The following is a 70,629-nucleotide window of genomic DNA, read 5'->3' on the forward strand; positions in this document are numbered from 1 at the left end:
CTTTTGGGAAGAGGTGTCAAGCCACTGCTACCAAGCTTCCAGTCCCTATTCCTGTTCTCCTTGGTCTTATTCTTCTCAATGAATTTGGCCACGGATCCCCCTCTTTTCCCCTGAGCATCCAATCAAAAGAACATTCCAGTGGCTTCTGCACCTCCATCATTTTTCCCTCTGCATTCTTTCATTCTGATTGGCCCCTTTCCCCACGTGGCAAACGCCCCATCTTCTCTGCTTCCCTTTTTTAATACAAACAATCCAGTTTCAAGTTCCTCATCTGTCTGGGCTTATCTTAGACTCTGGCATTTTAGAATTCACCTTCAAACTCCATGCTTTCTTCATCTTGCTTCTTCCATTTCTATGAGTCTCCTTGTGTGTCAGTTAACACCAAGTCTATTTGGGCCCCAGAAAACCTGTGCCCAGGAGGTGGACCCATTTGGAGTGAAGGAGGTCCAACTGGAATCAGAAGAGCTGGTCTTCTGTTTCCTCTTGGAGTCAGAATCAAAGCTCCATAGTTAAGCTCTATTGCACGTTGGAGAGGGGTCTGGGTCAGAGGCCATCCTGCTCTCATTATGGTGGGAAGCAGATTAGGATTTTGCTTACTCTTTTCCCCCATGGAACTCATGCTCAGTTGCTCAGTTGTATCCAACTCCTTGTGACCCTATGTACTGTAGCCCGCAAGGCTCCTCTCTCTGTGGGATTTTCCAAGCAAGAATACTGGAGCAGGTTGCCATTTCCTCCTCCAGGGGATCTTCCTGACCCAGGGACTGAACCCATGTCTCCCGTGTCTCCTGCATTGCGGATGTATTCTTTACCACTGAGCAACCAGGGTGCTATGTGCTGTGCTAAGTGGTTCTAGCTGTGCCGGACTCTTTGCAACCCTATGGACTATAGCCTGGCAGGCTCCTCTGTCCATGGGATTCTCCAGGCAAGAGTACTGGAGTGGGTTGTCATGCCCTCCTCCAAGGGATTTTCCTGACCCAGGGATCAAACCCATGTCTCTTGGGCCTCCTGCATTGGCAGCTGGGTTCTTTACCCCTTAGTGCCACCTGGGAAGTGCTATTGTATTTGTATTTACTGTCCTTTGAAAGTGACTGATGAGAGAGTCCTTGGCTCTTCCAATGTGGAAAGGACTTGCTAGAGGCTCTTTCTAGTATCTCACCACCTTTGGTTTGGGGCAGGAAGTGATGGACATGAAAAGTCAAAACTGGGGAATCATGGTAGATCCCCTTGACTTGCAAGGAAGTGTCTGAAGAGTCACGAACCTTCCTGGATTGAGACGTGTCTGGATAGTAGGATGGGTCCTTCTGGAGAAAGAGATGGACCTGGGAAGTCACCATTAGCTCTCCTGGGAAGAGAGGCATCTGGGAATGTTGATACATTCTCCCAGTTCGCACTGTTTCTGAGGAGTCAAGAGCCCTCTCAGACAGAGATGTGTTTGGAGGGCCCTGGTGGACCCCCTTTGAGGCAGATGGGTCTGAGATACTTTTTCTAAGGCCTCCTAGAATTGGAAGGAACTGGGAAACTGAGGCACCCCTGCTAGAGAGATGGATCCATGGAGTCATGGCAAGAAAGCCTGTGAAAAGTCAGACCTGCATTCTTGCTTGGGCTTCCCTGTTGGCTCAGACGGTAAAGAATCAGCCTGGTAAAGAGACCCAGGTTCATTCCCTGGGTTGCTAAGATAAAGCGTAGTCTTGATCGAAATGAATCTATTTACGAAAGAGAAACAGGCTCACAGACATAGAGAACAGGTTTGTGGTTGCCAAGGAGGCAGGGCTCGAGGGAACAGATGGACTGGGAATTTGGAATTAGCAGATGTAAGCCATTACATGTAGAAGGGATAAACAAGGTCGTACTATGTAGCACAGTGAGTGAGTGAGTCCCTCAGTCATGTCAGACTCTTAGCGACCCCATGGACTGTAGCCCACCAGGCTCCTCTGTCATGGAATTCTCCAGGTAATAATACTGGAGTGGGTGGCAGTCCCATCTCCAAGGGATCTTTCTGACCAAGAGATCAAACCTGGGTCTCCTGTACTGCAAGCAGATTCTTCACCTTCTGAGCCACCAGGAAAGCCTCCCATATGGCACAGGGAACTATATTCAATATCCTATGATAAGCCATAATGGAAAAGAATGTAAGGAAAGAATGTGTGTGTCAGTATACATGTGCATATATAAGTTCATCACTTTGTTGCACAGCAGAAATTAACACCACATTGTAAATCAACTAAACTTCCATTTAAAAAGAAGCTTAGCCATCATTACAGTATTTACTTACATCCAGCTAAGCCTGACTAGGTATTTGTCATTGTCCAGTTGACTGAGATACTCATTCAAGAAAAAGAATATTTGTGTGATGAGGGTTAGGAGTAAAATAGTTTTCAGGGATAAAATCTGCTTACATTGTTCAATAATTAAATCCAGATAGGCTGTGAGGGCTTATTCACTGATCAGTTTGCATTTTCATTAAAACACTAGCTCCCTCCTGGGGATAGACACAGTTTCTCATTATTGAAAGTTGCTTTCTTCTTTGCTCTTTTCACTGACTCCGCCTAAACCAACCCCCGAAAGCTGTTTTTAACTCTGCCTTCCAAAGAAAGCAATGGTGTGTCCTTACATAATGTTAGCATTTGGAGAAACTTCTACAGAATACTGAATTTCTCAAAATGAGTGATTCTGAAATTTGGTCCTTAGGTAAGTGTACTGGAGAGAGATGTATGTTGATGGTTGGATCACCTTCTTTATCTTCTTTATTCAATCCAGCATCCGGAAGTTGGAGCCCTGTATGGAGTAGCCTGAAACGCCTCTCCCAGGAAGAACATGGCTCAAGGTCTGTGGCGTGTGACCACTTGCAACAGGACTCCAAAGCTATACTTCACACCAGGAAGTGCCTACCATGGAGTTAGGAAGGAGGACACAATTGCTCACAACTCCTCTGGCATAGCAGAGGCTGTTCTGGAAACCCTTTCTATGTGCCCAGCAATGGGTTGAGCACTTTTCATCCATTTTCTCACTCTTATGACGCAATACTAGGCAGTAGTAAATGAATAAATTTCCAGGGTCACGTTGTTCTGGTAACATGTAAGTAAACAGGCTAGGAGGCAAGGGCTCTTGATGAACTGATCAATCAACCCAACTGTGAGTTCTTTGAGGATGAATTCCTCATCTGATTCAATTTTTTTTTTTTAAAGAAAGCAATTCTTTTTTTTCTTTTCTTTCTTTTCTTTTTTTTTTTTTTGCCTGTGTGGTGTCTTAGTTATGGCACGAGGGCTCCCTAGCTGTGGTGTGCGTGGGCTTAGCTGCCCCTCGGCGTGTGGCATCTTAGTTTCCTGACCAGGGATGGAACCCACATTCCCTGCATTGGAAGGTGGATTCTGAATCATTGGACCACCAGGGAAGTCCCTCATCTGACTCAGTTTAATCCCTGCAGACCACAACACTCGAAGACTCAGAGGACAGTTTCTGGGCAGGTTAAACACGCCTCCAGGCTGAAGGGGACCAAAGGGGCCTAGGAGGCAACACAGGCTGCCGTTGAGCCAAAGTCCTTAGTCCTTCTCAAAGGGAGACTGGATTTTTCTCCAGTTTCTCTGAATTTTCCATCTGTACCATTTTGCTGCAAATTGGCAAGGCTATGAGCCCAGTCCTGGGCACATGTCTGGCAAATCTCTTGCCCCAAGACGACCTGGGCAGTCTCTCTTTTAATGGAACCCACTTCTAATAAATTTAGGGTCCCCACAATACTTATGATCAGAGATACTCAACCTTGGTTTTCCTGCAGAGGACTCTTTATGGTCTTTGGAAATCAAACAACTCAAATGTAGGGGCTGGAATTGCTCAGAGAAAAAGGTAGGAGTTAAGCACCTGTCCACAAAGATGGGGGTTTCACACCAGGAAACTGAAATGGGTAGAACCCCGTTCTACAACCTCACCTCTAGTCAGAGTGGTTAAAGACATTTATAAATCATCCCCTTCTTAAAAATAAGTTGTTTGGTAATGATTTTGCATTAAAAAAATCATTTTGCTTTTCAAAATAGGAACTTATGTTACTTTGAGATCCTTTGCCCATTTAAAAAAACTTTTGACAGTATAATTACGTATCAATAAAAGATGTCATTTGGGAAAATTGCATTCCTAATCTTCCTTTCCATGAACTTACTCCTTAAAAAAGACAAACTGTGACTTTATGTAACAGAAAATTGCAACAATGTTCTTCTTAGGCATTTTTCTAATATGTATATACTAAGGGTGTTTGCTGTTTGTCTGCCATGTTATATGTGTCACTCTCCCCCCACCCCCATCCAACTTGTACAGTAAGGTGTATAAATACACAGTGTATCTTTGGTCTACCATCTGAGCCTACTAAGCAGCCTGGAGGACATGAAGTATTAGACAAATGAATATTAATTCGAAACTCTAAAGGCAGATCATCCTACATTTTGTAACCCATCTGAAAACCCTAAGCTTATTTCATTAGGCTTATTTTCAGATGCCAAGGGACAATATTTGTATTGAAAAACTGGTCACAAACACCAGTCTCATCTCCAGATAGCAGAGAAAATTCTAGAACAAAGGTTCCTGACAGAGCCCTGCCTGCTTGGGGATTGAGAGAGAACACCTGCAGAGAACACCTGAAGCATTTACTAAAACATTGAGTGGAGAGAGACCTCCTTAGAGGAGAAAGCTTAGGTGGTTATAACTATAGGCTCTGGGTTGCGGCACGTCAAGACCCAAGTTCATTCGTGGCTGTGTGACCTTGGACAAGGCGTCAACCTTCCTAATCCCCGATGCCTTCCTTTGTAAAATTCCTTTGTAAAAAAATAGATGTGCACTTCAGCAGAATGTCTAGAGCAAAAGTGTTCAATGAATTGTAGCTGCTATTGTTATATTATGATTATGGTACCACCCACATCACGCACACAGCAAATCTAGCTTCTGGAGACTGTGCGGTCATGTCCTTCCTCAGGGTTATGCAGTCTCCTGCCAACTGAGTCTCCCCCTCTGTGTCGCCGTTCTGTGAAACTCTGAGATAATCACGGTAAATAACAACCCCTTTGTGTTTATAAGACATGATCACATCTGCTTCCCTGTGTGACCCCCCACAACAACTCTGTGAAAACGAACGAAAACGACCTTGTAGCTCCATTTTACAGGTGAGGTAAACAGAGGTTCAATGACTTTCCCAAACTAATAATAGGTACACTGGGACTTGAAGCAGTATCTTCCTCATTGTGTCTCTGGGATGAGTAGAGAGTGTCTTGGTAAAAAGACCATCTGCCTCATTTGAGTTCCGGACTGCCATGTTCCCTGGCATATGCCACTGGCCAAGATTTCCTGCCATCACTGGGAGCACCAGGATGGGGAGGATTTCTCCTCCTCTTCCTGCGATTCATACTTGGCTGCCTTCATTCTGAAGCCTAAGCATCTGGTATCACTCTCAGCTTGCCTGAAACTGTACTGATGATGGGTGTTACTAGGAGGCGCCTTCGCTGGGGCAAATCACACTGTTGCTACACACACGAACTCTCCCACCTGACATCTTTGTCTTCTTTGAGTATCATCAACATTCTTACCCAAGGCAACTTTGAAAGGAAAGGAAGTCCCAAGAAGACATCAGCCTGGCTGGAGGAGATGGATAAACATCAGGGGTGAAGTGTTTCCGTTCTCTGAAAGGTCAAGGCGGCTCCAGCTTTAAAGCATCCAGACCTGACCCCTGGGCACTGAGACAATGGATTTGAGCACCTTGCTTCCTTTTGCATGAGAAACAGCTGCTGTGGGACCATTCCTTTCTGCTCTAGTCCACAAAGTAGGGAAAGGCTCTCCTAAAGAACCTGGCCCAGGGCAACTGTAATGACCTAAAATCAGAGAGCCAACCCTGGATATACAACTGAATTCTATATGAAGGTTTTATAAATACTGATGCCCAGACCAATTCAATCAGAATCTTACACCTGAGATCCAGGCATCAGTATTTTTATAGTTGCATTGATATATATCATATTGTATACATTATATAATTGATACACAATAAACAGGAGATAGTGAAGGGCAGGGAAGCCTGTGTACTGAAGTCCATGGGGTTACAAAGAGTCAGACACAACTTAGCAACTGAACAACGACAGTCATATTTTTAAAAAAATTGTCAGCATAAATGTACATCCTGATTCATCACCATAATCAAGATAATGAACACAGACATCACCTCCTAAAGTTTTCTCATGCCATTTGTAATCCTTCTCTCCCTTCCCCATCCCATCACCCAGGCAAATATTGATCTGCTATAAATTGGTTTCCGTTTTCTAGACTTTTATAAAAATTGAATCACATACTGTTTTCTTTTGTCTGACTTCATTCACTCAGAATTATTTTGAGATTTGTCCATGTGGTTGTGTGCCAATTCCCTTTCACTGCTGAGTGGTATTCCATTCCACTGCATGGATATACTGAAATTTTTTTATTCATCTGTCACTGACATTTGAGTTGTTTCCAGTTTGGGATTGTTACAAACAAAGCTGCTCTGAACATGCATGCACAAGTCTTTGTATGGATGCGTGTTTTCTTTTCTCTTGGATAAATACCTAGGAGAGGAATGACTGAATCAGACAGCTGTATATATTTAACATTTTAAGATGCTGCCAAATAGTTTTGCAAGTGCTTGCACATTCTACATTTCCATCAACAGAAAATAAAGAGTTGCAATTGTTCCACATCCTCATGCTTCTTGCAGGGGGGGTGTGTGTAGTACCTTTCACTGTGATTTTAATTTGAATTTCCATAATGATTAATGATGTTGAGCATCTTTTCATGTGCCTTCTTTTTTTTGACATACGCATATCTTTTTTGGTCAAGCTTCTGTTCATATCTTTGGGGACTGGACCTAAGCATCTGTTGAAAATAAAATCTCTCTGGTGATTCCAGTGCTTAGTCAGGATTAAGCACTACCATCTTACTGGAAAATTGAGGGCAAACCTCTCATGTTAATTGTGTGGAAACTGAAATCTAGGGAGAGATTGGATTATTTGTAAAGCAAGGGAAATGGAAAGACAGCAAAATCATCCTTAGCACAATTGTGACCATTTGGGAGCAAGTTCTTCATTGCAGACCTAAGGGCATCATTACCATAAAGTAGATAAGATATCTATTTTGTGTTAACACTTGCTGGTCTTTGTTCCAACCTGATCACTCATCATTTCTCTTAGTCATCTGAGTATTTGTTCTAAAATAAACATTTGAAGGAATTGATAATTGACTTCTTTTAACCAAATTTGTAGCAGTTTTATAACTGGTGAAAGGGAAAGGAAAATAGGCTTCCACATGTAGTGCTAACTATAAAACTCTAGAGGACTCCATTCACACAGACATGATGTGCAGGGCACAGTCTGTACAACCTCGTAAGTTGACCTTGAATAGTCTTAAACTCTAAGATCTAGGTTCCGAGTCTCACCTTCTAACTGTGTCATCTTAGTTAAGTCAGTTGAATCTCTGAATATTGCTTTAAAATTTGTACAATTTGGATAATTAGTACTCACAGGAATAGACAGAAAGGAAATGAGCTAATGTTCAGTTCAGTTCAGTTCAGTCACTCAGTCGTGTCCTACTCTTTGCGACCCCATGAATTGCAGCACCCCAGGCCTCCCTGTCCATCACCAACTCCCAGAGTTTACTCAAACTCATGTCTATCAAGTCGGTGATGCCATCCAGCCATCTCATCCTCTGTCGGCCCCTTCTCCTCCTGCCCCCAATCCCTCCCAGCATCAGAGTCTTTTCCAATGAGTAACTCTTCGCATGAGGTGGCCAAAGTATTGGAGTTTCAGCTTTAGCATCAATCCTACCAATGAACACCCAGGACTGATCTCCTTCAGAATGGACTGGTTGGATCTCCTTGCAGTCCAAGGGACTCCCAAGAGTCTTCTCCAGCACCACAGTTCAAAAGCATCAATTCTTCAGTGCTCAGCTTTCTTCACAGTCCAACTCTCACATCCATACATGACCACTGGAAAAACCATAGCTTTGACTAGACGGACCTTTGTTGGCAAAGTAGTGTCTCTGCTTTTGAATATGCTATCTAGGTTGGTTATAACTTTCCTTCCAAGGAGAGCTAGTGTTAGGGATTAGCAAACCCAGGTGGCTACAAGAGATAAAGCAAGTAACTTAAATGAGCCAAGTGGTTCAGAGAGATGATCAAAAAACGATGGGGCCCATGATAAACTGTTTACTCAGTTCTAGATGATTATGGCCTTAGAAAAATGCTGGCCCAGAGTTACCAGAGCTTCTATTTTTCTAAGAGCAGTCAGATTCCAAAATAGGTGGTGTTCATATGTCCACCAATAAATGTGAAAGGGCTTTATAAATCACAATGCACCTCATATGTTGAAAGGGCATCACTATGTTTTAAATCAAGCTGTGAGTCAGTCCATGAGGGTCTATTGTATGTATTTATCTTGCACCACCTTCTTCATCTTTCTTATGACACCACCACCATCACATGGCTCCATGACCCAGACTGGGTCAATCATCTTATCATATCTTCCTGGCCACAGGGATTGACCCAAGATAGACTGTACTCAACTGGGCAAAAAGTAGAAAAAAAATTAATTCCCTGGGAATTTTCCTAGCCAGAGCTAAAAAGCTTCCCTTCCTCTCTAGACCTGAGGCCATAAGGATGAATATCCCAAGCTGCCTGTGACCATGCTGTATGAGGAAAGACTATCTACTCTAGGGGACAACATAGGACAACAAGATGTCATAGAGTTCTGCCATCATGTGAGTCCCTAACATCCAAAGACCCTCTCCAAGCTTCTGTTACGTGATCCAGTAAATGTGGGACTGGGCTAGCTTCAAAGGGGTTTCTGTTGCATGCAACCAAAGAAATCCTGACATGTGCATTTTGCCATCTTGAAGTACAATGGCAGCAGATGAGTTTTCGCTGATTTTCAGGGCACCCTCATGATATCTGATTCATGGAGAGAGGTCACAGAATGAAGAAGTAAGTCTTGAACGAGGAGATGGAAAGGTGACCAAGGTGTTTAGGGGAAGCTAACCAGGGCTGTGTAGAATTCTCTGTTGGTTTGGACAGTACATCCTGAGGTATTTTCTCATATTTAAAAGTACATATGCAGGCTCTGCGGAGAAGGCAATGGCACCCCACTCCAGTACTCTTGCCTGGAAAATCCCATGGATGGAGGGGCCTGGTGGGCTGCAGTCCATGGGGTCGCTAGGAGTCGGACACGACTGAGAGACTTCACTTTCATTTTTCACTTTCAAGCATTGGAGAAGGAAATGGCAACCCACTCCAGTGTTCTTGCCTGGAGAATCCCAGGGACGGGGTAGCCTGGTGGGCTGCTGTCTATGGGGTCGCACAGAGTCGGACATGACTGAAGCGACTTAGCAGCAGCAGCAGCAGCATGCAGGCTCTGATGAGCTTCTGGAAGTGATAGCTTTCCAGAAAGGGATTTATACTAGAACACATGAGAGATTGAGGGGAACAACACTATGATTATTAAGGTTAACTGAAAAATAGAACTGATTTGTAGACTGGAACACTTCCATCAGCATCTTAATACAGTATGTTCTTAAGCTACAAGGGAAACCAAAACATATTGAAAGCCACTTTGTTAAAATCTGGGTTTCTCTGGTGGCTTAAACAGTAAAGAATCTGCCTACAATGTAGGAGACCTGGGTTCATTCCCTGGGGCGAGAAGATCCCCTGAGAAAGGATAGGCTATCCACTCCAGGATTCTTGCCTGGGGAATAACATGGACAGAGGAGCCTGGTGGGCTACAGTCTGTGGAGTCACAAAGAGTCAGACATGACTGAGAGATTAACACTTACTTACTCACTTGTTAAAATTTGCTAAGATAAAGCATTGTCGAAGGAGGTTGAAATCTATGTTCAGTGTACATTCACCTTAAAGGCAAAACAACATCAGAAACTCTATCACGAAGTTTCTTTGGTTGCAATGGGATAGAAAAAGAAGTGTTAGTAGGTTGACGTTTAACAGCATCGAGCCGAAAATAATGATGCATTTACTCAGGGCAGGTGATGGAGCCTTTGAATTTGGAAATATTCAAAGTTCAAGTTGCAAGGCCTTCCTCTCTCCTGGTGAGCACTCCTCTGGGTGCGGTCAGTGTCTGTCTCGGTGATTTTCCTTTTCCTGGTATACGATGGCTGAACGCCTCCTTTTTGTGCTGGAAAACACTTTTCCTATATATGTTGTAAGAACCTCAATTAGATTCTGGAGTTGTGGTGTGTGTGGCCAGCTTGAGTGAGTACATGCTGGTCGCTCAGTCATGTCCAGCTTCTTGTGACCCCATGGGCTGTAGCCCCACTAGGCTCCTCTGTCCATGGGATTCTCCAGGCCAGAATACTGGAGTAGGTAGCCATCCCCTTCTCCAGGGGGTCTTCCCTACCCAGGGATTGAACCCAGGTCTCCTGCATTGGCAGTCAGATTCTTTACCGTGTGAGCCACCAGGGAAGCCATGTGCCCAGCTAAGGAGAGCAGATTTTATTGTTCCCAACTCTGCTTTTCATGATGGCGTTACACAGGCAGCTGGAAATCAGGCACCGTGGGCATGCTTATACTGGAGAAATTGGCAAATATTCCACATCAAGGTGGTCTCCGCCCTCAGCAAGCTGGTTGTTCAACATTAACTAGCACAATGCAGGTGATGAGCCTTGTTGCTTCTTTCAAGTGTATATTCCTACTTTGATCTACTATGGGCTGATCGTCTATGTGACAAGTAGAGAGCGATTTGTTGTATTATTTCCCAGACCTCAGAGGGGCAGCACACTCTGTCCCCAGACCTGGAAACACAGGGCTTGCCTGGGCCAGGCTCCAGCCCCGTAGGAAACTGGTCTAAGCAACCTCCTGATCCTCCAGCAGAGTTCCCACCACACCTCTCACCTGGCAGAACAAGTCCTGTGTGTGGGACTCCATCCAGCTGGTAGGAAGGATTTCACAGGATCATCTATTCTAAGTTGCTAATAGTAACACAATGGGCTAAATCTCCTTGGGCTGTTTGTATTTTCATGAAAGCAGACAGCTGAAGGGAAGAAAGTCAAGGGGTGAGATTTCTGGCAAAACTGCAGGCTTCTGGGGGGAGGGAGGTGTTATTTGGGAACAATGAGTGTTTTATTTCTTTTTTTTAATTAATTAATTTATTTTAATTGGAGGCTAATTACTTAAGTGCTCTCAGGTTGGTTGCCACCTAATGGTTACCCTGCTCATCAATTTTGCAAGTCTGGGAAGAACTGATGACAAGAATAACAATGGTGATGGTGATAACAATGATATCAATGTTAATGTCTGTCTGCTGTCGGTCCCATAATGTCCCAGGAGATTTCTCTGACTTTGGGGGAAAGCTCAAAGAGTAGAGAGAAATGGCTGGAACTTAATCTCTGTGAGGCACTGATGTGAAAGTGCTTGTTGAAGGCCAAAGATGTATTACCCACGATTTGACAAGATTCTAAAGACTGTCCTGTGATAGCATCCAGAAAAGGCGCAGTGACTCAGAGGGAGCAAACTCGGGTCTCCTGGGGACCACAAGCATCCTCTCCTTTGACCAGCATGCTGATTCCTCACTCCTGGAACTTTCACCTCCCTGGAAGTTTCCTTCTGGATGTCATGAACAGGATACACCTGGATATGCCTCGTCCACAAACAGGTTGGGGAATCAGAGACTGGAGACAACCTCCGGAATCATAAACCCAGGAGTGGCTGGCGGGTGTTGTCCGGGACAGTGACTCAGGGGCAGACCCAGACTGGCCTCCCATTGGCAGGCTGCCAGGGGAGGTCTGGGAGCTCCTATCATTTCTCAGAGGCTCCTCTGGGACTTTTCACTCTCTGGCACCTGTTTCTTGTTCAGCTCTTATTGCTTATGACTCATATGGCATTTTCTTTTTAATGCCTAATACATTAGGGACTCTGCTGATTCATACCAGGAGGAAAGCAAACTGGCTTGAGGTGAGTTCAGAGTCCTGTACTGAAGATGGGATTCATTGAGTTTAAGAACACAGGACTTGGGACTTCCCTGGTGGTCCAGTGGCTAAGACTTCGACTTTCAATGCAAGGGGTGTGAGTTCGATCCCTGGTGGGGAAGCAAAGAGCCCACATGATTTGTGGCCAAAAAACAGAAGCAATGTTAGACTTTAAAAATGGCCCACATTAAAAAAAAAAAAAGATATCGGACTTAATTGGAATTGACATGCATACAAAACTATGTATAAAATAGATAACCAGTAAGAACCTACTGTGGAGCACAGGGAACTCTGCTCAGTGCTGGGGTATCTGTAAACATATAGTTGATTCACTTTGCTGTACAGTAGAGTAACACAACTTTGTAAAGCAACTATATTTCAACAAGAAGTAACTAAAAAATAAAAAGGACGTCTGTATCTTGAAAAAAAAAAAGAAAGAACACAGGACTTAAAGACAGACAAGAGGTAGAATTCTGAGGCCCTGGAGATAAGAGCCTTTTCAAGGTATGGTGTTCAACACTTATTGTCAAACTCAAGCTTTGGCTAAGCCATTTACACTTCCTGGATAACTGCTTTATTTTTCATGAATGTTTATTCACCTTCTTACAAAAAAAAACTATGTACTTATTTTTAAGATAAAAAGAACCAACTCTGGAGAGTTCTGTAATAATACATCTTTATATTTCTATAATACTTAATAGTTTACAAAGCATATTATCTCATTTGACCTTTTTTTTGGGGGGGGGGGGGTGGTGCGGGTAGGGGGCTTGCTACGCAACTTGTGGTTATCTTAGTTTCCAGGGATTTAACCCAGGCCCGGGACAATGAAATTGCCAAGTCCTAACCACTGGGCCACCAGAGAATTCCCCTCATTTGATTCTTACATAAACTTTTTGAGGTTGATATTTTTATTATCCACCTTTCACAGATAAGGAATTAAAGTTCACAGAGGTTTGGAGACTTTCCCTAAAGTGTTGTGGGTGAACTAAAAATCGAACCCAGGTATACAGAATCCAGAGTGCAGGTTTACAAACAGAAAACAAAACCCTCAAGCCCTATACCGTAACTCTCGGAAGAAGCACTGCAGTGTAGAGTTCAGGAAAATTTGATCTTGAACTCCTTTTTGCTCTTTCAAAGATGATTGAAATCCTGGAGGCTCTTGTAAGGACAAGGCCTTTCCTATAACACAGAGTCCTCAGGATGGTTCTAAATAGTGATGTTCCAAATCAGATTAGCACTGATCCATACAGCTCTGGATGGAACTTCTCTTTGCACCCACAAAATTAAACAAACAAACAAACAAAAACTGCAATTTTTTAAACTGCTAATCGGTCCACCTTAGCAAGTATGCCATTCCTTATCTGGAAGATAAAGAAATATTCCCCAAGGGACTCTAGATTCCTGCTGCCAAAGGCTAGATGACTGTGGAAATACCTGTCAGTACTCTGGTGTATGCAGTGTTTAGGAAGATCAGATGAATCCCTGCAGATGAAAGCACTCTGTAAACTCTAGGGTTCTATGTGGGTGTTTCCCACCTTCAGATGAAAAGAAAGCCAATAAACTTGTTCAGATGGGCAAGGAGTGTCCAAGCTATACTTGTATTTAGGAAGAACATAGACATATATGAGAATGTTAATGAGAACTGGTTTGAAATACCTCTAGGTATCATCTTGCCTACAAATTATACCCCCACAACAAATTATTTTCTTTATTCTCAATAACCCTTTTTATTAAGCACCAGGGCTTCTCTGGTGGCTCAGCTGGTAAAGAATCTGCCTGCAGTGTGGGAGACCTGGGTTCAATCCCTGGGTTGGGACGATCCCCGGGAGAAGGGAAAGGCTACCCACTCCAGTATTCTGGCCTGGAGAATTCCATGGACTGTATAGTCTATGGGGTCACCAAAGAGTCAGACACAACTAAGCGAATTAAGCATGAATTAGAACTGATGAACATACACTCGCGTGACATCTATGGTGCAGTGACTCGGATTTAACCTGGTTGAAACAACCTCCGCGCGGAAGAGGCCAAGCACAGCAGGAGCCCAGCTCAGCGAAGCTCCCGCCGTAGAAGCAGAAGGCAAAGAAACCCAGCGCAGGGGCAGGCCCATCGTGCTGGAAACTGGGACAGCGAAAAACGAACTCAGCAGAAAGCTCATGCGGCCCAGTCTCAGATTCCGGAAGACCTCCGGTTAAGGTAAGAGGTCCTCGCTCCTATGGCTGGAGGGACCTTTAAAATCTCTCCTTTCTTGTTTCCTCGAACCTCCCGCAAACAGGCTTAGGCAGGGGCACAATTGAGGGACTCTGGAGAGGCTACTCCTCAGCATGTCCCAAAGGCTCTATCTGCTAAGCCCCAGTAGCTGTTACACAAGCCGGTGGGGGCTCTTCTGTCCTTTCTCTTCTCTGTGCCAAAAGTCAGACCAATGAAACTGTGAGCACCGGTCAGATATTTAGCAAATTTTCCGGCGGGCTATAAAGGGGATTCCTTGGCATGTTTTTCCCACTGCTTTTTCCTCCTGTCCTTCAGCTCTCTCCCGGGACTCAAGACCGGCCAAAACTAGTGAAACTCAGGCTCTGATGTCTCATTGCAAAAATTCACTGAGAGACAAAGCAATAAGAGGTAGATTTGTTAGGATCCAGAGAGAAGCCTATGGCACCCCACTCCAGTACTCTTGCCTGGAAAATCCCATGGGCAGAGGAGCCTGGTAGGCTGCAGTCCATGGGGTCGCTAAGAGTCAGACACGGCTGAGCAACTTCACTTTCACTTTTCACTTTCATGCATTGGAGAAGGAAATGGCAACCCACTCCAGTGTTCTTGCCTGGAGAATCCCAGGGACGGCAGAGCCTGGTGGGCTGCCGTCTATGGGGTCGCACAGAGTCGGACACGACTGAAGTGACTTAGCATGCTTTATTCTGTACACATTTCCACTGTACATCACACATTCTCCTCTTGCTTTCACAGTAAACAAATGTACAGCAGTCCTCTGGCTCAGGTTTTACAGGTCTTCTCTGGAGAAGTCTGTCAGGACAGTTAGACACATATAACTCTGGGCCAGCGTGTCCCACTGCCCAGGAGCCTTTGGGTCGTGTATAAGTGCCCACGAGGCTGGTCCCCTCCAGCTGGAGCTGCCGGAGCAACTGTCCAGAGGAAGTGGCTCTGGCTGGAAAAGTGATCTCTCTGGGGATATAACTAGATCAAGATTAAAAGAGGCAGAACTTGTCCTGAAGGGTCAAATCTTAGAAACCTGGAAGGTACCTAGTCAGTGCTTCAGTTACAGTGGGAGGCAGAGGGATGAACAGATGCTGGACAAAGTGGTCAAGAAGGAGGGTGTGGGACTTGCCAATGAAAAGGGTCGTTCAAGAGCTAAGCCCACGAGCTCTGGGTATCCACCAGCATGACTAATTTTAATGTTTGAATCAGAGTGATCCATTAAGAGGGTCAAGTTAGGACACAGAGGATACGTAGACCTCTTACAATTTCTTAGTTATTCATCAAAATTATCTCTTGGTTCATCTGATTAGTATGGATTCTTCTTTATAAAAATAATCTCTTATTTTTAAAGGGTATGCGATCTTCAGTGATAGGAGGTGGTTTTATATCCTACTCAAGCCTGCAAAGTCCAAATGTGTTGTCAGCATCTGCTTTGGATGGGACTCGATCACCCAAGGATGGCACTGCAGCTGAGAGGCAGGACCTCTTGGAGGTTGTTCCTGGTTCGTGTAGAGCTGGTGGGGGGAAGGGCTGGTCATTCTAGGGTGAGATCTAAGGATTAACTAAGGGGATCCAGCGATCCTACCTAATCAATGCTCCAGGATCAATTAATCTTTGGGGACAAATTCATAATGCTTTAACTCACGAGACTGACTATAAAGAAGGTTGACTATTTACAGGGAAGGTCATCCTTTTCAGCCTTAATGTGTACATATTCTCTAGTTAACTCTCTTTGAAATACTGGGGTTCCTGAGAAACTGAATCTGTTATAAAACTACGGACTTAGCAAGGAAGGGTCTGGAGGGGAAATACTTCTCTACTCCAGAGACCAGAGGTGCTCATGCCTCCCTTCCTGAGTGCACGCGCTGTTGTGTCTGACTCTCTGCGACCCCAGGGACTGCAGCCCGCCAGGCTCCTCTGTCCATGGGATTTTCCAGGCAAGAATGCTGGAGTGGGTTGCCATGCCCTCCTCCAAGGGATCTTCCCAACCCAGGGATGGAACCCACATCTCTTGTGTCTCCTGCATTGGCAGGCAGATTCTTTACCACTGAGCAACCTGGGGATCGCTTTCTGAATAGGTGCTGAAAACAAGTAGAGCTCTTGTTCTCAGAATCCCTCTTTCTAGAATCTAGCTCCAGCCCTTGCCTGTCTCTTCAGATACACTGACACCACCGATGAGGCTCTGGATTCCTTCATTTTCATTCCCGACCTCAACTCCCAGACTATACTTTAACCCTCGCCTTTCCAGCTCTGATCCAGAAACGTCCTGACGTCTAAGGCAACTTTGTCATTTCACTCAAGATGCACGGATATTATGACCAACAATAGCTCTACAACAACAATTAACATTTACTGGGTGCTCCCATGTGACAGGCATGGGAATAACGCTTCATCTTCATTAACTCACTGAATTCTCATAACAGTTCTCTGAGGTGGGTAGTGATAATTAGCCCAATTGTATAGATGAGGAAGCTGAGGCTTTGGGTGGGACCTTCCCCAGTATCGAAAGCTTGTTAAGAAGTGAAGCCTGGACTGGAACCTAAGTCATTCTGACTCCAGGGTCTGGGCTCTTACATTAGGCAACACGCCCTCTAGGAGTGACCTTGATCCTCTGCTGAGAGCATCTCCTTATGAACACCAACTGAATGGCACACAATCAACAAAGACAAGTGGTCTCAGTGTTTTCCGTGTTGAAATTTAAGCTTAAAAATAATATTTTATTTAAAATGGATTACCAGTGAGGACCTACTGCATAGCACAGGGAACTCTGCTCAGTGGTACGTGACAACCTGGATGGGAGAGGAGTTTAAGGGAGAATGGATATGTGTACATGTATGGCTGAGTCCCTTTGCTGTCCACCTGAAATTATCACAACATTGTTATATATGTATAATTTACTTACTTAATTGTTTTGGCTGTGCTGGGTCTTCGTTGCTGTGAGGGCTTATCTCTAGTTGCAGCAGCAGGGGCTCCCCTCTAGTTGAGGTGTGCGGGCTTCTCCTGGTGCACAGCACAGGCTCTAGGGCGAGCCTGAGGTTGCAGCACGTGGGCTCAGTAGTTGTGGTTCTGGGCTCTAGAGCACAGGCTCAGTAGTTGTGGTGCACAGGCTTAGTCGCTCCCTGGCAGGTGGGATCTTCCCAGATCGGGGATCAAATTCATATCTCCTGCATTGGCAGGTGGATTCTTTACCACTGAGCCAGCAGGCAAGCCCCCTATCACAACATTGTTAATGAGCTATACTCCAAATCAAAAAAAAAAAGTTTGGAATGTAATTATTAGAAATCAAGCCATGATCTGGGAGAAAATACTTAGAGAGAGAAAGAGTGAGAATTCTGAGAGCCCATTTATGAAGGCCAAGGAGTCTACACTACACGGCTCCTAGTGTAACATTTTGAAACCTCAGTGGGTGACAAGTTTAGGTGAAATGCTGAACAAGACATCAAATCACACATAAGACCCAGCCCACAGTGGGAAGGCAAGAGCTATCCCAAGGTTGAGTGTCCTACCAAAGGCCACAGAAGACCACCTGTGTTGAGAAGACCACCACTCAACCATCCCAGGGTTGAAAGCCCTACTAAAGGCCACAGAAGACCACCTCCCTCCAGAGACTGTGTTGTATCTCACACTGTGGCGGGGGTGGGGGTGGGGGGTGGGGGGTGGTATTCCTAAAATAAAAATTTAGAGTGTTCCTATAACTTCCTATGTGATTCAGAATCAGTGAAGCAGTAGGTTCCTGGGTACTTCAAATATTTCATGTCTCAAATAGCTTTTCAGAGAAATAACATGGAAAAAAGGTCCAGGGCCGTTTCACTGATCTAACCTCTCTGTTTTCTCATGTGTGATTAAAAAATTAAAAGAAAAAAATCCAGGTGGGAGTGGAAATGGCTTGAGTTAATGTCAATCAAGAAGAAAATGGAAAAAAATAAAATAAAAATCAAAGATAACCCCCAACCTCCTTCCAAGATTCTCCCCCTTTATATATTTTCCAGAACAGCTGATGAGTTGTCAACAATTATTTTATTGAGCATTGCAAGGTGCACAGCATTGTACATAGCTTGAAAATGTCAAATTGACTCATCACGCCCTTTATAAAGGCTTCCCCAACGTCCATGTTTTGTGGGTTTTCCTGCTGTGCTCCAGGGATGCTAGTACCATTGCAGGCTTACCATGATGTGGTACATGGATCAGCTCACCGCGTCCTCCCCACTAGATATCTGAACTCCTCGAGGATGGGATGCACGTATTGTCAATCTCTGCAACTTAGATGTTCAAATGGACATTGGATGGATGAATGACCAGTGTTTCACTCTAGCTCCTTCTCCAGATCCCTTCATCTGCATTTAGGGGCAAGTGCTGATGCTGAGTGAGAAGCGAACACTCAAAAGGCACAATGGAACAGAGGAGTGTCCAAAGGCGTGGCTGATCCAGACTAGAAAGTCAGCGCAGCAATGATGAAGAGAAGGCTGACCTCTCCAAGGGCCTGAGAACATAGCAGAGCCACAGAAAAATCTTTCAGCCAGAGATGGGGCTCGTCAATTCAAAATCCCACCCCAAAGGCCAAAGTGGCTCACTGGGGCGGGCCAGCGGTCTGGCCACCTGCTGGGGCTGGTGAGCCACAGGCACAAAGACCCACAGTCCAGAGTGGAGGCTCTCAGCCACCCAACCTTGGGGATTAGTTTTCCCTTTATTATCCCTTTCCAGATTTCAAAAAAGGCCACACCGTAATAAATAAATAAGACGCAAAACAACTAGAACTGAAAAGGAAGACATTTTCGAATGGTTCTCGAGAAAAGTTCAGATGCCCTGCTCCTTGCATGGTGCCAAGGGGCTCCAGCTGCCATGGATGGCCCCCGTGGGCCTTTCGGTATGCAGATAGGTACTCTGAGGGGACATTAATTCCACAGGAGGCAACAACCCTACTGGTGCGCATGGACGGCTAGTTGCTTCATCACATGGGCCAAACCCATTTAATTCATCAGAGTCCAGTTTGTTCGATGGATGATGGAGAAAACCCCGCCCTAGACCAGGGAGACACAGATCTGACACCCAAGGTGTGGGATGTCACCTCGGATAGGATCCAAGCAGAAGACCTTGGCTCCTGGTCTACCATCAGTTAGCATCAGGCGCTAGCTTCCTCATCAGAGGCAGCTTTGGTCAGGCCTAGCTTGTCTCTGGTCAGACCATCTCTCTGGTCCACTCTGAAATTCCCTTTCTTTCATCTGGCAGGATTCTACCTGACCCATCAGTACCAAGGCAAACTCTTCTCCTCCATGGCTCCTCACACTACCGAAATGAAGGAAAGCCTGACTACAGATTTTTACGGTCACCAACAGAAGTGTTGGTAAAATACTGCTTAAGAGTCTTAGATAATCTAGTGTATTACTTCCTATGACAGGTTCACGGTCTGGTGTCCCACTACCCTACCTCACGCAACAAACTGATCAGAACGGCAGCTTGCTGGCTGCCCTGCTACTTAGGGTCCAATTCCATTATTTTTCTGCAAAAAAGTAACTCTCACCACACTCACATTTCTTGGGCATCAACTTGATGCCGACGGTTCGCCCATCCTTCTCCCCTCATTGCCTTTCTGGACCCAGATCTCTGCACTGAACTTTCAGATGCACGGTGGCCTGCACCCCCAAATCAGTAGTTTACACTGGGTCCTATTCTACCTCACAGGAACTCTCTAGAACACTCAGAAAAATCCAGGTGATTCCCTCTCAGCTCTGGAAGGCAGAGCAAAGTTTGGGAGCTTTGGCTTCCTCCTGTTATCGTTTTTCAGTGCAAGAATTAAAATGACAAGTGCTTGATCAAAAAATTGGAGATTAGCTCTCATAAATAACTTGCTTTAATTGGAAAGTTATGTTTTCTAGCATCAAACACACTATAAAAATAATTTCCTGAGATAATGATTCGGAATTAAGATTATATACATATAAACTTAGATATATGTGTCTATGATTTTTTTTTTTTGCCAAGATAGGCAGAAGAGTTATAATTTTCTGACTATTTTTTTAATACCTTTATACTGAAACCACCATTTAAGGACAGAGTCAGAGCATTTTACTCTATTGGGTACTTGCTGGAAGTTTAAGAAAGACTGATCTAGTATTTTGCAGGATATGAATTTTCATATTAGCTTAACATGTAGGTCTTTGAGCTCCATTTTCTCAGCCAGAGATTTAATATATGTCAAGTTAATCCAAGCTTGGCTAAGGATATCCTCAGACCTATGGCACCTATTCAGAGCAGAGGTCTGATCTTTGCACCCCCTTTTTAATACCTGGGTAGCATTCAAGGGGCAAACAATCTTAGTCCTTGCATTCAGAATTTGTTATGCCATATTTGCATATAATGCTTACCATTAACTCAAAGGAAAAATGCAGCAAAATTCAACATTGGAGAAACAAAACCACCTTACAGATTCTCGGGAGTCATGGAAAGCTAAGGGATGTAACAGATTCTATATCCTAAGAGAGCTATTTCAACAAGGAAGTGTCTGCACCTCACCAAGTCAGCTGAGCTGGGGAGAAAGAGAAACAAAATGATAACAAATTGGCCAGGAATACTTATATCAGTTTTGTCTTGAGTCTCAGAGAGTGATAGCAGGAATAAATTCCTTTCTACTTTTCTCAGAGACAGTTTGGTTTAAAGTGGTCCTCTTCCAGATTCTCCTTCTTCTGTAATTTTTACTGATCACAAATGAACACCAGCATCTCTCACAAGGTCTCCTGTATCAGAGTGATTCACTGAAGGGGACGGCTTGGAAGTTCACCCACATCCCAGCAGGCAACCTACACATAATCCCACCCTGAACATGTCTCTTGGGTTAGGTTGGAACAGGCAGACACCCCCACCAAAGGCCAAAATATAATTGACAGTGAACAGAAACCCATAGTATAGACAAAATATTCCAGCTTTCTCTATTAAAAAAAAAATCAAATTCACTGGGACCGGGCACTCACTATTTTTTTTTCTATAACTCCCCAGGATTGTCAAAAGTAATCTTATAGCCAACCCGCTTGCAGACAGTAAAGATGACCTGAAATAGACCACCCATGGTGCCAAAAGCTGTGTCAAAGAGCAGAGAGAGGATGCCACCAAGGCCCATGGCAATGTCCCTGCAGACGATCGGAACTGCACCTATGGTGTACACGGGGAACGTGGCCACGTCCACAAGCACCCGGACAGGGACACCCACAACGCGGCAGACCACCTTCAGCAGGCAACAAAGGATCCGGAGCACGGCCCTGGTGATCCTGACCGTGACTTTGAGGACCTTCCAGGGAATGCTGCCCAGCTCCTCCCCGATGGTCAAGAAGTAGGTGATGGTGGCTGACCCCAGGCGATAAAGGCAACTTTCTAGACCGTTAATCACCTGCTTGGTGACATACCAGAGGAAATACACAGTGTACTTCAGGATCCCGAAGGCAAGGTAATAAATTAACTGGCAAAGCTTGATGAACGGGGTAGCGACAAAGCCCAGGAGGCCTCCCAGAAGGCTACTCCCTTCCCCAGATGTCTCCGGAGGTGGCAGGGCAGACCTGGTTCCCCTCGCGCTGGAGAGCATCTCGGAGCCCCCCTCAGAGTCCAGCCTCCGCTCCTCGTCCTGGACTTGGTTAACCACCTCCAGGATTTTTTTCATCTTCTCTGTGTCTTGGTCACTTTCCCCACAGTTGTTCTGGAACAGCTGAAGGTGGAACGGAAGCAGCTTCTCCAGGTCCCTCAGCATCACATCCTCGATGACCTCCTGGTCGCGGGTGTGCTTGACAAAGCCCATGGCCCAGCCTCCCGCAGGGACCGCGCAGCAGGCCGCCAGCCAGACAAACTCCGGGATGCTCACTCTGTCTCTGACCCTGAGGTCTGAGGGCACAGCGCCTGCGATGATGTAGAGCTCGTCCCCACCACCACACTGCGGGGTCAGAGCTCGCTCCATCAGGCTGTTGAGATTCATGTACCACCTTTCCTGGAAGGACGGGGTCATCGGAGCTGCGTTTGTGAGAGTGAAGGTGGCCGAGTGGGGATCACTGCTGAGGGAGAACGGGTAGAGCTGCCCGGTCCGGTAATCAGAATCCAGGAAATCTTCATTCAAGGCTTGGCTGCTTCCCAGCTTGTTCACAGACCTGATGGCCTCGGCCTCATCCGTCACCTCCTCCAGGCTGCTGTTGGGGTCATCAATCTGAAAACAGAGAGCGAGGTTGAGATGCGTCCCTGTTGACAGCAGACTGGGGATCCTCAGACCATTCTGCCCAGACTCTAGTGAAGTCCCTACTATACAGACACTTCCAACACTTTGGTCTGAAAGTACACACACACTTCGTCCTAATACCCCACAACCCTAGTGTCTGAAAGCATCTTTCAAGTCAGCTATATCCTCTTCCACTCTCTGTGTCTATTCCACTTTTGACCTACAGTAATGACCTATCACACACTCACACAAATACACCATCAGAACACCGGTTTTCAATCTGCTGTGGTTTTATAAACGTCATACCCTTTTCCGGGAATGTTTTTCCATGAGATTCAAACTGACTGTAAAAACGAAAGCAAGAGGAAAAGTAAATCTCAGCAGGCCTGTAAAAATCAGAACTGGAATTCAGATAATCAGCCACCAATGTGAGCTGCAATTTAAAGAACATAGTCTTAAGTGAATTTTGCATATTTTGGGATATACAAAGAGCAATCAACTCTAGAGAATTTAAATCAAATAGAGGGACATGTATAGATTATTGTCAGTTATATTAGATACTTCCCAGGCCAAGATAAAATTTGACCAGCTGCTCTTCGAACTTCATCTCCTCATAATATTTGCTATTATTAACAATGCATTTTCTGTCTAGGCCTATTGAGCTATGTGCTAAATATCAATAATTATATATATATATATACATATATATATATACACACACACACACACACACACATATATATACACACATCCCTTTAGTTCTGCTCTTATTCATTTCAAATTCAGCAGTATAATATATACTTCACCTTGCCAATCTGAAAAGATGAAAGGAAAGAGCTCAGGACTGACCCAAAACTCTGTTTTTAGCTCCCAAATTAGACTATAAATTTCTTGACACCATGGATCTTGTACATAGGACCCAGTCAAGGACTGACACATACTAGAATCTCACCTTGTTGTTTTTTAGTCACTAAATCATGTCGAACTCTTTGTGACCTACGGACTGTAGCCTGCCCAGCTCCTCTGTCCATGGGATTTTCCAGGCAAGAATATTGGAATAAGTTTCCATTTCCTTTTCCAGGGAATCTTCCCAACCCAGGAATCGAACCATGTGTCCTGCACTGGCGGGTGGATTTGTTACTACTTGAGAATCTCAAGGCACTCTTGTTAATCTGAGATCAGTATTAATTGATCACTGCAGTATTTATAATAGCAGGAAGCTGAACCAACCTACATTTTCAAAAACTAGGAACAGTTAAATGGTGTTATATCCATCCAGGAAATATCTCAAAGCCATTAAAAAGCACTTGTAATGATAGGGAAATATGTGCTATAATTTTGAAAGGAAAAGGCAGATTATACAATTAAATGGCAGATTATCAAATTAAATGGATTATAAAATTAAATTAAATTAAATTAAATAGGCTTAAATTAATTTAAGCCTATAAATGAGCAAGAAAAAAGTCTGAAACACATGAAAATGTCCATTATGGCTGATCGACTCCCAAGGATACAAGTGATACATTTTTTCCCTTGTTTTCTTGTTTCTCTTGGTGCACTTCTTATCTACATCAACCCGCAAATGATTTATATGTTACTTGCAAAAGGAAAAAAATAAATGACTTAAAAGAAGTAAATTCTGACTAATTGATTCCCTAGAGTTGGTGCCACTTGCTAAACCCAAGAGGGCCAAGGCCATGTGGATTGCTGTACCTCACGTGGGGAGGGCAACCCACTCTGCATTTCTCCAGCTCTGCAACAGCAAATGTAGGCATGCTCATGCATGCATGTGTAGCTTTAGTGAGGGCAACAGATGAGCAAGGTGGTGTGAAAGCAGGAATAGTCACGAAAGCTAATGGAGTATTCCACAGCCTCACCCTTCAAGGTCGTTCCGTCCCTGCCCCCAGACTTCGAATTAGAAATGATCCTGGATGGTCCCCACTCCCACCGCACCCCTAGAGGACAGAGATAAGAAGCTCATCCATTTTGTAAAGCTGCCCTTGCTCTCCTATGGCCAGAAGAAACAACCCATGGAAATATCTGCCTCATTCCTGAATCATGAGATCAAGGTACAGCAGAGCCAAGATTGTAGAGGCTTAGGTGGAATTTTAGGGTGCCTGTTTATTCTCCCTGCTTACTAGGGTACTGTGTCTGCATTTAGCCTGGTGTAGCTTCTTTATCCCATCTAGAGGAAGCCTGGAGCTGGTTTTTTTTTTTTTTTACTGGTAGCGATGACAGAGCATAGGGCAACACACTGGTTCATCTTCTGTCCAAGAGCCACCCAGCAATGAAATAATGCCTTCAAGGACAGAAGGCAGGCTGGAACACAAACAGAGAAGAGAGATTCTTAGATAAAGAAGGGGAAGGAACCAAAAAGGACAGGCAGGGAAAGAAAAGGGGAGGGATAAAAGAGAGGGGGGAGAAAAGAAGAGAGTGAGATTGGGTGTGTGTGTGTGCCTGTGTGTAAGAGACAGCCTACAACATCCTGCTTTTAGACAGAAACCAGGATTGTGGGTTGATTTACTCCCAAACTTCAGAGCATGGTCTCCCGTGGCTAAGGTCAGAGGAGACTAAGCCGGGTGTTTCCACATCCTCTCAGGCCACTTGAGTTCAATGGGCTCCATATATCTGCCATAACGGAATCTCTTCTGCCCGCAGCTCACAGGTACATGGGAACGGGCCAGGATGACCCAAGGTGACTTCAGAGGTTGGGACCTAATTCCGCAGCGGGCCCTGTGCACCTCCCTGCTCTGAGCCTCTGCGGGCAAAGCAGAAACTAAACGATGTGGTCAGGATGCACAGGCAGGAGAGAGCACGTCTTCCTTTCCCTTTTCCTGGCCTTCTTCAGAACCCCACATCCATGGTCACTGTATTGTTATGAACCCCAAATTGGCCCTATGGTTTGATGACAAGGTAGAATATAGTGCTGGAAATGAAGATAGAATGTCTGCATCCGGTACCTATATAGCAATATAACAGGAGGTCAAGGACTAATTTTTCTCAACTACCAATTAAATGATTTCAATATAATGTTACAAAAGGTGTTTTTTTTTCTACCTGATTTTACAGGTGGGGAAACTAAAACACAGAAAGGTCAATTTTTCCAAAGTCATCCAATAGTTAGCAGGACAAAATTTGAACTGAGGTCAGTCATTTTATTCCTAAGGCACACATTCTTTATGACTAAGCCATGCTTTCTGCATATTAACGGACACTGCTGTACCAGTCTTCTATGCCAGAGAGTAGAAAACCAAACAGAAAAAGAAATCACAGTCTCCTTTTCTCTCTATGACATGGAATAAATGAAATTCCTTAAATGTAAAGGGAGAGAAGCCGATGTCTGAGCGCCCTGGGGTTGCAGTCCCCAGAAAGAAGGGAGAGTGGGAAGGGGAAGGTAAATGGGCACACGTGCAGACCGGCCCTCAGGCTTGCTTTCTGCCTTTGCCCAGAGCACATGGAAGCTCAGCCGCCAGCTTCACAAGCCAAGGTAGGTGGCAGCTCAGGCAGGAGCAGCCAGCCAGAGTAGTTTCCAGCTTGCACGCTTGCACTCAGTCGCTCAGTCATGTCCTGACTCTTGCGACTCCACACACTGTAGCCCGCCAGGCTCCTCTGTCCCCGGGATTCTCCAGGCCAGAATACTGGAGTGGGTTGCCATTTCCTTCTCCAGGGGATCTTCCCGACCCAGGGATCGAACCCACATCTCTTGCATTGCAGTCAGACTCTTTACTGACTGAGCTATGAGGGAAGCATACTACTACCCTTAGAAAATGGGCAGCTGGCTGGTCTCCCAGAGACGTTGGTTCTATTAGCACCTTACATGGCTACTTGCTTTCTTTCTCTACACCAGCAGCTGTAACAGAGAACAGTAAGCACAGTGAAACGTCACGGAGAAAAACTGTCAGGCATTCTAGGACTGTCTTGCCTGGTCACAGTTCAATACAGTGATGTATATACTGTACATAAATCACTGTGGATGCTGCCAGTCAAAATTAAAACAGAAAATAAATAATAGATTTCTCAGGGCTTATCTAACACATTCTTATGAGGGAAGTTGCTCAGTCGTGTCCGTCTCTGTGAGACCCCATGGACTGTAGCCTACCAGGCTCCTGTGTCCATGGAATTTTCCAGGCAAGAATACTGGAGTGGGTTGCCATTTCCTTCTCCAGGCGATCTTCCTGACCCAGGGATCGAACCCAGGTGTCCCGCATTGCAGGGTGACACTTTACCGTCTGAGCCACCAGGGAACACAGTCTTAAATCTCTGACCAAAATGCCAAGGAACATTTTATGAGACCATATACTGATCTTCAGTGAACTCTCTATTCTCTCCTCTGAGGATCCAATCACATCAAAGCCTCTCTTTCTATCCTTTTTTGTGACTTATGTTCTTTTTCACAGTGTTGTCCGTTAGTCGTTCTGTCAGGTCTGACTCTGAGACCCCATGTACTGTAGCCCTCCAGGCTCCTCCATCTATGGACGCCTCCAGGCAAAAAGACTGGAGTGGGTAGCTGTTCCCTTCTCCAGAGGATCTTTCCAACCCAGGGACTGAAGCTGGGTCTCTTGCATTGCAGGCAGATTTTTTACCATATGAGCCATTTATATCTTATTATCTCTCTATATTGCATTCCAGGTGAGTCCCTAGATCTATCTTCCAAGTCACTAAGTCTCTCCTTAGCTATGTTTAGTTTAATACCTATTTTGTTGAGATATTTTTCTTTTTTTCTTTTTGTTTCTCATTTCAATGACCTTCTTTCTTTCCTAGCATTTCTATTTGGTTCTATTGAAAATTCTGTTGTTGGTTTTTTTCTCTTGAGAAATTCTTTTTTTTTTTAATCTTTCTTAGACATTCTTAAATTCCCTTTAAGATCTGTCTATTTTATTTGGCTTTTCAGTTTATTTTGTTGCTCCTATTGCTTGACTTTAGGGTGGTGTATATACTTAAGTGCTCTGTAATTTTTGCCCATGAGCTTGTCTTCATAAAAGGTCCATGATGGTCTGTTGAAAAAAAAAAAAAGACAAAAACGGAAACAAAACCAAATCTAATAGGACTGCATTTGCAGTTGCCTCTGCTGGAGCTCTAAAGAGTTCAATGATTCTGGACTAGCTTCTGAGTTTTTCATAGGTTAGGGTTTCCACATGGAGAAAGCAGTGCACATCTGGACCCATACAAAGGAAAAATGACAGCTTCAGGCTTACTTCTGGAGGTTGACTGTTTCCACTAATGACATGGTGTAGGCAGCTACTTCCTATAAAAACTTGCAAGTAGCTTTCCTGCCCGGTTCACCAAAGCTGCAACAGTCTGCCAGCCCCCAGCTTTACCTGGAGAGCTCAGCTCCAGACCCACGTCATGAATAGGTTATGTAACCTTGACGTCTGTCCACAGGCAGTATAGAGCCCTAGCCCCTAGCATCTACGTGTCCTCCCACACACAGCTTTGGCTATTGATTTCTTATATATTTCTGGCACCTGAAAATTTCTTCGTACTTTTTTGCTGAAATATGAATTTAATTTAAATATATAGATAATTTTAAATTTCAGTATTTCTATGTGATTGCAGTGGAAGGAGAGGAACTGCACACCTGCCCAGGAACTTTGTCTAAGGTTATAAAGTTTCTGCTAAAGCATGCCTTGTTTACTTTTATAACTCACTATAGATTTATCATCCCCAAATTTACTTACTTTGCTTAAATCTCCTTCTTTTATATTTAGGCCACCTCCTGTGTGGTGTAAGTAGAACAGTACCTTCCAAGACCTTTCTCTGATGTGTCAAGAACTTTACAGGCTGAACTCTCTCACTAAGAATAAGACAGAAGGACTCCCAGCCCTTTGCCAAAACATACCAGCCAGCTTACAAACAACCTGTTTGGTTTTTGTTTATTTTTTACTAATTCCTTTGCTTTATCTATTAGCTATAATTCTCTCATCTCTTCATATAGGTATTTCTGTCTTATTCAAATTCATTTTCATTGATTTTGTATTTGCAATTTGGAGTCATTAAAAATGGATATTCCATTATGAAATCACTCTACCATCTCATCATAAAACATATTAAATCCCAGGGCCTTAGAACAGTCTGCTAACTGATCTCCACTGGGAGAAACGTCCATCACGATTTCTACTTCCTGTCTTAAAGCCGCTTTTTTAACTTATGACAAAACTTTGTTTTGATCTCAAGATGACTGTGGTTCTAATGTCATTTGTTCAAGAATCATCTGAAAATCTAAATAAAATCAGTTATAACAGCTTCCCCCATCATCATGCTTATGAAACTCCATGAAACAACCACTATGTCTTAGTAGGTTCTCACTTTCTGAAGGAACAGCCAAGTGTGAGTGTAACTAAAATCTCTGACTCGTGTATGGAAAACTGTACTGAAAACAATAAGAATATTTGATTTAAAAGTCGAATGCATTCTTTGAGACACTGTCACATAAAGGGCAGGTGCTTTTTGTTTTTTCCAGGCTCTCTGCAGACACAGTTTAATGAGCTGGTTACTGCAATTACACTAAATTACCAACAACACTGCTCCCTAAAGACAAAAATACACCTATGATGTAAGAAGTAATTTCAGATTACAGTTTTGGGGCTGCTCTTGCCCTTTTGCAAGTACCACTTATCTTTCTCTTTGGTTTCTCAGCAGACTCCCTGGATAAAGGGACAGGTACAAAGCTCTCTGTGTAATCTACCTCCCTATTGACCTCGTCCTCCTGGGCTGCCAGTGTTATTTGATACAGCTCCTGTATTTAACGGAATTTTTTTTTCCCTAATCGCAACAAGTTTTAGAAGAATGAGCACTCCGCATCCACCAGCATCCTGCCCCATAAACAACTTTATAATAAATTCCTTTTCAAATTTAATGCCAAGAAAAAAACTTGTTTCTCTCAGTGAGTTGGTCTGTTTACTTTAGCAGACAGCCAAAGCTACTTAAACCCATGGGATTGTTTCCCCCCCCCCTTTGGAATTAAATAAAAGGAGCCTTTCAATTTTCCTGCTAATATGCATGGAAGAAAAATAGATTAGGAGAAAACTAAGAAGGAGAACTGGAGGGGAAATAGGCGCCCATTCAACAATATGTATTGAGGCTATTTATGTGTGAGTGCTACTGTAGGATAAAGCAGGAGGAATGGTAATAATAACAATCAGCAACACTTAGTGAGTAATACATGGCAGGCACTATTCTAAGAATTTCACAGTACTAAATCAGTAAGTAGCTGCACCAAGTACTCACTCATCTAAACCCACAAAAACTAGGTACTATTATTATCATTTTTTGACAAGTGGAGAAACTGAGGCACATGAAGATTAAGTAGCATACTCAAGGTCACATAGTTGGTGAGTGGTGATGTCACAGCTGCTGCTCTGAATCCCTGCTTCACATACCTCCAAATGGCATGAAGAAACTCACCATCTACTTAGGGAAGCAAGACACAGACACATACAAAACTAAATAGGAAACCAAGGAAAAACCAGATAAAGTTAACTGCCAAATAAATGTTATAAAGAAAAAAAGCAATCAGATTCCAGAGGAAGGAAGGACACCATAAACAGTCAGAGAAGATAAGATATCTTTAGCTTTTGGAGAAAACAAAAGTTGAGGCAGGGTTAGAAGGATAGGCAAGGTTTTGATAAACTTAGAGAAACAGAAAGGTCAGTATGGCTTAAGGAGACATCTGCACAAAGGCTTGAGAGATGGGGAGTCTGTGAAAATGGGACCTGAGAAAGGAAAAGCTTTAGCTGGGAGGGATAGCAGGGGACCAGATTATAAATGATCTGATACACAGATAACTCGTCATAGAATAATCACAACTAAAGCTCACTGAGTGTTCTCTAGGTAGTGGGCACCATGTAAGTGTGTTACAGGACATACCTTCTTTAATCCTAACAGGATCCCTACTACCTCCTCTGTAGAAAGTGTAATGTAGGCTCAATCACTGAGTAGCATGTGGATATCACGCTGTTGGTGAGGGAGGACGAGTTTGCAAACCCACGTGGTCTGACTTCAGCAACCATAAAGCTCTCCAGCTCCACTCTGCTCTCTGGGTCCTTTCAATGCTGCGTTTCTGAGTCTGGACTTGATCTGTACATTCCCTAAGGCCAGAGCATCATTCAGTCAGTTCAGTCGCTCAGTCATGTCTGACTCTTTGCGACCCCATGAATCGCAGCACACCAAGCCTCCCTGTCCATCAACAACTCCCAGAGTCCACTCAAACTCATGTCCATCGAGTTGGTGATGCCATCAAGCCATCTCATCCTCTGTAGGCCCCTTCTCCTCCTGCCCCCAATTTCTCCCAGCATCAGGGTCTTTTCCAACGAGTCAACTCTTCGAATGAGGTGGCCAAAGTATTGGAGTTTCAGCTTCAGCATCAGTCCTTCCAAAGAACACCCAGGACTGATCTCCTTTAAGATGGACTGGTTGGATCTCCTTGCAATCCAAGTGACTCTCAAGAGTCTTCTCCAACACCACAGTTCAAAAGCATCAATTCCTCTGTGCTCAGCTTTCTTTATAGTCCAACTCTCACATCCATATATGACCACTGGAAAAACCATAGCTTTGACTAGCCGGACCTTTGTTGGCAAAGTAATGTCTCTGCTTTTGAATATGCTATCTAGGTTGGACATAACTTTCCTTCCAAGGAGTAAGCGTCTTTTAATTTCATGGCTGCAGTCACCATCTGCAGTGATTTTGGACCACCAAAAAATAAAGTCTGACAATGTTTCCACTGTTTCCCCATCTATTTCCCATGAAGTGATGGGACCAGATGCCATGATCTTCATTTTCTGAATATTGAGCTTTAAGCCAACTTTTTCACTCTCCACTTTCACTTTCATCAAGAGGCTTTTTAGTTCCTCTTCACTTTCTGCCATAAGGGTGGTGTCACCTGCATATCTGAGGTTATTAATATTTCTCCCGGCAATCTTGATTCCAGCTTGTGCTTCTTCCAGCCCAGCGTTTCTCATGATGTACTCTGCATAGAAGTTAAATAAGCAGGGTGACAATATACAGCCTTGACGTACTCCTTTTCCTATTTGGAACCAGTCTGTTGTTCCATGTCCAGTTCTAACTGTTGCTTCCTTAGGAATGTGTAATTCCAGGAAATGTACACCTACCCACACTGGGCAGGAAAGACCGTGAGGTAGCTGAGGGAATGGAAAGGAAAGGACATGTGCGTAACTACGGAAAGAAGGTGCCCCAAGATGTGGAGGTGGACCCGGAAGGGTCCCCAGAAGGTGAAAGATGATGTCCAACTCTGGAGCCCAGGTCACCCAAAAACAAAGGGCAATGGAGGGAAAGTGAACAGGCCGACCTCTAAAAGGGACCAAGCTGACAGGCAGAAACATTTTATAGCAGCTGGAGATACAGGACTGGAGCTTGGGCATGAAAGCAAGGTTGGCCACAGAGAGATAAAGGCTCATCCTGGTGCACACGCATCCTAGGGTCGGGGCACTGGGGCATGACTCATGTAAGATTCGCAGGACAGTGCCTGTAACTCTGTGGTTTCTTGTGGACAGCGAGAAGTGAACCAATGGATGCTTCTATTTTAATAGCTATGCATTCATGTTTAATTTCTCCTGGGAAGATATAACCAATAATTCCTACACACAATTTCAAGGATATGATTATTTAGGATAAGACTAAATTTGTTTTCCAATGACTTGATTAAAAGTCAATGTAAAGACCAAATCTCAAGAAAATAGCAGTACAAGCGGGACTCTGGTGAAGCAGGGGTGCAAATGACTATTATTTAGAAAACACTGCAGTGCAGCAATGCATTCAGTTCAGTTCAGTCACTCAGCCGTGTCTGACTCTTTGCAACCCCATGAATCGCAGCAAGCCAGGCCTCTCTGTCCATCACCAACTCCCAGAGTCCACCCAAACCTATGTCCACTGAGTCGGTGATGCCATCCAACCATCTCATCCTCTGTCGTCCCCTTCTCCTCCTGCCCTCAATCCCTCCCAGCATCAGGGTCTTTTCAAACGAGTCATCAACCCATTGACTCTCCACAGAACCCCACCAGGTAACTAGTATCATCATGTCCACTTTACACACAGAAAAACTAAAACTTGGGTAAGGGGCAGGTATGAGGCCACTCAATTTGTCAGTGGCATGGCCAAGGCCGTGCCCGGCGTTCTCAGATTCAAAAGGTCCTAGCCCCACCACAGCAGCAGCCCAGCCTCTAGGTGAGGGCAGTGAGGAAGGAGGCACTAGAGGATGGAGTGGAGGGTGGGCAGGAGGGGCAACTGGAAACTGATGGAGCCGTGGGAGAATCAATCATCCAGTATCATGTCGAAGTCAAGGGAGGACAGAGCTTTGGCTAGAGGAGGATCAGCAGTGCACGACACCTGCACAGAAAGGAAAAGGAAGGATGGAGACAAGGGCTGAGGGCTGTGATGATGAGAGAGTTATTCATGAGGATTCAGAGGGCAATTTCCCCAGCGGGCTCAGGAAGGAAGACAGGTGGTGGACGTGGCTGGGTTTGAGCAAGAAGAGGCTGCAGACAGACCTGCATTTGAGCAGTCTTCCCTAGTGGCTCAGAGGGTAAAGTATCTGCCTACAATGCAGGAGACCTGGGTTCGATCCCTGGGTTTGGAAGACCCCCTGGAGAAGGAAATGGCAACCCACTCCAGTATTCTTGCCTGGAGAATCCCATGGACAGAGGAGCCTGGTGGGCCACAGTCCACGGGGTCACAAGGAGTCGGACACGACTGAGTGACTTTACTTTACATAAAGGCAGGGGAGGAACATGGTGTCAGCAGGAGAAGCAGGGCCTACAGAGGTGAGCAAAGATGCTCCACCAGCCCCCCACAAACCCCCAAGAAGAAGGGGCACTGGGAAGGTGGGACAGCCTAGGTCTCCAGACATGCAGCATTGGGGAGCATCTCAGGGGATGATTACAAATCGATGGGCTAGAGGGGCAGGGGGTCCCTGAGCAGGGCTCCTGTCCCAGAGGACTCCTGGGCTGCGAAGTCCAGGCAAGCCTCAGGGCACCGCCACTGGGAGCGCACAGAGCAGGAGCAGAGGAGCAGGGTGGGCTCCGAGATGGGGCAGTGGCACGGGGAGGGGGCAGGTGGGCCCACGGCTGACGGGGGCTGACCAGAGTACAGACAGGGCTGAGGGGTGCAGGACACAAGGGAACTGGGTGCTGGGCAGGCAAACCCCAAGGACAAAGTGGGGAAGGGTCAGCCCAGGATACCAGGGAGACAATTTCAACACGATGAAAGAATGATCTCCCGTGTGAGCCACAGATGCACACACGATGTCCTTGCAGACAAGGAAAGAGGGGCTCCAGGGAGAACAGACGGGCCTCTATCTCTGCTCCAGGATTTCTCCCTGGGAAAGCTTGTCGTGGAAAAGGATGATCAAACGGGTGTTAGAGCTCCGCACTGATTCGCCCTAGGAAGGCTGGAGTCTCCTTCCCCGGCTCAGTCTCAATCTCCATAAGCACCGCGCTGATAATGATTCACACCAGACCCTATGGTCGCAAGCAACCTCGCCAACTCCTATCGAACTGTGGCCACGGGGACAGGATGTTTCCTCTGGGGGTTGTTTTGTTTTTCAACCAGAGTTAGGCCCATGGATGAGTTGAACAGCGGGAAACACGGTTATTAAAGAAACGCGGTCACCCCACGGCCCATCAGCAGGTGGGCGGGAGGGCCCCCCTCGCAAGAAACTGAGACTGCAGCTGACCATCGGAACATCAGATAACCTTATCAGAGCTGAAGCTGCGGACCGCCCCCCCGCACACTCCCAGCGTCAGAATGAACGAGATCTGAGGACTCACCACGGAAAACACCGAGCTGGGGGTTCAGAAAAGCCATGTTTCAAAAAAGAAGTGGAGGCCAGTGGGGCCACAAGAGGCGAGGAAGGACTTTTGAGAAGGAATAAACCGCAAGGCCTTTCAGCTCTCAGGAAAGGCATAAACAGCTCTGACCCACCCACTGGAGGAAAAAAAAGAAAGAAATCCTCCCTGCTTGGCATCAAAAATCTTCTTTATCCTCTTGGGAGTAGAAACAGCTTTAGAAGAATCAGAAGGATGCTTTTTCCTTTTTTTTTTTTTTTAGGGGATGAGAAATGCAGGATTTTTCTTTTCCTGAACAGCCTTCCTGCCCTGAGTCACCCTTCCTCCAGGCTGCCCACACTCCCCACTGCCTTCGGGAGGAGCTGCCCCGGCACTGGCACACCATAGGCGCCTGGCACGCATCTGCATTGGGGCAGCCGTGCAGACCCAAAGACACGGGCAACCTAGGAGTTCTCCCCTCCTAGGTCAGAAGACGGTGGGACAGGAGAGGGGAGGGAAGGATGGCGCCCTTGCATGTGAGACCTTCCTTTGTCTTCAAAATCTGATAAATGCAAATGAAAGGGGCGGGGTGAAAAAAATGATCCAATCCCGAATTTGCTGTATGACTCAGGGAACTCAAACGGGGGGCTCTGTAATAATCTAGAGGGGCGGGAGAGGGTGGAAGTCGGAAGAGAGATTCAAGAGGGAGGGGACCTAGGTACACTGGTGGTGAATTCATGTTGATGTGTGACAGAGATCAAACCAATATTGTAATCATCAATCAATTAAAAATTAAAAAAAAATTTTTTTAAAGGAAAGACAAAGCAGAAGAAAAAAAGAGAAAGTGGAAGAAAAAGAAAAAAGAAAAAAAAAAAACAATCCTAAATTGGCATTGGGTGCAGGCAAGGGAGACCTTGAGGAAAACTCCTGTGGGACGTCTCCCACCGCTTCCCGGGGAGCCTGAGACAGCCCCCGGCGCCTTTAAGGCCTCTCTAGACCTGTGGTACCTTCTCAGATTACAACACCCCTGGTCCTATTCCTCCTTACTCGCTGAAGCCAGTTTTCCACTCCACTGTTGCTTTCTTTTCCAGAGCAATTATTTTTAGCACTTGACTATGTGCTACAGAATTCAGAAAAGTCAGTTAAATTGAGACATCCCCATTTCTAATTTTTTCCACCTTCTGCGTGCAGACAAGATCAGAGGTTCTTAGAATCACCTGTGTGTATACTCAGTTGTGTTCGAGTCCTTTCAACCCCAAGGACTGTAGCCCACCAGGCTCCTCTGCCCATGGGACTTGCCAGGCAAGAAGACTGGAGTGGGTTGCCATTTCCACCTCTGTCTCCAGAGGATCTTCCTGACCCCAAGATCGAACCGCATCTCCGGTATTGGCAAGCAGATTCTTTACCACTAGCGCCACCTGGAAGCTTCAAAAAGCTTGAGTGGAGTGTGGTGCTTGGAGATCGGTTCAGGATTTTTTTTTTTTTTTTAAGTTCTCCAGCAGCAGCAGCAGCAGGTGATTCTAAATGGAGAACCCCTGCGCTAGATCACTCTTAGATTCATGTTTGGTCTTCAGTGGAAATAAGCCCCCCCTACGCAGCTTCTATAGGAAATCAGTGATGTTCCCTGAAATAAATACTTCTCAAAAATTCAGCCTGTATTAGAAGCAACTTAATCTTGTTAAAAATGCAGATTCCTGTGCTCCACACTGGAGATGCTTTCAGAAGGCCTCTGGTGGTTTCAAGATTGCATTTTTAACCACCACCCCCAGTAAGGCTGATGCCAGGATGGGGGTCTATGGACAACTCCTGAGGCACAAACTGCTGATGAGGTCAGCTCTGGTGGTGGCCCAGCTGGGCTTGATTTTTTCACACCCTATTAATACTCTGTAAGAGGTGTCATCCTCAAATTGCAGGAGCTGGGATGGTAAAGCCGAGAAAGAGAATAAAGTACTACAGGATCCTCCACTCATCAGAACAGCTAACGTTCTGATCACAAAACCGGATACACATGGATTTCCTGCCTTACTCACGTGTGAAGTGAGAAGCCTCTTTTTGCTATTTGTACTCTTTGGATCATGTCTAAGTACTCTTTCTAACATCTTCAAGAGCATCCTGAACTTGCAGGTTAAATGACAAACTGGCACAGTCATGACCACCCGCCCCCTCCAATGCCTCCTGCCAAATCTTCTCATACATCAACCAGAAAAGTACACTCTGGTCCCCTAGCTGAGTCAATTACATGGTTAGGATGGAAATGCGGCCCTGCTTACCTCTGTGCTGCGGCCCATGTCAGCACTGGCTGGGGTGCCTTCACCACTCCTCTCTGCTACCTGTGTCCCACCTGGGGGCCCAGGCCTGCCTCTAACCTCACAGCTCCTGTGCGGGGTGCTCTTCTTTGGCCTCCCAGATCCATTCTCCACTCTCTTCCATCCCCTGCTCTGTGTCCCAGGGACCTGATTTCTAGGGACCACATCATCTGAGCTCTCCGGCCCTCTGGCTTCTGACTGGAGCAGCCAATGGGAGGAGAGAAGACACGATTATTCCCTTGCTCCCTCCAAACTCCAGGAGACACTGAAGGACAGAGAAGCCTGGCTTGCTGCAGTCCATGGGGATGCAAGGAGCTGGACACGACTGAGCGACTGAACAACAACCTCCCCACCTGGCTGGTGCAGTTCTGACTCTAGCTGAGTTTCTCTGCAGTCACAGCTCTTTCCAGGCTCCCTGCAGGCCCCATAGGCCTGGGATGGTAAAGCTTCCTGCAATAACCAGGCCCTGGGTACTTGATCATATCTTAATGACTTCCTTGTGTGCATGTGTGCATGCTTAGTTGCTCAGTCGTGTCTTACTCTGTGATCCACAGACTGTAGCCTTCCAGGCTCATCTGTCCAGGGAATTTCCCAGGCAAAAATACTGGAGTGTGTAGCCATTGCCTTCTCCAGGGGATCTTCCTGACTCAGGGATTGAACCCAGGTCTCCTGAATTGCAGGCAGATTCTTTACCATCTGAGCCACCAGGGACCACCAGCCACCCTATTGACTCCCTTAATTCTCTGCAGTTTCTTCATTCAATTCTTAAACTACTTTGAAAGTTCTGTCTGTTTCCTTCCCAGATCCTGGCTGATACAGCCTCAGTAATATCTTTCCCAAGACCCCAACTCACGTAGTCCTGGGGGATCACACCCACCTCAAGGTCTTCTGGAGCATTAATCACACACATGGTTGGTACACAGGCCAGGCTGTGTTGAGCAATGAGGGTCCCTCGAGTAGTCTAGTCTGGCTGCCCACCCTACACTCAACCACTAGCTCTGCCAACCATGTCAGCCAATGCACCACACCCAACTCTTACGTCTAACTTAACCTAGCACTTATTTCTCCTCACATGACCTCTCCTACCCACCTCCTTACCAGGCATAACGAAACGACAGCCAATCTGACCAGCAGCCTACCAGATGGCTTTCTTGGATTCTCGATCCAAGTAGCTCAGAGCCCGACATTGTCAGGGTGGGGAGGTTGCTAGATGGCCTTCAGGAAGGCCAGGCTGACCCACAGGAAAATGGAAGAGCTGGTCAAGAGAGAAAAGCCAGAGGAGGGTGGGAGAGAGATCCTGAAGGCTCTGTGGGACCACTGACTTTCCAGAAGTTTTCCGGTTCTGGATCCTTTGAGGCCTGTGTGCACCTCTGTTCCTATGCCTGTGAATTTACCAGTGATTTCTAACGACAGTTCTGGCCTTCCCTTGAATAAGCTTGGGTAAGTTTATGACTCATGCACCAACAAGCCTGAAACCTCGGGAATCCTACTCTTATGAGAACCCAAGAGAATCAAGGCAGGGACCTTGCAGACCAGGAACTTTCTAGATACCTGGATTAAGTCTTGGGCACAAAGGAAGAGACATGCTTGGTTGCAGAAGTCTGGGAACGGATAAGAGGGGCACCTGTGGGACTGAGAGAAGGCACTCCTACTAAATTCTTCAACAGAGGAGAGCATCAATGGGCAGAGGAACACAGAGGACAGAGCAGGAGAAGCTGAACCCAGAGGAAAAGCTGAGACCAGTCTTGGGCAAGGCGGCAATGAAGCAGGGCAGAGGGAGAAAGGGCATTTCAGCAGGAGCATGGAGACGTATTACTGACATGTCTGACCTCAGGGTCAGACCTAAGGACATGGGAACTCCCATCCTGGTTATCTCCAAGGAAGGCATGGTCTGGGAAGCAAAGGTTTCTTATTCATCCCACATGCTTAACATATGTGTATTGAGTATGCAGACACAACGCAGAGTCATCCTGAACCTCCCTAACTCATCCACAGGGTGGGAGTCTTAGTCGCTCAGTCGTGTCCAACTCTGTGACCTCATAACCGGCCAGGCTCCGTTGTCCATGGGATTCTCCAGGCAAGAATACTGGAGTGGGCTGCCATTTCCTTCTCCAGGGGATCTTCCCCACCCAGGGATTGAACCTGGATCTCCTGCACTGCAGGCAGATCTTGACTGACTGAGCTACCAGGGAGGCCCTCATCCATAGGTTAGGGGTGATTTATGAGCTCTGGGCCACAGATGGGGACCTGGGCTCTGTGAGATTCAGTCACCCGGTCAGTAACTAACAGAGTCAGTTGTTGTTAAGCTGTGTTGCTCAGTTGTGTCCGACTCTTTGCCACCCCCTGGACAGCAGCATGCCAGTCCTCTCTGTCCCCCTCCCCCATCTCCTGGACTTTGCCAAAGTTCATGTCCATTGAGTTGGTGACACTGGGACAGAGCTGGGACTCAGCCCAAATCATCTCACTACAAAACCCGTCTTCTGAATGACTCCATATGCCCAGTCCTTGCCCCTTCCAGTGGGGCATTTCTTGTCTCTGATCCACCTTCTTCACTAGGTGAAAAGACATCTGAGGGCAGGGACTAAGTCTCGTCCCAGGCCTGTGTCATGGACTCCTATTTCTGGGCTTAGACCCCAAAACTCAATAAATGGTTGTGACCAACAATAATAAAGACACTACTAGAGGAATCAGTCAGCAGCCTGATGTCTGGGGACTCTTCCTTCAGGATGCTAACATTCTCCCCCTGCTGCCCAGGAATGAAGAGATGAAGGTACAGATAAACAGGGTGAGCTTGTTTCTGCCACTGAAAGAAAGTGAAAGTGAAGTCACTCAGTCGAGTCTGATTCTTTGTGACCTCATGGACTGTAGCCTACGAGGTTCCTCCGTCCATGGGATTTTCTAGGCAAGAGTACTGCAGTGGGTTGTCATTTCCTTCTCCAGGGGATCTTTCTGACCCAGGTCTCCCCCATTGTCCATATACACCCCAAATCATTCGCAGAAAACAAACTGAAGATAATCTTTCATCCGTGATTGGCTGTGACCATATTTATTATGTAAATGAGTGACAGGAAACTCCCAGGCTCTGATTGGCCTGCGACAGGAATGGAGGGGCAGAAGGCCACCCAATATTGAGAGCAAAAAAGCAAGAGCAGTGATAAGCCGGGTCAATGAGCTCCCCGGGTGCAGAATTGCAGCCTGCAAGGTCCCACTGTCAACTCAATAATGTGTCACCTTCATCTGAAAACTGGGGAAGGCTCACAGCCAGTCTCCACACAAGACTGTAACTATGAGATGGCCCTGCTCCAAAGCTAACAGGCGAAGTGCTATCTTTATCTTCAAGTTCATGAGGGAGAGGGACCTGATAGCTCTTGGGCCCTTTGCTCTCACATCAGTTCAGTTCAGTCACTCAGTTGTGTCCGACTCTTTGCCATCCCATGGACTGCAGGATGCCAGGCCTCCCTGTCTATCACCAACTCCCAGAGTTCACTCAAACTCACATCCATTGAGTTGGTGATGCCATCCAACCATCTCATCCTCTGTTGCCCCTTATCCTCCTGCCCTCAGTCTTTCCAGGATCAGGGTCTTTTCAAATGAGTCCGTTCTTCACATCAGGTGGCCAAAGTATTGGACTTTCAGCTTCAGCATCAGTCCTTCCAATGAATATTCAGGACTGATTTCCTTTAGGATGGACTGGTTGGATCTCCTTGTAGTCCAAGGGACTCTCAGGAGTCTTCTCCAACACCACAGTTCAAAAGCATCAATTCTTCAGTGCTCAGCTTTCTTTATGGTCCAACTCTCACCTTCATACATGACCACTGGAAAAACCATAGCCTTGACTAGACAGACCTTTGTTGGCAAGGTAAGGTCTCTGCTTTTTAATGTGCTGTCTAGGTTGGTCATAGCTTTTTTTCCAAGGAACAAGCATCTTTTAATTTCATGGCTGCAGTCACCATCTGCAGTGATTTGGGAGCCCCCAAAAATAAAGCCTCTCACTGTTTCCACTATTTCCCATCTATTTGCCATGAAGTGATGGGACCAGATGCCATGATCTTCGTTTTCTGAATGTTGAGTTTTAAGCCAACATTTTCACTCTTCTCTTTCACTTTCATCAAGAGGCTCTTTAGTTCTTCTTCACTTTCTGCCATGAAGGTGGTGTCATCTGCATATTTGAGGTTATTGCTATTTCTCCCAGAAATCTTGATTCCAGCTTGTGTTTCCTCCCGTCCAGCATTTCTCATGATGTACTCTGCATATAAGTTAAATAAGCAGGGTGACAATACACAGCCTTGACATACTCCTTTCCTGATTTGGAACCAGTGTGTTGTTCCATGTCCAGTTCTAACTGTTGCTTCTTGACCTGCATACAGATTTCTCAGGAGGCAAGTTAGGTGGTCTGGTATTCCCATCTCTTTAAGAATTTTCCACAGTTTGTTCTGATCCACACAGTCAAAGGCTTTGGCATAGTCAATAAAGCAGAAATAGATGTTTTTCTGGAACTTCTGCTTTTTTGATGATCCAACAGATGTTGGCAATTTGATCTCTGGTTCCTCTGGCTTTTCTAAAACCAGCTTGAACATCTGGAAGTTCATGTACTGCTGAAGCCTGGCTTGGACAATTTTGAGCATTACTTTACTAGCATGTGAGATAAGTGCAATTGTGCAGTAGTTTGAGCATTCTTTGGCATTGCCTTTCTTTGGGATTGGAATGAAAAATGACCTTTTCCAGTCCTGTGGCCACTGCTGTGTTTTCCAATTTTATTGGCATATTAAGTACAGCACCTTCACAGTATCATCTTTTAGGATTTGAAATAGCTCAACTGGAATTCCATCACCTCCACTAGCTTTGTTCATACAGATGCTTCCTAAGGCCCACTTCGCTTTGCATTCCAGGATGTCCGGCTCTAGGTCCTATATCAAGAAATTATTTATTTGCATCTGACCTCAATCCTCCTCATGGAGAAGGAAATGTCAACCCACTCCAGTACCATTGCCTGGAAAATCTCATGGACAGAAGAGCCTGGTGGGCTGCAGTCCACGGGGTCGCAAAGAATCGGGCACCACTGGGCAACTAACACTAACACTTACTCAATCCTCCTCAACCTGTTGAAGCTTAAGGCCTCTTGTCTTTAGCACAAAAGACAGCATCTGCTTCTCCATGTTGTGTCACCAACAGCCTCTGAGGCTAGTAAGTCTGCCCCCGGGCAAAATCATTTCCCTTTCTTTGACCTCTCCTCCAGGCTTTTGTGGGCATCCGGTCCCATCACTTCATGGGCAATAGATGGGGAAACAGTGGAAAAAGTGTCAGACTTTATTTTTGGGGGCTCCAAAATCACTGCAGATGGTGATTGCAGCCATGAAATTAAAAGACGCTTACTCCTTGGAAGGAAAGTTATGTCCAACCTAGATAGCATATTCAAAAGCAGAGACATTACTTTGCCAACAAAGGTCCGGCTAGTCAAGGCTATGGTTTTTCCAGTGGTCATGTATGGATGTGAGAGTTGGACTGTGAAGAAGGCTGAGTGCCAAAGAATTGATGATTTTGAACTGTGATGTTGGAGAAGACTCTTGAGAGTCCCTTGGACTGCAAGGAGATCCAACCAGTCCACTCTGAAGGAGATCAGCCCTGGGATTTCTTTGGAAGGAATGATGCTAAAGCTGAAACTCCAGTACTTTGGCCATCTCATGCAAAGAGTTGACTCATTGGAAAAGACTCTGATGCTTGGAGGGATTGGGGGCAGAAGGAGAAGGGGCCGACAGAGGATGAGATGGCTGGATGGCATCACTGACTTGATGGACGTGAGTCTGGGTGAACTCCGGGAGTTGGTGATGGACAGGGAGGCCTGGCGTGCTGCAATTCATGGGGTCGCAAAGAGTCGGACATGACTGAGCAACTGAACTGAACTGAACTGAACTGGTGGCTCAGACAGTAAAGCGTCTGCCCACAATGTGCGAGACCTGGGTTCAATCCCTGGGTTGGGAAGATGCCCTGGAGAAGGAAATGGCAACCCACTCCAGTACTCTTGCCTAGAAAATTCCATGGATGGAAGAGCCTGGTGGGCTACAGTCCATGGGGTTGCAAAGAGTCCGACACGACTGAGCGACTTCACTTTCTTTTCTTTCCAGGCTTTTGTGAATGTGCTTTTCTTCAAGCTCCTCTAAAGGTGAGACTGTTCGGCAGCAGTGACAGAACACCAGGTTGGAAACGAGATCCCTTCAGCTCTGTCACTTAGAGCTTGTGACTTCAGGCAGCCCAGGGTCGCCCCAGGCCCACTCTCTTCTTAATGTAGAGGATAACACTTCCTCTACTCAGAAGGGCAAAGAAGGTATTTCAGGCCACCTGTCAGTTATACATGACTTTAAAGTTGTGAAAGAAGAAGGCGATGAAATAGACTTTGCATTTCGAGTCCCCAGGCCTTCTAAATATTTATTATGTGCAAATGCTTCATGAGACAAACTGTTTATGCTTCTGTGCACATCTGCTCATCAAAAATCCCTTTCCTCTCCCACTCCATGAGGGTGCTGATTGTTTGAGAGACTGGTTAGACGTGGCTTCACAGAATCCACATGGATTCTGTGGATGGATGCTAATGCTTGACCAGAAGAAAGGATGTGAGACTGCACAGTCTCTCTGTATGTGATGGAAATTTCTGGAATGTTACACACACACTCATACACACACCCATACACACAAACTGTGAAGACTGGCTATCTGTTAGAAGCAGGGTCTTTTTCTTTATATACTTCCAAAATGCTCAGAAATTTTTTTTTTTTTAACCATAAGCACATGATTACTTTTATCATCCTGCTGCTGCTGCTGCTGCTAAGTCGCTTCAGTCGTGTCCAACTCTGTGCGACCCCATAGACGGCAGCCCACCAGGCTCCCCCGTCCCTGGGATTCTCCAGGCAAGAACACTGGAGTGGGTTGCCATTTCCTTCTCCAATGCATGAAAGTGAAAAGTGAAAGTGAAGTCACTCAGGCCTAAAAAGGCCTAAATATAAAGAACCACCACCAACACATTAAAAAAGTTCCTGGAAATTGACTGTAGGTCTCAATCTGGGGCTGCCATGCCCTAAGAGGAAGAAGACTGCACAGTTTTCAGATTTCACTGCCAACGCTCAATCCATACCTGCTGAGTGCTCAATATTCACCAACATTGACTAATAAGCACATACTTGGGGCTGGCATCGTGCTAGACCAGGAGTTGGCCAGCCACAGCCTGTGCACCAAATCCAGCCCACCACCTGTTTCATAAATAAAATTTTCTTGGAACATAGCCACGCTTACTCATTTATGCATTGTCTGTGGCTGCTTTGTGCTAGAAAAGCCGAGTTGAATAGTTGCAATAGAGACCAAATGGCCCCAAAGTCTAAACTATTTACTCTGTGGCCCTTTACATTAAAGATTACCAGCCTCTGTGTTAGGATGGTGAGTGCAACAGGCCCATATCCTGCACGCATGGAACTCAGAGTCTAGTCAGGGGCACCCAGTCATACAAATAAATGTACATTTGTGCCACGCTAGCAAAGAAAGCTGTGTTTGGTGCCTTTAGAGAGTATTATTGACAGCTGACAGTTTCGCTGGTGGCTCAGATGGTAAAGAATCTGCCTGCAATGCAGATCTGGGTTCGATCCCTGGGTTGGGAAGATTCCCCTGGAGAAGGAAATGGCAACCCACTCCAGTATTCTTGCCTGGAGAATCCCATGGACAGAGGAGCCTGGCGGGCTACAGTCCACGTGGTCACAAAGAATTGGACACAACTGAGTGACTAGCATCTCATTGGCGGCTGACGTAGTTGGGAACGTCATGGAAGACAAAAATGTCCAGTAGGTACAAAGACCCTATGATGCAAGAGAAGACAGAAATTAAAAACAACAACAAAAACAAAACAGGAAGAAGCCAAAGCAGACAGAGGTTAAGGCCTGGCAACGTGTGACAGCAGATAAGACTGGGAGGGGGCTGGGAGGGGACTGGGAGGCCGACCACACAGGACTCTGGAGACCCCGATAAGGACTGTATCTGAAGAGAAATGGGGAAACCTTGAAAGGTTTCCAGTGAGGTCAATGGAGATAGGATGAATGTTTTGAAAGACTTTGACTTCCAGATGGAGGAAGGCTAAAGGAGACCCAGGCGGGATGGGTCAGCCAGTTGGGAAGCTGTTTTACAGAGACCTGGATGAAGATGTGGCAGCTTGAACCTCGGGGTACAGATGGTAGGACTTAGAAGGGTGAAGTCTGTCTAGTGAGGCGCAGAAGCAAGACCATCAACCATCCCAAATGGTCCCACCTGGCCGTGAAGGAGGCATCCAAGGTCATCACGGTTCCATGGTTTCAGATACAACAGAAATACTCAATAATGAGAAAAGATCTTTCTATGGTTCATAAGCCGAGTTTTCCTTTCTCTGTGCTTCCTGAGTGTTCTGAGACTGTGGTGGATGCCAAGTCTTTCAGATGCATAAATAGTGGCCATTTCCTCACATGGTCCCTATTCCATCATGCCTCCTGGTCAATTCAATCACCCCTAAAATGAAGGTGCAAGTCAACTGGAACATGCAATTTATGTCTTCAAGCCCTAGTTCAGTCATCTATTTACTCTGAAAAAGGAGAAGTACTCATTTTTCAATTTTGATTAAAAATATAAAATGCCCTCATTTGACCTCCTTTGAATGAGCCACACGTCTGTCAGGCACTGGGTCAATAAAAGCATGACTGGAATAATAAATGGTGCTTCTATTTTGGGTTCACTCGAAGAGTTGGTTTCTTTCTTATGTCTCCTTCCTTTCAATGGCCAAATAGCTATGTCAGTAGGCAATGAATTACTGCTTCATATGTGTCAGGTTCTATGGAACCAACAGGCTACGGGACCACTCAGAAGATATGATATGCAACTTGAAGGAAAAGACACTGTTGACCAAACAGGAATTCTGGGAGCAAGACCAGATCCCTGGCAATGAATACTACTGGCAAGTGGGAGTATTTATCTTCTCATATTTCCACTTGTAGAGTTGTCAGTTTGAAAGGAAGAGGAATTTGAAACCCAACAAACAAAATCTTTATTCCTCAAGGCAAGCTCCATTCAATGACCATGAATTGTAACTGAGATTTCCAGAACAGTGTGTTAGAAGCCCAGCCAGACAACACCCAAAGAAGTGGATTAATTCAGTAAAATGAAAATAACACATCTGTCCGTTGAGAATCTGGAGAGAAAATACTGACATTGTCATTGGAAAGCAGCATGACATAGCAAAAAGAGAGCTAAGAGCTTTGGAGTGAGGCAGCATAAGCAGCTGGCAAATTTAACCTTGGATAAGCTATTTAATGCTTCTGAACGTCAGTTTCCTAAACCACAAACCATGGATCATAAGACCTAGAGTTGTTCTATGAATGAGCTAATTTGTGAAGATCCTTGCACACAGTAAGGGATTAATAAATGATAGTTCCTTTCCCTAAACTGCCCAAATTTAAGTCTGGACTGAAAGAATGGTGTACATATCCATCACACTGGACAATTCCAGGACAAACAGTCACTCAAGTGTTCTGCCAGTTTAGGGCAAGTACCCTAACTTGCTCCTGAGAGTGACCACGAATCCGATGAAGACACTAGATTCAAAGATGAAGAAAAAGCCAGAAAAGGAGAAAAAGGCAGCAAAGGGGAGAATGTGTGACTCCTGTTTTTACTACCTGCTAAGAAGAAATTGTGAGCAACTGACTGTGGAACCAGCCCTGTGAGTCAGGCGCTGCCCGGCACTCCTCGGGCTCGGCACAGGAGCCTGGAATGCAATTGCTCACTGTTTGCTTTATGACAATACATCTTCTGGTTGCTCAGGACAGGGAGGGTGGAGGTATCTCTGGCCTCTGTTTTGTTTTGGTTTTTCCAATCACCTATATCCATCCATCCATCCATCTATCTTCCATTCACTGTCTCTCACCAGATACCTTCTGAGTGCCTATTATGTGACTGTGGGACACACACCAAGCATTTGAGAAGATACACAGATAGATGTTTTAGGAAAGACATGCAGGGTTGCAGGAGTTACTCCAGCATTCCATTCGTGTGCGTGTGCATGTGCGTGTCAGTCTAACACCTATTAGAGGAAGACGTTAATAGTGTACACATTACTATTAAGACCTCACCATATTATAGGTTCCATGCTACATGCTTATATGTGTTATCTTGTTTGTCACAACTACTTTATGAAGTCAACATTGTTATTATCTTTAATGGACAGATCAGAAAAATAGGACTGGAAGAATTTGATTACACAGCTTGTAAATGGCAGAGCAAGGATCCAAAGTCAGGTTTCGTAAGGAGGAAGAAAGAATTAGCAATGTCCCGTTTGCTGAGCCCCTTACCCAGAGATGTCAGTGCATGATATCTTTGTATCTTCTTCTTTGTATCTGTTCTCTGACACAATAAAAAGAGGGCTGGTGTTAGAATGAATGAAACAGTGCATCTAACAGCTTCAGAAGATACCAGCAAAAAGGTACTGATGGAAGTGAAAGATTAAAGACTTAACTGAGGTTCTAGCTGTGACGACTGTTCACGTACATTTACCAAGATCTGAAACATGACTTCACTGGGCCCTTTAGGAAAATACTTTTGCCACTGACCAAAATATCTGCTTTACTCTGGAGTCACTGACACCTAAACAACATTCACATGGCCAGATATGTGCTCCCACTTGTTCTGTGACAGTGGGGAAAGAGAAATGGGGTAGAAATTAAGATTCCCATGTGAAAGAGGTACTGGCGGCTCAAGACAATAAAGAATCTGCCTGCAATGCAGGAGACCCAGGTTCAATCCCTGCACCAGGAAGATCCCCTGGAGAAGGGATGGCTACCCACTCCAGTATTCTTGCCTGGACAATCCCACGGACAGAGGGGCCTGGCGGGTTACAGTCCACGGAGTCGCAAGAGTCAGACACAACTGAGCAACCACACTTCCACTTTTCATGAAAGATGAGAATTAAAGTCCTATGACCACTAAAGCAGTGGAAACCACGGGAGGTCAAAAATCTCCACAGTAAAACAAAAGAGCTCCGGACTAGGAGCAACTAGTCATGAGTTCAAATCCAAGCTATGTGACCTTGGGCACAACAATTAATTAACCCCTCTGAGCCAGTGCTTCATATCTACAATGAAGAGAATAATATCTACCTCACAGTATTTTTGTAAGACTAAATAAGTTTAGGCAGACTATAAAGCCAATTCCTTCCAACAGTCACATTTGTAAAATGACAAGGGCTTGGGGACTTCCCTGATGGTCCAGTGGTTCATGGGTTCAATCCCTGGTCAGGGAACTAAGATCCCACATGTCGCATGTCCAAAAAATAATGTTTTAAAAAGAAAATGACAGGATCTTATACGTTGGCTTCTAGTGTAAATTGACAAGATCCTTTGCAAAGACATCACTAGTATGTTATACAAAAATTCTTCCATTAAATGGAAATAAGTAGAGCGGCTAAAAGGTCGAGGCTCCCTGTACTAAACCGGAACCCAGTCCTCAGTTCTGACTGCAAACCCTTCAGATCATTTCCATCCTGCTAATAGGCACACACGCTATCCCATCTCTTTCTTGCCTTCTCCCCATTCTCAATTTAAAGGTGACCATATTTCACATAATACCCGCAACACCCCTATGTCATCTCTGCTTCCTTTTGAAGTTCTCATTATGTCCCTCAGAAGGCCCCTCAAATGTGGGGCCCTGTTATATGACACCAGTGGTCGTGGTGATTTAGTCGCTAAATCTTGTCCCAGTCACTGGGACCCCGTCAACTGTAGTCCGCCAGGCTCCTCTTATCCCAGGCAAGAATACTGGAGTGGGTTGTCATTTCCTTCGCCAGTTACATGATGCTAAAGAGAGCTAAATCATTTGAGGTAGTTCCAAACACCAGAGCTAGAACTGGTGGGGTGGATTTAGAGGAAGGTTCCAGCTCTGCGTATGGAATATGCTTGGAACAGTGGCGGCTGGCCAGCTGGGAGGCAAGCTTCTAAAGCAGGCAGCTCTCCACCAAAAAAGCTCAGCAGGATATCTCACCTCCTGCTGCTTGACTGAACCCCCGAACATCACATGATTTCATCCAGAACTTACTGAGTGCTTTCTAATGTCCTAGGCATTAGAAATGCAAGTATGAGTAAAATGCGGCCCTCAGCTCTCAAAAGCTCACACTGGAGAGACAAACTCATGAGCAGGTAGTTATAAAGCATGTGTATGTGCGTGTGTGTGCACACACGCACGCTCAGCCATGTCCAACTCTTTGCAACCCTAAGGACTGTAGCCCCTCAGGCTCCTCTGTCCATGGGATTCTCTAGGCAAGAATACTGAGTGGGTTGTCATTTCCTTCTCCAGGGGATCTTCTCAACCCAGGGATCGAACCTGTGTCTCCTACATTAGCAGGTGAATTCTTTCCCACCGAGCCACCAGGGAAAGTGAAAGTCCCTCAGTCATGTCCTACTCTTTGAGACCCCATGGACTATAAAGTCCCTGGAATTCTCCAGGCCAGAATACTGGAGTGGATAGCCTTTCCCTTCTCCAGGGGATCTTCCCAACCCAGAGATCAAGCCCAGGTCTCCTGCATTGCAGGTGATTCTTTACCAGTTGAGCCACAAAGGAAGCCCGAGCCACCTAGGAAGCCCTTTATAAAACAATGTGGTAAGTACAAAAATAGAGAAATTATAGGGAATGCTGCAGGGTGGTCTAACTCAGGAGGTGGCCCTCACTCAGGTGGGCTGTTCTTTCTGGAGGAGATGACACTCGATAGTGTTAAAGGATGGAGTAGGGGAAGCAGTGGAGGGCGAGATGGGGGCAGTATAGGACGGGTGTTCAGGGCAAAAGGACTGAGCGTGAGCAAAGGAACAACCGTGACCAACAGAATGGTGTAGGGGAGGTCCTCCAGGCAGCTGGATAATGCTAGAACAGTCCACAGGAGTGGGGAGGGGTGGGAGACAGGCTGGAGCTGCAGACAGGAACCTGGGGAATGCGGGCCTTGTAACCTGCATTCTGCAGCATGAACTTTGTCCTGGAGGCAATGGGCAGCCAACACCCTAAAGGTTCTAAGTACACAGGTGACTGAATTTCCATCACCTTGGATTTAGGAGGTTTTCTTTTCTTTTCCCAAAGGGAGACTGCAGGACAGCTTTGAGAACTGCTGCCTTGAACTCCGGGAGCCCCAGGGTCAGAACAGCCCTCTTGACTCACCACCGAAGGCAAACACCCAGTTCCTTTGGTCCCTGCCTCTTCCTCTTCTGTCTCCTGGGCCTGTTGGTAATGCTGACCTCACAAAAAAGTGACATGGGCACTAGGTGACTCAGCGTTACAGAGGGCTTGGAAGCGGCCGAAGTCCACGTTGAACCCTGAGCATCTTTCTGCAGCAGGCACGCTGGCGGGGAGGCAGGTTTGCTGCAGTGAGCTTCAGGGCCCGCCAGCCTTGTGATCTGGCAGCTTCTCCCCCCTCTCGCCTTCCTTGCCTTCTACTTAATACCCGCTGGCTGCTGGCTGACTTGGCCAGACACCGTTGGGAAGGGACGGGCAGCACAAGCCCGCCTTGTAGATGAAAGCATCCTTTTGGCTGGATCAGCCACCAGACCACTCCCACCTCCCCAGGAGGGGACACTGGCCTCCTGGGCTTTTCTGAACTGCTGCACCTCCTACCTCTCAAGCTGCCCCCTCCCCAACCCTGGGCTTCCCCGATGGCTCTGCAGGTAAAGAATCTGCCTGCCAATGCAGGAGATGTGAGTTCCATCCCTGAGTCAGGCAGATTCCCCTGGAGAAGGGAATGGCAACCCACTCCAATATTCTTGCCTGCGAAATCCCAAGGACAGAGGAGCCTAATGGGCTCCAGTTCACGGAGCTGCTAAGAGTTGGACACGACTTCATGACTAAACAACAAAAACCTCCCACCCCACCAGCTCCTTCCTCTTTCCCCATCCTATTTTATCCCCCAGACCTATTCCTCACTACCCAGGGCCCAGAGTCTCCACTGCCTCCCTGAAAATCCTGTCCATCTCTTCTCTCCTGAATGAGTCATGCTCCTTTGGGCTCCTTCAATTAGTGCCTAAATGCCCCCCACCCCTCAAACTTCCTTGATCACTCCATTCCCAACCCCTCCCTTCCACCACTCCCCTTCAGTCTGAGCACAAGTTGACCGTCATCTGCCCCCTGGTACTGGTTCAGCTGCTCCGACCACTCCCTCCACACGAATCCCTGAATCAGCCACAAACTTCCCACTAAGCATATTCCCTCTGCTGGGAATGTCCTCATCACTGTCTCCCTTCCGAACATCCTTTTGGGCACAGCGCAAATGTCACCCTGACCCAAAGGCTCTCTCCTCTCACCTCCAAGACAGATTAAATCTAATAGGACTTTGCGTACTTTTTTAAACAGAGGGTGTTTGGCTTATCTTATAATAACAGCTAGGGCTGATGTATCAGGCACTCCTCAGAGAACCTTGTACAGAGTAACTCATTTAATTCTCAGAATCACCCTGTTATTACCTCTAAGTCAACCTGCCCAAGTTTACAGTGAGCCAGTGGGAGAACTGAGGCTTAAACTGAGGCTCTAATGAGAAGCAAAGCCACCTCTCCCACCCAGGAAGCCTTTGAATCTTGGAGTCTCACTCTGTTCCCCTGGCACACAGTGGGTGACTACTAAATGTGAGAGTTCTGGGTTTAACTGAAATTTGTTCAGCATGCATCCTGGTACCTTGCTCGCATGTATGTTCTGGCTCCCCAAGCCATCCATAAGATCCTTAGGGAGACAGGACCAGGTCATCTATTTTCTTCACAGGCCTGCCATCAGAAGCATAATGGGGAGTTGGGGGATCTTCAGAGAGCTCTAGGGGTGAAGATGGGGGCAAACTAACTTTGGATTAAGGTATGCCTTGAAGAGTGAAAGTGTTAGTCACTCAATCGTGTCTGACTCTTTGTGACCCATGGACTGGAGCCTGCCAGGCTCCTCTGTGCATGGAATTCTCCAGGCAAGAATATTGCAATGGGTAGCTATTCCCTTCTCCAGGGGATCTTCCCGACCCAGGGATCGAACCCAGGTCTCCTGCCTTGCAGGCAGATTCTTTACCATCTGAGCCATCAGGGAAGCCCCAGTGTATGCCTTAGAGTATCTAATTTACCAAGGCTTTTTCACAAGCCTGAGTTCATCAGCTGGATGTGGAGAATGTAAAGAGGACAGAGGTGCAGATGGCCTGAGATCTGGTCAAGGTCTTAGAGCTAGAAATAGCTGAGTGAGATGATAGAAATTACAACCCAGGGCTCTGAATAAAACAACAGAAAGCCAGTCCCCTGCTCATGGTGTGGTCCTGGGCAGCTGTGGCCATCAAGAAGGGGTAGGCTGATGTAAATCAACTGTACTTCAATGAAAACATTGGAAAAAAGAAAAAGATCAAGGTCAGCCATTTCTTTAAAAGAAAAAAAAAAAAGGGTGGGCCGCGTGTTCAGCTACCCCCTCCCTCCATGGATGAAGTGCCCTTGGTTGCTGGGCAGGGGAGCCTGACCCGGACTTCTAGACAGAGGCTGGCTGAGCTGACTAGGGCAGAATGTGTTAAGGCAGGTTCAGCAGGACCTCTGGGGACCTCTCAGAATGTTGGGTCACTCTCATCAGACAGAACCCAAACCCCCTGAGAGACCACCTGATTTTCCAAGCAGTCTGATAATATATCAGTAGATATAAATAAAAAGAGTCAGGAAAAACTGGTTTGTCCCTCCCATTAGCTGGAGGCAGTCAATGGTTGCCTACTACTTGTAACTATCACATCCCATTTCTAAAACATCTGTATCTTTATTTCACTGTCCTAAGCTCAGAGGGTGAAGAATCCGCCTGCATTGCAGGCGGCACAGGTGACGCGGGTTCCATCCCTGGGTCGGGAAGATCCCCTGGCGAAGGAAATGACAACCCACTCCAGTATTCTTGCCTGGGAAAATTTCATGGACAGAGGAGCCTGGCGGATCGGACAGGACTGAGCGCATGGCACAAGCCAACACAACTTCAGATGGGATTTACTCAATGTCTTGTGCAGAACGGAAGGCTTTTCCGGCTCAGGTGGCTTCTGCAGAAGAAAAGCTTTTCCCTAGAAGGAAGACGGACCCCATCTTTCCGCCAGTTTGGCGGCCTCTCTGAGCCTTCATCTACCCACCCATCCCGCAGAATCGTGGCAACAACTTGTGAGCTCCCAGCCCCCGCGTCCTGCAGATCCGACTGATCTCCTGGGTCACCGTCTCATGCTCCTCACAGTTCAGGAAATGAATGAGACACTGCAGATGTCTACGCTGTAGAACCACTGCCTACTGGGAACCTCAGACCCTTGTAGCTTCATCTCAGGCTCGCAGATGGCCGAGCTCCGGCCCGCGGTGTTGACAGGGGACTAAGCAGGCTATAATGCCGGGGGCGCGGCGGGGAAGGTCGGAAACCCGGGTCTCCAGATCCCGGTATCGAAGCCCGGGGCCGCCGTTCCCCCCACGCCCCCGACCGCTCGCGAGAGCTGCCAAGCACCCTGCGAGGCCAGTCCGGCGACCCGGCTCGGGAAGCGCCTGGCTTACCTGCGGCTCCACCAGCCCGCGCGGCTCCGCGCCCAGGGGCGCCGGGCGCGCGGCGCGGAACGCCGAGTACACCGGGATGCGGTGCTGGGTGCTGTACAGGGTGGCGAAGCGCTCGGCGCCCTCGGAACGCTGACAGATCCTCACGTGGGCAGCGGCCGCCGGCCCCGCAGGCGGGGTCCCTGCGTAGAAGAAGCGGTCGCACTCGCCGAAGCCGGCCTCCTCCTGGCGCACCAGCCGGCCCTCCAGCAGCCCGGCCAGGGCGAGGAGGCCGCCCAGCGCCAGGCAGCGCTCGGGGCCCATGGCGCGTCTGCGGGCCGGGCGGGCGGAGCGCGAGGCCGCACAGCTTCGCAGCCGGGAAGTCGGAAGCCGGGCGCGGCGCGGGTGGGGCGAGCTCGGCCGACCGGGGTGGGCGGCCCCGGCGGCGGGGGCGGGCCCGCGTCCCGAGGCCGCGCCCCCCTCGTGCCCGCCTCTCCGAAGACGCCGGCTCCCGCCCGCCTCGGGCTGGGCGCGCGGGTGCGGGGATGCCAGCCCTGTCCCCCCGGGGCCGCCCCGCACCTGACACCGCCTGGACTCTGCCGTCCGAGTTCACAGGCTCCGGGACGCGCGCTGCCCCGGCGGAAAGGGCTGAACCAGGTCGGCTTCATCCGGGGAAGCGGGGACCGTCCCCGGGGCGCGAGCCTAGAAGCCTCCGGAGACAGCGCGCCCCAGGGATCCTCAAGGATGCCAAGAGGCGGCGTGAGATGCCCTCAGCAACTGTGGCTCTTTGGGGCGAATGGGCAGAGAGCCCCCCGGTGAAATCCGATGCAAATCAGTCTCCCGCCTTCCCAGTGGAAGTCTTCCCATCCGCCCGCACATGGACATAACTCAGAGATGAAGTTTTAGCAGGTCAGAAGCGGGGATACCCAAGTTAAGGAATCCTGTTGTAGGAAATTCCTAACCTAGGTAGACAGTTCAGCTCTGTGGTTTACTTGGAATCAAAACCAAAACCAAGAAAGGAACAAGACCGGCTGATTTCACCGGTTGGTAGGTCGGTTGGTTCATTATTCTCTTTTGAGTGTCTATGTGCCAAGCTGGGTTCGGTGACAGCGTACAATGGTAAACAAGAATAGGATCCCTGCGGTCCGGATGACGAAACCTAGTGGGAAAGCTTGTCGTTAATCAAAGAAGCAGTCTATTAAAGGAATAATGAAACACAGAGCGTGGAGCTGTGAGAAACTGCCCCTCTGGGAGTGAGGGTGTGTTTGCCTGAAGAGTGTTGTCTGAAGTGAGATCAAGAGGATGTTCAGTTCAGTTCAGTTCAGTCGCTCAGTCGTGTCCGACTCTTTGCGACCCCATGAATCGCAGCACGCCAGGCCTCCCTGTCCATCGCCATCTCCCGGAGTTCACCCAGACTCACGTCCATCGAGTCAGTGATGCCATCTAGCCATCTCATCCTCTGTCGTCCCCTTCTCCTCCTGCCCCCAATCCCTCCCAGCATCAGAGTCTTTTCCAATGAGTCAACTCTTCACATGAGGTGGCCAAATTACTGGAGTTTCAGCTTTAGCATCATTCCTTCCAAAGAAATCCCAGGGCTGATCTCCTTCAGAATGGACTGGTTGGATCTCCTTGCAGTCCAAGGGACTCTCAAGAGTCTTCTCCACAGTTCAAAAGCATCAATTCTTCAGCGCTCAGCCTTCTTCACAGTCCAACTCTCACATCCATACATGACCACTGGAAAAACCATAGCCTTGACTAGCCGGACCTTTGTTGGCAAAGAGGATGTTAGGAACTAGGCAAAGATGAAAGTATCATGTGCTAAGGGAGTCTCCCAGCAGAAGGGATATGTTGGAGGGATTTAAGGACGGCAGGTGTGCGTAGAGAACAGTGAACTAGATTATGAGAAATAGGGTTAAAGGAGGCAGGGGACATAGCATTCAGAGTGTCATAGGCTGGAGGCTGTCAACTGTTTTCCGACAGGACTCATATTGAGAAAAAAAAAGCTGGGACTTCCCTGGTGGCTCAGATGGTAAAGAATGTGCTTCCAGTGCAGGAGACCTGGGTTCGATCTCTGGGTCAAGAAGATCTCCTGGAGGAAGGCATGGTAACCTGCTCCAGTATCCTTGGCTGGAGAATCCCCATGGACAGCAGAGGCTGGCGTGCTGCAGTCCATGGGGTAGCAAAGAGTCGGACATGACTGAGTGACTAAGCACACAGATGAGAGACGGTAGCTGGGACTGGGGTGCTTCTAGAGACAGAGTCAGAATGCCTACTAGGGCGCCTTCAGTCACATCTTACTGTTTAATCTTAGTTCCTAAGTGTGACACATGGGGAACTGGACCAGAGTGTTCTAATGCTTGCCTATGACTCAGTGAGTGTGGAGACAGGTTTGATCCAGGCCTGTTTGCTTCCTAAGCCTGGCCTTTCCTCAGCACATTGGTAAAGTGAGCCTGTAAAATAGGAGACAGATTGTCAGGAGAACACATTTTGAAGCTTCTTAAGCTGTTGTTCTTAACAAATTCCTTATGGGCTTCAATATCTCAAAATGTTAACTAGGGGTGGTCCCTGAAATGAAACCTAAACTTGTTTCTTACTTTAAAAAAAAAAAAAAGACAAACGCCTATAATGTGATGTCACAGAAATGGCTAGACTCAAAATCCCCTTTGATACGGAGTTGTTGACTCTGGTCAAATGGGGCTTGTCCCTCAGCCAGGTCGTCTTGTCCTTGTACACCTCTACCATGCCCTCCACGGGAGGCTGTGAGGATAATAGGCTTCGTGGGATTTTTTAATATTTATATTAGTATATAGGATTATACATGTTCCCCAATGGCGATTCGTGTTGTCAACTCTAAACACAATTAAACAACTAGAAATCAGTCCCTCTCCTCTCTGTGTCCTCTGTACCTGCTCACTATGCTACTTATCACATTAGACCAGCTGTCCCCAACTTTTGGCACCAGGGACCGGTTTTGCGGAAGACAATTTTTCCATGGGGTTGGGGCATTAGTTTCAGGATGATTCAAGTGCGTTACTTTTATTGTGCATGCATGCATGCCTCCGAAGTCACTTCAGCCACGTGCGACTCTTCGTGACCCTGTGGACCGTAGTCCATTAGGCCCCTCTGTTCATGGGATACTGGAGTGGGTTGCCATGCCCTCTCCATGGGATCTTCCTGACCCAGGGATCAAACCCACATCTCTTACATCTCCTGCATTGGCAGACGGGTTCTATTATCATTACATCAGCTCCACCTCTGATCATCAGGGATTAGATCCCAGAGGTTGGGGACCACGGATGTTAGGGTATTAATCATTCCCGAGTCTGTCTTCTCTACTAGTCAGGTACTCCTGGGGACAGGCTTGTCCCTTCTTAGTCTTTGGGTCTCACTGGCTACCAGAGAGTCTGGAATAATAGATGTTATATGTGATTTTGTTGTATTTGAATAAATGCAGAATATAAAAATAAATTCTCAGTTTTATGACTAAGGCATATATATGACCTTAATTCACTGTTTCTCAAACTTTCTTGATCCTTCCCCCTACCCCCCCCCCAAGCATAACTGTCTCTGCCACTACTCCTCCACACCCTACAGAAGATTCTAGTTTTCCTCCAGGCCCCGGTCAGGAACCAACACACATATACACAGAATATTTGCATATCCCACAGCTGGGGTAATTCTGTCTACTTTAGTATCTTTTACTTTTATAGTATAAACAAGAGAGCTTCTTTTTGTTTGCCTGCTTTCCAAAGATAAAGTATACTATGATATTAAATTTACTTTTGCAAATTACAAATGTCCACATGCCAAGATTCTGGAACATACTACATCGTGGGAGTACCTTGGTCTAATCAAAGGTTTTGCTGACAGCACATTCCAAGGGAAGACTGTCTTTCACAGCATCTTTATGAGTGATAATTCATTCTCTCCACTGGAGGTCCCTTTTCTTTGCCACTGACTCTTCTCACTGGCATGAGGTTTCACAGCAGACCGTCTTAGACCTCAGCACTCACACCCATGCCAATCCAGCATCTGTCAATGCGTGTTAGTTGCTCAGTCATGTCCGACTTTTTACAACTCCATGGACTGTAGCCCATCAGGCTCTTTTGTCCATGGAATTCTCCAGGCAAGAGTACTGGAGTGGGTTGCCATGCCCTTCTCCAGGGGATCTTCCCAATCCAGGGATTGAACCTGGGTCTCCTGCATTGCAGGCAGGTTCTTTACCACGTGAGTCACGAGGGAAGCCCTGTCAATATCCTCCAGAAATGCCCAAAGAGGAAGAATAATGATTGATGTGAAATAAAACGACATGCTACTTGGACTTCAGTGGCTCGGTTGATTCTGTTCCAGATTGTCTGAAACCATAAGCCACACTAGACCCTTCTCCAACTTTGCAGCCCCTACCACCTTACCTCTCATACCCAGTCTTTAATCTCTTCACCTCCCCCAATTCATTCTGCAGCTGGAGTGGCTTCCTAAAAATAAACCTGATGATGTTATCCCACTCTCACAGCCCGTCAATCACTCTCCATCTGCCTTGGGGTAAAGCTTGACTCCCTACCTGACAACTTAGACCACTGAGATCTGCCCCCCTTAGGTCTCACCTCTGACAGTAGCCACCTGGCCCTCTGTGCTGGGAGCAGTACAATTCAGCTTCTTGCAGTTCCTACAGCAGAGTTCCTCTCTCTTCTCCCTGAGACTTTGCATCATAAAATACTTCCCTTGGTCTGGAATTCTCACCTTATATTCCCATCCCTTCATCTCTTTCATTCAGCTTTTTTTTTTTTTTTTTTAACACAGCCCAGCTAAACATTAGTTCCTCAAGTCATCCGTCTTTCTAACATTCGTGTCCTCACCCCTTGCCCTCCTCCTGCACTATGCCCAGTTACAGGCCTTTTCTGATCGTGCCTTTTCTTTTTTGGCCACACCACACAGCTTGCAGAATCTTAGTTCCCAACCAGGGACTGAACCCTGCAGTGGAAGCTCAGAATCCTAACGACTGGACCACCAGGAAATTCCCTGATTGTGCCTCTTAAATCTAGTTTTTCCCCCTGTCTCTAATTGCTACCTCCCCACTCAGCCATAAATACAGTGCCTGCTATACAGTAGGTATTCAATACAATAAGTGAGTAAATGAAAGAGGAAAAATCCCTCCATGAAATTCCATTTGAAGTCTCGTGGCTCTAATTCATTCATTCATTTTCAAACGGTTTTTAAAATATCTGTCATTAAGATGAATGGATTCCATTGTGTGGTACATACACACAATGGAATATTACTCAGCTGTAAAAAGGAACATATTTGAGTCAGTTCTAATGAGGTGGATGAACCTATTAGAGACTATTATACAGAATGAAGTAAGTCAGAAAGAGAAGACAATCACCGTATATTAACACATACAAATGGAATCTAGGAAGATGGTGCTGACTATCCTAAGTGCAAGGCAGCAAAGGAAACACAGATATAAAGAAGACACAGGCTTCTGGACTCAGTGGGAGAAGGAGAGGGTGGGATGATTTGAGAGAATAGCACTGAAACGTATATACTGCCATATGTAAAAGAGATGAGCAGTGTGAGCATGATCTATGAGGCGGGGCACGCAAAGCTGGTGCTCTGTGACAGCCTGGAGGGGTAAGGCGGGGAGGGAGCTGGGAGGAGGGGTCAGGAGGAGGGGACACATGTCTACCTATATCCAGTTCATATTGATGTATGGCAAAAGCCATCACAATACTGTCAAGTAATTATCCTCCAAGTAAAATAATTAATTTTTAAAAAATCTGCTATGAGAACTGGCTAGGTGACGAGAATTCATGGAGGAACAAACTTAACCTTGGTCCCTCCTCTCACACCAGCACCACACAGGGCTCCATGGGTAACCAGAGCAGAAGGCAGAAGGTAAGTGATGCTCTGCTTTAGACAGGGAAGGCAGTGCTGGGGACCTTTCATGCCACTAATGAGTTCTGTAATGTAGACTCCACGCTGGGTCAGCTCAAGTCCAGGGCAAGACTGACACAGATCTTTGCACCACAGAACTCAAAGTAGGTAGGGAAGACAGAAAGACAGACAAGCAATTACAATACAGTGTGAGAGGTGCTCTTTAAGAGAGCTGTGTGCTATGAGGGCAGAGAAGGGTCACTGAAGCTAATCTGGGAGAAGCACCTCCGTAAAGACAGTAGCAACGGTATAAAATCTTACTTGAGGAGATGTGTTGAAGCCATAGCTCATAAGTTGGAATAATAACTAAATTTCTGGTTCCCTGAAGCTACTTCTTCAACTCTCGTCTCTGCTGATTGTCCAACACATGTATGAAATTGACAAGTAATAAGAAATTTAATCCCATTTGGGTTGCAAAGAGAAGTGAGGAGGCTGAGGTGTAGCTCCTATTTGGGTGAGAATGCATGAGTTATTTTCCTAATCATCACTAAATGTAAGAAAGCATTCCCCGCTCAACCCTCAAGTTGAGAGTTAAAAGGACTCAGAGTCAAAAGCGGTTAACACCCAAGCCAGTCAGAGGCTGAGTCATGCTCTCCTGAAACTGTGGGCTGACAGTCTTCTTTCTAGCAAAGTTAAACCTTGGATGAGGTTTGAAATAACACTAGACAACCTTAAGGAAGAAGCCATGTGTCCACATGCATGCTCTCACCCCATGAGCCTGCAGTAAAAAAAAGACACAAGGTCCATAGAACTCTGAGCACTTCCAGATTGCTTAGCCGTCTTTTGGATACTGGAGTAGAAAATTAGAGATACCAAGGGAACACTTCATGCAAAGATGAGCACAATAAAGGACAGAAATGGTATGGACCATTTATGGACCTATAGCAGAGATGGTATGGAAGATATTAAGAAGAGGTGGAAAAAATACATAGAATAACTATACAAAAAAGATCTTCACGACCCAGATAATCATGATAGTGTGATCACTCACCTAGAGCCAGATATCTTGGAGTGCGAAGTCAAGTGGGCCTTAGGAAGCTTCACTACAAACAAAGCTCGTGGAGGGGATGGAATTCCAGTTGAGCTACTTCAAATCCTAAAAGATGGTGCTGTGAAAGTGCTGCACTCAATATGCCAGCAAATTTGGAAAACTCAGCAGTGGCCACAAGACTGAAAAAGGTCAGTTTTCATTCCAATCCCAAAGAAAGGCAATGCCAAAGAATGCTCAAACTACCACACAATTGAACGCATCTCACATGCCAGCAAAGTAACGCTCAAAATTCTCCAAGCGAGGTTTCAACAGTATGTGAACCATGAACTTCCAGATGTTCAAGCTGGATTTAGAAAAGGCAGAGGAACCAGAGATCAAATTGCCAACATCTGATGGATCATGGAAAAAGCAAGAGAGTTTCAGAAAAATACCTACTTTTGCTTTATTGACTATGCCAAAGGCTTGGACTGTGTGGATCACAATAAACTGTGGAAAATTCTTAAAGAGACGGAAATACCAGACCACCTGACCTGCCTCTTGAGAAATCTGTATGCAGGTCAAGAAGCAACAGTTAGAACTGGACATGGAACAACAGATTGTTTCTAAATTGGGAAAGGAGTACATCAAAGCTATATACTGTCACCCTGCTTATTTAACTTGTATGCAGAGTACATCATGCAAAATGCTGGGCTGGAAGAAGCACAAGCTGGAATCAAGATTGCTGGGAGAAATATCAATAAGCTCAGATATGCAGATGACACCACCCTTATGGCAGAAAGTGAAGAGGAACTCAAAAGCCTCTTGATGAAAGTGAAAGTGGAGAGTGAAAAAGTTGGCTTAAAGCTCAACGTTCAGAAAACGAAGATCATGGCATCTGGTCCCATCATTTCATGGCAAATAGATGGGTAAACAGTGGAAACAGTGTCAGACTTTATTTTTTGGAGCTCCAAAATCACTGCAGATGGTGACTGCAGCCATGAAATTAAAAGACGCTTACTCCTTGGAAGGAAAGTTATGACCAGCCTAGACAGCATATTCAAAAGCAGAGACATTACTTTGCCAACAAAGGTCCGTCTAGTCAAGGCTATGGTTTTTCCTGTGGTCATGTATGGATGTGAGAGTTGGACTGTGAAGAAAGCTCAGTGCTAAAGAATTGCTGCTTTTGAACTGTGGTGTTGGAGAAGACTCTTGAGAGTCCCTTGGAAGCAAGGAGATCCAACCAGTCCATTCTAAAGGAGATCAGTCCTGGGTGTTCATTGGAAGGACTGATGCTGAAGCTGAAACTCCAGTACTTTGGCCAACTCATGTGAAGAGTTCACTCATTGGAAAAACTCTGATGCTGGGAGGGATTGGGGGCAGGAGGAGAAGGGGCTGACAGAGGATGAGATGGCTTCACTGACTCGATGGACATGAGTTTGAGTAAACTCCGGGAGTTGGTGATGGACAGGGAGGCCTGGTGTGCTGCCATTCATGGGGTCGCAAAAAGTCGGACATGACTGAGCGACTGAACTGAACTGAACTGAACTGAAAGAACTAAAGAGCTTCTTGATGAAAGTGAAAGAGGAGAGTGAAAAAGTTGGCTTAAAACTCAACATTCAAAAAACTATGGTCATGGCATCTGGTCCCATCACTTCATGGCAAATAGATGGGGAAACAATGGAAACAGTGAGAGACTTTATTTTTGGGGGCTCCCAAATCACTGCAGATGGTGATTGCAACCATGAAATTAAAAGACACATGCTCCTTGGAAGAAAAGTTATGACCAACCTAGACAGCATATTAAAAAGCAGAGACATTACTTTACCAAAAAAGGTCCATCTAGTCAAAGCTATGATTTTCCAGTAGTCATGTATGGATATAAGAGTTGGACTGTAAAGAAAGCTGAGCGCTGAAGTATTGATGCTTTTGAACTGTGGTGTTGGAGAAGACTCTTGAGAGTCCCTTGGACTGCAAGGAGATCCAACCAGTCCATCCTAAAGGAAATCAGTCCTGAATATTCATTGGAAGGACCGATACTGAAGCTGAAAGTCCAACAGTTTGGCCACCTGATGTGAAGAACTGACTCAACTGAAAAGACCCTGATGCTGGGAAAGATTGAAGGTGGGAAGAGAAGGGGACAAAAGAGCATGAGATGGTTGGATGGCATCACCAACTCTATGGAGGTGAGTTTGAGTAAGCTCCAGGAGTTGGTGATGGACAAGGAGGCCTGGGGTGCTGCAGTCCATGGGGTCACAAAGAGTCAGACACAACTGAGAGACTGAATTGAACTAATAGACTGTTAGGGGACAACTCCAGACAGAAATAACTTTGAGCACCTCATGAAGAGAAATATTTAAATAACATTTATGAAACCTCCTCTTCTTTTTTGACTTTTTATATCTGCAGGGAGAAAAGTGTAATGGTTATGAACTTCGACCCTGGAGTTGGACTGTCTGCTGGCCAAGGCAGAGTGATCTTGAACAAATTGTGGAAACTCTCTATGCTTCAGTTTCCTCATCTACAAAATGAGGATAATGATAGAACCTACCTCCTAGAGTTGTTTAAGTATGAAATGTGTTTATATACTATGTTTCATTGATCCTAAGACATGGATTTTTCACATTTTAACATCTCTGAAATTGAGGTGCAATTTACTGTTGATAGCGTGGCATAGTATCATTACTTCAGTGGTGTGAAAAATAATGGTGCATCTTATAGTCAGTGACATGTTAAATGTGATGAACATGAAGGATACAAACAACCTAGGAATATACATACACGTGCTGCTGCTGCTGCTAAGTCGCTTCAGTCGTGTCCGACTCTGTGCGACCCCATAGATGGCAGCCCACCAGGCTCCCCGTCCCTGGGATTCTCCAGGCAAGAACACTGGAGTGGATTGCCATTTCCTTCTCCAATGCATGAAAATGAAAAGTTAAAGTGAAATCGCTCAGTCGTGTCCAACTCTAGCGACCCCAGGGACTGCAGCCTACCAGGCTTCTCCGTCCATGGGATTTTCCAGGCAAAAGTACTGGAGTGGGGTGCCATTGCCTTCTCCGAATACATACACATAGACAGTACTAAATTAATATTTACTAGATGATATAGAGATAAAATACATATATAGCTCTTCTGACCTCATCAATGCCAACATTAAGCTCATTTTTAAAAAATGTTCAAATAGCAATGGCAAATAGTAACATGACTGACCCATTTCCAAGAAAAGACAGAAGCTGCTCTTAATACCAGACTTGGAGTTGGAAGAGGCATCTGGTACCCTTCCCTTTATCTTACCCAAGATCAGAAAGGTGATATTACTGAGACCCACTGAGATGTGGGTACCTTGGGCAGGCTAAAAATTTGATGCCTCTTTAGATGGATATTCTTCTCCTACTCCTTTATTAGAGAGAGTGCTGCCCTGGACATAGCAGAGAAATAGGATCTCTGATGATGAAGCTCAGAAATCCAGTTCTCATCCCGAGCCTGCATACACCAGGGAACAAATCTAACACCCTAGGTTAACCAACCACCCTTCTTAGGAGGACAGTGACTATTGGGCTACACTTCCCCAGGAGTCTTGCTTTCCAATCACAGACTACACTATATCAAAGAGAAGATTCACTACACATTTTTTTAAAAATATCATCAAATTTCCAGTGATGCTCTAATGAACCCTGGAGACTGGTTCTATAAGCAACCAGTCTCCTAAGTTGCTTTTGTTGTTTAGTCACTAAGCCGTGTCCGACTCTTTGGTGACCCCATGGACTATAACCTGACAGGTTTCTCTGTCCCTGAAATTCCCCAGGTAAGAATGGCCACTGTAATGGGTTGCCAGGGGATTTCCCAACCCAGGGATTGAACCCACGTCTCTTCCATTGGCAGGCAGATCCTTCATCACTGAGCCACCAGGGAAGTCCCCTAAATTGATTACAGAACCTTAATTCAGTTCAATGTATGGGCTACAAAAGGAGTTTATTCAGATGACAGACACACAGACATGAGTGAATTTTACATATTTAAACAGGGGATCAAAAGGAGCTTCCCTGGATTTTCGTTTCTTGCTGAGTACATATTCCTTTTTAAAACGTATTCAACTGTAAATGGGAGAAAGCAGAACATTCTGGTTTAAACTTCCACATTTTAAATTTTTGTCATTTTGAATAATCTGTGTATTTTTACCTGTACTGTTTTATTTAACTAGAACAAATATGTATATTGCCTTTGTATTATGAAAAGCTTTTTTAATTTCCAGGAAAAATGGAGAATTTTTCACGTGTACTGTTTTATTTAACTAGAACAAATATGTATATTGCCTTTATATTATGAAAGGCTTTTTTAATTTCCAGGAAAAATGAAAGATTAAGTTCTACTAATATATTTATAATATAAAGAATAATTAGAAAAGTAGAATGAAAATATTATGCATGGTATGATCATATTGTGTGAACATATGCAAAGGCTCATAAAAGACTGAGAAAAGCTCAATAATTGCCTTTGTGTTAGAGGTAAATAAAATTATTTTATTTTTGTGTATTTAAAATTTTAAACAGAGAAACTATCTTACAAGAGAAAAACTGAAATTCTTCTTTAAAGCAAATGGTGTTAAATTCAGTTGAAATTTGGAAACCACTATAGATTTATTCTGTGTACATTTTAGAAAAGCTCGCAAGAGTATTTCATTTTCATTAGTTGTTCATAGATCACCAAGGCACAGAGTCATTCTTCCTCACAATCAGTCCGTTCAGTAGCTCAGTTGTGTTCAACTCTTTGTGACCCCGTGGACTGCAGCACACCAGGCTTCCCTGTCTATCACCAACTCCTGGAGTTGGTGGACTCATGTCCATTGAGTCAGTGATGCCATCCAGCCATCTCATCCTCTGCCGTCCCCTTCTCCTCTCACCTTCAATCTTTTCCAATTGAGCTATTTCAAATCCTAAAAGGTGATGCTGTGAAAGTCCTGCACTCAATATGTCAGCAAATTTGGAAAACTCAGCAGTGGCCACAGGACTGGAAAAGGTCAGTTTTCTTCCCAAAGAAAGGCAATGCCAAAGAATGCTCAAATTACCACACAATTGTACTTAACCTCACATGCTAGCAAAGTAATGCTCAAAATTGTCCAAGCCAGGCTTCAGCAGTACGTGAACCATGAACTTCCTCAAAATACAAACAGGAAAAGGAGGTTCTGATGAAATAAGATGACCAAAATCCACCTTTTTCAGATATGGATAAACTGCTTGGCTTGGCTTTCTTGCCTACCCTGTAATGTCATTTAGTATTTGTCATAGTCTTTTCAGGATGATATACAAAATATAATTGTGGTTTAGAAACAAACATTTGTTTTTCACTATTCTAGAGGCTAGGAAGTCTGAGATCAAGGGTTCAGCAGAGTCTGGTGAGAACCAACTTCCTGGTTCACATGGTTGTATTTTTGCTGTGTACCCACACGGCAGGAGGAACAAGAAAGCTCATGTGGTCTTTTGATAAGGGCACTAATCCGTTTCATGAGGACTCAACTCTCATGACCTAATCACCTCCCAAAGGTTCCACCTTGTCCAGATACCATCACTTAAGTTTCAATGAATGAACTTTGGAGAGACACAGACATTCAGTCTATGGCAGTATGGCTGAAGGCAACAGTCTGCTCAGTGTGTGAAGGAGGTCCATTTAAATTAAGTAGATGGTCTCTTTTTTTCCAAATACTGATGTGATAGAGCAAACACTTACTTATTCATTCAGCAAACACCGAGTGCGTTTCTCCCCACTCTAGGCAAGGCTCAGTGCTCATTGCTGGGGACACGATGTATAAGGGGCTTCCCAGGTGACATTAGTGGTAAAGAATTCGCCTGCCAGTGCAGGAGATGAGGGCTCGATCCCTGGCTTGGGACGATCCCCTGGAGTAGGAAATAACAACCCACTCCAGTATTCTTGCCTGGAAAAGTCCATGGAGAGGAGCCTGATGGGCCACAGTCCATGAGGTCACAAAGAGTCAGACACAACTGAACGACTGGGCACAGAGTGTATAAAACATCGTCTCAGCTGTCCTGGAGCTCACAATCTCAGCTTTCTACCAGGGCGTCTCGATTTTTAACATGGAACTTTAAGTATTTATTTCAGAAATCTATGTGTCTAAATATCTATTCCATTGTAACTACTTATATATCTAAAATAATTGCTGTTTATTTTTTTCACTGCAGAAAATACTACGAAAAATATTCAGTCCTATCTCTGTCTATATGTGTCTGTCTTAGTCTGAATGTAACAGCATCTAGCAATTGCAAAAGAACTCCAGAAGTGCAGATAAATGGAGAAAGCAGAGGTTTGGGTATGAGGAGACTGATTTAAATCTAAGCTCTGCCATTTATAAGCTGCTTGAGCTCTTTGAGCCTTAAATCCCTCATCTGTAAAATGGGAATAATGATACCTACCTCATATTTTTGACTTGAGATTGAAAGGAACTAAAAAATGGGAAGCACTTAACCTAGAGCAAAACGCAACAAACACTAGTTCGTTTCTTCCATATTGTTTCACTATAGGTAGGTAGCCAGTCCTTTGTTTAGGGGGAAAAAAATGCAATTACAAAAATCTGAAATTTACAAGACAAGTTATTTTTAGGGCGCTGGTTTTCTTTTCAGAAAGATTAAACTCAGATTATAAACAGTTTAACTGCAGGATTCAACTTGATAATCCAATTTTCCAAATCAAGATAGCACCCTTAGAGCACAGAGCTCTCTAGCACAACTCTTCTGAGATCAAAAAATGCTCGATCAACTGGCTTTGACCATGTTTCACCTTCCCCGGCACTAGCACTGGGATCAGTGTGGGCAGAAAAGGCTCATTAGGACAATGCCTGCGAGTGTGTGAGTCCATGTGGCAGGCAAGAGAGTCACACGCAATCTCCACCTCACTGTGCAACAGTGATTCCCTAAGCGTTTAGGCAACTAACTAAAAATCTTCGGGGGGCAAAAAGCACGTTCAGTAAATATTAAAAAAATACAACACAAGATAAAGGAGAGATGGATTGGGAGTTTGGGATTAGCAGATGCTAACTTTATATATTGGAGAAGGCAATGGCAACCCACTCCAGTATTCTTGCCTGGAGAATCCCAGGGACAGGGGAGCCTGGTGGGCTGCTGTCTATGGGGTCGCACAGAGTCGGACACGACTGAAGCGACTTAGCAGCAGCAGCAGCAGCAACTTTATATATAGAATGGATCAACAGCAAGGTCCTACTGTATAGCACAGGGAACTATATTCAACATCCTGGGTTTATCCATGGTTTATTCGTCCATGGTTTATCCTGGGATAAACAGACCATGATAGAAAAGAACACGAAAAGGAATGTGTATATAACTGGATCCCTTTGCTGAACAACAGAAATTAGCACAACATTGTAAGCCAACTATACTTCAATAAAATAAATTAAAAAGAAAAACCCACAACACAAATTATCTTTCAATAAAAAGATGAGGGAGGAGAAAAGAAAGCCCAAGAGGTGCATGGTAGGTAACCATCCTCCTCTGATCTGTCCTGAAAGGTGTTATTGAGAACAATGGAAAGAAGCAAGAAGAAAAACATCCGCCATGTTCAAATGAATTATCTACTGTCTCCCTGGAGTTGCTATTAATGTTTGCGTCCCCTGGCTCTTCATTCTGTCCATCAGTGGTGACTAGATGACATGTCATTTCAACCACCTTACTCTCTGTCTCCACATGAAGATGCCACCTCTGGGTGCTTTATGCTCCCTACCCGTTTGCCCCCAGAGCTCTGCCTGCAGTTCTTGTGGTATCTGGACTGTGGTCCTAATTCCTGGGACTCTCACAGACCTGTCCCCTCACACAGTACGAGCCCCTCATCCTGGTAGTAAATCCTGCTCTTAAAGTCACTGAGCATTCGAGGCTTTGTCTTTGCCTTATTAATGTGCTCCACACGGACCCAGGGCCAACAATGAGGGCGTCTGTTGCAGATCTAATATTAGCAGCCAACACAAGTCACATCATCTTGTATAAAGAGAATATTGAGGGAGAAACGGTTACTGGCAGAGGAACGGCAGCATCAAACAAGGGGCCCTGTCACCCGCTGGGGCTGGCTCTCACTCAGGGAGGGCGGGGCAGCGAGAGAAAGGATCGAAGGGCGTAAACCTTCTTTCCTTCTGTTCGGCTGTCCGAGGGGAATACAACGACCATGCGCAACTCCTCCCCTATCTGGCCCCAGGTCAGGCAGAGAAGTCCCTTGTGCCCCTCGAGGACACACGGAGGTCTCAGAGGGTGAGTGTCAGACTGCCACGCTCGGGCCTATGGAAGGTGTGACTTCAGCAGCGTGCGTGCCCAGTCGCTCAGTCGCGTCTGACACTTTGCTACTCCGTGGACTGTCGCCCGCCAAGGTGCCTCTGTCCGTGCGATTCTCCGGGCAAGAGTACTGGAGTGGGTTGCCATGCCCTCCTCCAGAAGAGCTTTCCCACCCAGGGATCCAACCCACATCTCCTGCAATGCAGGTGGATTCTTAATCCACAAAGCCACTTGGGAAGCCAGGCTTCAGCAGAGGGGCCACCAAACTAATAAGTCATCAAATTAAAAACCTTTGGCCACATGGCCTAGGCCACTCCCAAGCACCTCCCCTTTTCTACCAGCTTCAAAGGCACAGCAAGATCATTTGAATTAGTCACCAGGGCTTGTGGAATCTTCATGACCCAAATGAACTGCTTGGAACAGGAGGCAACTCTGAGCTCTGGAAATGTTTTATGTGACCATCAGGACTTTCAAGTCAACATGTAAATTTTTTTCGTAAAATTGCAAGTTTTTAGCTCCTCTGGAAAATTCCGAAAATGACAACCCCGTGCCCCTCATTTCCACAAAACAATAGTAGACTGGCCCCCAGGAGTTCTTGGCCTTACTGTGGGGCATGAGCCACCCTCGTGACAGCAAGAGTCACCTAGGTAACCAGCCTGAGCCTGGTGGGAATGCGACTTTTCCACCAGGCATCAAGGGGTTCAGAGGAAAGGTCATCATCCTCTGGGCGCTAGGCAGGAGTGGCCAAAGGAAGGAGATGAACCCTGTTTCAAGGAAATGCAAATTCCCACCACCAAAAAGGCAAGCCCCAGGCACACAGGGCTGAGAGAGGGAGAGACTGCCAACCAGCCCTGCCGGACAGGCTGTGACCCACAACCAGAGGAACAGAAACATGGGCCAAGAAGCCTGCTCAGAGCTTCGTCACGTGGCCTTAGCTGGAATGAAGACTGGGAATGGCGGAGGCGGGGGAGAAGAATGTGTCCCCCATGTCCCTCGGTCCTTCCACTGGGCTTGACAAGAAAGAAAGGAAAGCTGAACTCTCACAGGCACTTGCTGAAGAAACTACAGTCCCATCCACCCTTGCAGCCTAACTCCGCATGGACCAAAAGCTAGATGGGTGGGTGTCAATCATGACTGCTCATCAGTTTTAACATTTGTACTTCAGCCAAGAGAACTGGAATTTGGGGGTGGTGGGAGAGGGGAGAAGGATCTAGGCATCCATACGTTCCAGATGTGGTGCCGGGGGTGGAGGACCAGGGAGCCGTGCCCCTCCACACTGTGTGTGCCCCCGTCTCACCTGGATCTAGTTAAAAATGAAGATTCTGAGTTGCAGTTCTGTGCTGAAGTCTGAGCTCTTGCACTTCACCAATGTCCAAAGAGATGTCTGTGCTGAGCATCCTGGTCACTCTTTGAATCCCAAGAAGCTACAGCCTTTCCCAAGAGGCACTTGAAAAGATGTTCAACATCATTAATTACTAGAGAAAGGCAAGTCAAAACTATAACAAGATATCACCTTACACCAGTCAGAATAGCTATCATCAAAAAGTCCACAAACAGTAAATGCTGGAGAGGGTGTAGGGAAAAGGCAACCCTCCTACACTGTTGGTAGGAATGTAAATTGGTACCACCACTGTGGAGAACAGTATGGAGGTTCCTGAAAAAACTAAAAATAGGGCTACCATATGATCCTGCAGTCCCCCTCCTGGGCATATATCCAGAAAAAAAACATGGTCTGAAAGGACACACTCACTCCAATGTTCATTGCAGTGCCATTTACAACAGCCAAGACATGGAAGCAACCTAAATATCCATCAGCAGAGGAATGGATAAAGATGTGGTACATATACACAATGGAATATTACTCAGCAGTCAAAAAGAATGAAATCATGCCATTAGCAGCAACATGGATGAACCTAGAGATTATCATACTGAGTAAAGTAAGTCAGAAAGAGAAAAAGAAACATCTTATTACAGCCTTATATGTGGAATCAAAAAAGACATGATATAAATGAACTTATTTACAAAACAGAAATAGACTCACAGATTTAGAGAATGAACCTATGGTTACCAAGGGAGAAGGAGGGGGAGAGGGTTTGGGATTGACACATACATACTGCTGTATTTAAAATTTTTTTAAAGAAAAATCAAAAATACATAGCCATCAAAGACCTACTTTATATCACAGAGAACTCTGCTCAATATTATGTAACAACCTAAATAGGAAAAGAATTTGAAAAAGAATAGATCAGATCAGTTCAGTCACTCAGTCGTGTCCGACTCTTTGCGACCCCATGAATCCCAGCACGCCAGGCCTCCCTGTCCATCACCAACTCCCGGAGTTCACCCAGACTCACGTCCATCGAGTCAGTGATGCCATCCAGCCATCTCATCCTCTGTCGTCCCCTTCTCCTCCTGCCCCCAATCCCTCCCAGCATCAGAGTCTTTTCCAATGAGTCAACTCTTCACATGAGATGGCC

The 70,629-nt window shown here is 45.9% G+C and overlaps 1 protein-coding gene across 1 annotated transcript; it reads right to left on the reverse strand.

Annotated features, from left to right (window-relative positions):
• Positions 1 to 18,173: 18,173 nt before the first annotated feature.
• Positions 18,174 to 53,359, reverse strand: ENDOD1 (endonuclease domain containing 1). Its single transcript, XM_019975480.2, has 2 exons — positions 52,991 to 53,359; positions 18,174 to 22,354 (listed from the first exon to the last, which is right to left on the reverse strand). The coding sequence occupies exons 1-2, from the start codon at positions 53,288 to 53,290 to the stop codon at positions 21,152 to 21,154; spliced, it is 1,503 nt and encodes a 500-aa protein (XP_019831039.2). The 5' UTR covers positions 53,291 to 53,359; the 3' UTR covers positions 18,174 to 21,151.
• Positions 53,360 to 70,629: the final 17,270 nt, after the last annotated feature.

Source organism: Bos indicus, chromosome 15, assembly GCF_029378745.1.
Source record: "Bos indicus isolate NIAB-ARS_2022 breed Sahiwal x Tharparkar chromosome 15, NIAB-ARS_B.indTharparkar_mat_pri_1.0, whole genome shotgun sequence".
Taxonomy (NCBI): Eukaryota; Metazoa; Chordata; class Mammalia; order Artiodactyla; family Bovidae; genus Bos; species Bos indicus.

What these genes read in the sequence shown, in the direction of transcription:
- ENDOD1 (XM_019975480.2), bottom strand. Translation starts at nt 53,290, where the DNA reads ATGGGCCCCGAGCGCTGCCTGGCGCTGGGCGGCCTCCTCGCCCTGGCC. An exon ending in GCGGGCTGGTGGAGCCGCAG is followed by an intron (nt 22,355 to 52,990) that starts GTAAGCCAGGCG and finishes CTCTGTTTTCAG; the next exon opens with ATTGATGACCCCAACAGCAG.